Source organism: Bufo bufo, chromosome 4 (assembly GCF_905171765.1).
Source record: "Bufo bufo chromosome 4, aBufBuf1.1, whole genome shotgun sequence".
Classification (NCBI taxonomy): domain Eukaryota; kingdom Metazoa; phylum Chordata; class Amphibia; order Anura; family Bufonidae; genus Bufo; species Bufo bufo.
In genome coordinates this window covers 73,730,514-73,802,602 of record NC_053392.1, presented here as the reverse complement: position 1 = coordinate 73,802,602, position 72,089 = coordinate 73,730,514, and the positions used below count along the sequence as shown (strand labels likewise).

Here is a 72,089-nt window from a genome sequence, read left to right as displayed (position 1 = left end):
AATGCCATATCTAAAGCTGAAAAAACATCCAGATTTACTGTAAAAAAAAACAAAAAACGTCAGGGACAAAATGCTAGACTTTAAAGTAACATCAGGCCACATGCGGAAAAAAAAAAATTTGAAAAATGTCCCCCAAAAAACAACGGTGCAGATTTTTTTTTTCCTTTCAGACGCTGATCACAGACATTTTAACCCTCAGATTTCAAATGTGACCGCAGTATTTGAGAGCACTGAAACTTGAAGCCGTGCGCCTTCCCCTGGCTGAGATCGGGGAAGGCGTTCCATAGTGGTAATAGGCCTGAGCCTGTATAAGGCTTCAAGGCCTATTACTGGTATATTCCAATGTTGGCCTTCAAATGGCCGCATTGGCAAAAATCCATTACATAATAATCTAATGGTTGCATGTTATAGTTACCGAGGGTAACTTAAAAAAAGTGAAACGTTTTTTAAAAATACTAATAAAATAGCACTAAAACTCAAATAAAAATAAACAATATAAAAATTAAACATCATAGGCATCACCGTGTCTGAAAATGCCTGTACTGTTAAAATATAAAAGTATTTATCACATAAAAATAAAAAATGGCTGATTCCAAGTTTTTTCGTTCCTTTACCTCCCCATAAAAATTGAATAAAAAGTGATCAAAAAGTCATACAACACCCCCTGTATTACAGAACGATTGCGCCACAATCCATAACAAATCGGGGTTCGGATTCATACTGTAATACAGTTCGGTATGCATCGCTACTTACGGTAACAGTGCATGCTCGAGACTTCCATAGCCTCGCGTTACTAGCGGCCATGTTCATTCGGCTGCAGCAGGAAAAATACGGTATAACTTATGTCACTCGGGAACTTATAATATTTACTGTAAACAGAAAAAAAAATCTGAGTCGTCGAAAGCAGGAAGAATCCGAATCTACCATCACTAGTTAACACAATACGTTTTTCGCAGAACACTGTTCGTCTGGCCTGAACTCACAGCATCAGAAATATTCATAATCTGTGTGTTCCTCTGGGAGTACAGAACTGTTCTCACATAATGCAGTGATTACAGTTCAGAGCTGCCATGGCAGGGCAGGAGCACACAGCATGAAAAAAGAATTCTGATGCTGTGAGTTCACATCAAAAGAGCAGTCTTCATTCCGCAAGAAACAGCTGTCAAACAAAACGTTTCCCAGACTAAAAACATGAGAAAACAGTGCGAGACTGGCCCACCTTTTTAACCCCTTCTACCACGGAGGGTTTTTTTACTTTGCGTTTTCTTTTTGCGTTCCCCGCCTTCCCAGAGCCATACGTTTTTGGCCTCTTTCACACGGGCGTCATGTTTTTGGTCTGGATAAGATGCGGGTGCGTCGCGGGAAAATGCTCGATTTTTCAGCGCGAGTGCAAAACATTGTAATGCGTTTTGCACGCGCGTGAGAAAAATCGGCATGTTTGGTACCCAAAAACGAACTTCTTCACAGAAGTTCGGGTTTGGGTTAGGTGTTGTGTAGACTGTATTATTTTCCCTTATAACATGGTTATAAGGGAAAATAATAGCATTCTTAATACAGAATGCATAGTACAATAGGGCTGAAGGGGTTAAAAAAATAATTAAAATTTAACTCACCTTAATCCACTTGTTTGCACAGCACAGCTTCTCTTCTGTCTTATTCTTTGAGGAATAGGACCTTTGATGACGTCACTGCGCTCATCACATGGTCCATCACATGATCTTTTACCATGGTGATGGATCATGTGACGGACCATGTGATGAGTGTAGTGACGTCACCACAGGTCCTTTTCCTGTGCACAGCAAAGAAGAAGAAAGAAGAGAAGCCGGTCTCTGCGAACAAGTGGATTAAGGTGAGTTAAAAAAAAATTTTTAACCCCTCCAGCCCTATTGTACTATGCATTCTGTATTAAGAATGCTATTATTTTCCCTTATAACCATCTGCGTGAAAATCGCTTGCTTGCGGATGCTTGCGATTTTCACACAGCCCCATTCACTTCTATGGGGCCTGCGTTGCGTGGAAAACGCACAAAGAGGAGCATGCTGCGATTTTCACGCAACGCACAAGTGACGCGTGAAAATCACCGCTCATGTGCACAGTCCCATAGAAGTGAATGGGTCCGGATTCAGTGTGGGTGCAATGCGTTCACCTCACGCATTGCACCCGCGCGGAAATTTCGCCCGTGTGAACCCAGCCTTTTAGTTTTCTGTTCACATAGCCATATTTTTTGCGGGACAAGTTGTACTTTCCAACACCACTATTTAATATTGCATAGAATGTAGTGGGAAGTGTTAAAAAAATTCCATATGTGGTGGAATTGGAAAGAAAAAAGCAATTTTGCCACAGATTTATGGAGTTTTTGTTTTTACGGTGTTCATTATGCGATAAAACTGACTTGTGATCTTAATTCTCCAGAAAAGTACAAACACAGCAATACAACATATGTATAGTTTTCCTTGTATTTTGATACCGGGGAAAAAAAACTTGAAAACATATTTTTTTTTTTCTGTCATTTTCTGACCCCTATAATTTTTTTGTAGATATGTTTGCCTTCCCAGAGCCATAACTTTTTTATTTTTACATTCACATAGCTGTATGAGGGTTGATTTTTTTGCAGGGCGATCTGTACCTTATTGGTTTCTAGGGATTTGGACAAAGATCTATATATGACCCAGCTATAAGAAGATTTCCCTTATATTTTGTGGGATAACAGTGCACTGTATCCCTGACCGGACGAAAACGAAGCTTGTGCTTCATACAACTGGCCGCTACGTCACTTCCGGAGTGACGATCCTGTCTCCGACTCCACGTGGAACGCTGACCAAGAAACAGCCGGGACGCCGGCTCTCAGCAGCGCTTAGACCACTTGGAGGTTTGTCCGACACAAAGGAGAAGGTAAGCCCACATAGTGGGTTGTCATCTGTACACCGTCCCGGAGTGCCGGACTGATATAAAGACATACCCGTATAGCGGGCTGATATCATATATGCCTTGAAATACCGGAGGGATTGATTATTATTGAAGTATACTAATAGAGTGGGCGTTATCAGATATACTCTGAGCTGTTAAAATCTATAGCCTGCTTGAAAAGGAACACTATACCTAAAGTTCAACACAACTGAAGTATCTCAATATTGGATCTTTCTCCATTAGGAATAAAAAAGAAGTTTTATCCCTTTATTGCTAATTTCTCAAGGACTTGCAACATTGATAAAATTTATCACCTTGATTTATTTGTTACCATTGATACCAGACTGTGTTTATTTATCAACAGTGTATGTAATTACGCATTTTATCAATATTAATTTTAACCTTTTATGTACTTACATTAAATTTTGTGATTTGCAACCTAATGACCCCTGTGTTGAGAGTGCCAGTCTTCTACTATTTTACGATCTGTACCTTTCATTGATACCATTCTGGGGTGTGTACAACTGTTTGATCAGGTTTTATTTAAAGGGAGTCTGTCACCAGATAGTGACCTTATAGACCGCTTACATAGCGCTCTAGCATAGCAGTCTATGATTCTAATGGTACCTTTGATGTTTTCTTGTGAAGTTCCCCCAAGGCAAAAACAGACTTTTATTCATATGTAAATTAGGGCTCGCAAGTGCCCAGGGGCGGCGTTTACCTCGCTGGTGCCCAGGCTGTTCTGCCTCTTTTCGTCATATCCCCGCCCCAGCCTCTTCCTCTGCCCGCCCCGCTCTTCCTTTGCGTCCAACCTGTTTTCGCGCCAAACAGGTAGCAAGCCTTCATCCAGACACAAGGCTCCCAGCTTCTGAGCCCAGCTGCCTATTGTCAGGGATGGTGTTGCAGAAAGCTGGAACTTATAAATAAACATCCGACTGGCTTGATCACAAACTAAGGAGCATATGGGTGAGCCCTATAAAACCCCTAGAGCTCTCCCTGACTGCTATGCCCATGCAAAGGTCATTATGGTAGACGATTGCATGCCCACGTACCTTATACTATGTGACACCTGAAAACCCTATAATAGTGAGGGAACACGGCCACCGGCTCCCTGCACTTAATACGGACGGAGTCAGGGTCACCTAGAATCAAGCCAGCAAGGAAACACAAATAAAGGAAAAGGACTTATCTGAGGAATCAGCAGTAGCAGCCTCCAACAGTGAACAACTCATCCAGGAAGAAGTATAAACCGCAAAGTGAGGCAGTATGGGAGGGAATATAAAGGGAGACAATCAGTGTAAATAGGTGACAGCTGGGAGAAGGAAAGGAGAGGACAAAGTGAAACCAAAACAAAGAACCTCATACAAGAGGTAGAGAAGAATGTCTAACAGACCTTCTCACAGAACTGGCGGTGACACCTATTTAAGGACAGCCAGGTGCTGCCAAAACCGGGATCGGCATTTAAAATCTGGTCTGGTATTTGACCTCACCTGGCTGTAAATCAGCCCAGCAGCACATGCTGGGAGGAAAATACCTGTTTTACCAGACCAAACCTCTCACTGTGTCACATACCCCCCCCCCCCCTTGTTCAATCCTGAGGGGGTGAACACACACCAGACAGGGCATCCGCGTTTCCCTGTAACTGGCCTGCCCTGTGTTTCACCGAAAACTTCAAGTTTTGTAGGCAGAGAAACCATCGGGTGACCCGGGCATTTCTGTCCTTGGCCTGGCTCATCCACTTGAGAGGGGAGTAGTCAGTCACCAGGCAGAATTTTCTCCCCAATAAATGATAGCAGAGAGATTCTAGTGCCCTTGATAGCCAGGCACTCTCTCTACACTATACTATACCGGGTCTCGGCTGGGGTGAGCTTACAGCTTAGGAAGACAACGGGATGCTCCTACCCGTTGACTTCCTGAGACAGTACAGCACCGAGGCCTACTTCGGAGACATCGGTCTGTACTATAAACTCGCTTTTGAAGTCGGGCGACCCGCACAGGGCCGACTTCAAAGCGGAGAAAGCCTCTTCCGCCCGATCATCCCACCGAACCATCATTGACTTGTGTCCCTTCAAGAGTCTTGTCAAAGGGCGCGGCTAGAGTAGCAAAGTGGGGAACAAACCTCATGTAATAGCCCACCATTCCCAGGAATGACTTTATTTGCCTAGTGGTGACAGGTCGGGGCTAATTCCGTATCGCCTCTATTTTGTTCACTTGGGGTTTGATGACTCTGCGCCCAATGACATACCCCAGGTACTTAGTCTCTTCTAACCCTATTGCACTTTTTTTGGGTTAGCGGTTAGGCCAGCTTTCCAAAGGGAGTCCACTACAGCCTGCACTTTGGGTAGGTGACTTTCCCAGTCGGTACGGTGTATGTCAATATCATCCAGGTAAGCCGAAGCGTACCGACGATGTGGACGAAGCACAATGTCCATTAGTCGCTGAAAAGTGGCAGGGGCGCCATGCAGACCAAAGGGTAAGACCTTATATTGATACAGTCCCTCAGGTGTGACGAAGGCAGTTTTCTCTTTGGCAGCCTCCGTTAAGGGCACTTGCCAGTACCCTTTCGTGAGGTCCAAAACAGAAAATTACTGCGCTTGTCCTAACCTCTCAATGAGTTCATCCACCCGGGGGATGGGATACGCATCGAATTTGGAAGCCTCATTAGGTTTTCTAAAGTCGTTACAAAACCGCAACGTCCCATCCGGCTTGGGTATCTATACTATAGGACTGGCCCACTCAATTTTAGCTGCACCTCCTCCGATATGGCTTGTCGCCGAGCCTCGGGAACCTGTTATGGTTTTAATCTGACTTTTGCCTGAGGCTCAGTGACAATGTCATGCTGGATTATGGAAGTGCGTCCAAGGAGGTCCGAGAACACATCCGTGTTCCGACTAACGAACTCCCTGGCCTCCTGAGTCTGTTTAGAGGAGAGGCTGTCAGCAATTTTTACTGTGGCAGCCGCTTCTCTTGCATCAGACAGAGGGGCCGGTACCTCTTCTCCTAGAAAACCCAGCCGCGGGCTGTCTTCTGTACAGGTTTCCCTATCTTTCCACGGTTTGAGTAAATTCACATGGTAAACATGCTCCGGCTTTTGCCGCCCTGGCTGGTGTACCTTGTAGTTTACTGTCCACGGTCGGCACCAGAACTAAAACCTGATCACCCAGATTAAAGATCCGGACCCGAGCCTGCCGATTATAGACCCGACTCTCGGCTCGCTGAGCTGCCTCCATATGTTCCCTAACAAGAGGCAACACTGTCTCTATCCGATCTTGCATCTGGGTAACGTACTCAATTACACTTTTATGTGGAGTGGGTTGTTGTTCCCATGCCTCTTTGGCCACGTCCAAGAGACTGCGAGGGTGTCTGCCATATAGCAGTTCGAAGGGCGAGAACCCTGTAGAGGCCTGGGGTACCTCTCGCACTGCGAACATGAGATAGGGCAGAAGGAGCTCACAGTCTTTCCTATCTTTAGACACTACCTTTTTCAACATATTTTTTAATGTTTGGTTAAACCGTTCTACGAGACCGTCCATTTGCGGATGGTAAACGCACGTCCGTAGTTGTTTTATGTGCAGCAACTTACAGAGTTCCCTCATCACCTTGGACATAAAAGGGGTCCCTTGGTCGGTCAGAACCTCTTTAGGTAGTCCTACTCGGGAAAACATCTCCATAACTCCTTAGCTATAAGTTTGGCCGGGTACCGAGTGGCATAGTCTAGAATGACTAAGATGTGTTGATGCCCTCTGGCGGACTTCAGTAATGGGCCTATGAGGTCCATAGCTATTCGGTCAAACGGTACTTCGATAATCGGAAGAGGTACTAGAGGTACTAGAGGTACTAGAGGACTACAGAAATGTGGCTGGGGGCTAGTTATCTGGCAGGTCGGACAAGACTTACAAAACTCTTCCACTTCTTTGAATATGCTGGGTCAGTAAAACCACTTTAGAATACAATCCTGAGTTTTCTGCACTCCCAGGTGACCCCCGAGAACGTGTTGGTGGGCTAGATCTAACACAAGCTTGCGATAAGCCTTGGGGACCACCAACTGTTCAATAGGCTCACCCCGTAGTTGGTTTACCTGATACAACATAACTTGATCAACCACAAAACGGGGTTGGCGGGACGACGACACTGACTCTGCCCCAGGTTGTTGTGGTTCACCATCTACTATTAACACATTTTCCAGGGTGCGGGATAGGGTTGGGTCCTTGGGCGGTACCAAAATTATCCCCGGAGATATTGAGCTCTGCCAATTCAGGACCTGGCGGCAAGTCCTCCACGTCTTCCACCATCACACTTCTACCGCTGGCCCTTCGGTCTCAGGTTCCCAGGTTTCTGGTCCCCCCTGAGCCGGGCCACTCTGCTAGGGTTACCCCTGTCTCATGGGTATCAGACACTCTCATAGCAGGCCACAGTGCCGGGAAGCCCGGGAAGTCTCTCCCTATTATGAGTTCATAATGTAGATTTGTGGCGACAGCCACCTCGTGGATCCATCTACCGACCACCGTGTTTAGAGACACCAGCATGGTGGGGTAGTCTTTTAAGTCTCCATGGATGCACATCACCCCGACTTTCCGGCCAGTATACTCAGTAGACCGCACCAGGGTAGCCCTTACTAGGGTCACCAGACTCCCTGAGTCCAGCAGAGTCTCCGCCGGAGTGTCTCCCACTTCCACCTGGCACAAGTGATCTAGAGACTCTGGGCTACCTGTTGCACACAGCCTCCTGGCATATAGCGACTAACGGTAGCCATAGTTAGTGTCCATAGGCTCAACCCGATGGGGACAGTCAGCCCTTAAATGGCCAGGCTCCTGACACCGCCAGCAGACTATCGGAGCCAGGTCCGCCGTGGGTACATCCCGGGCGGGTTTTATCGTCTCAAATCTCCAGGCCTGGGGTGGAGATTTCCAGGGTTTGGCGACCCCCCTCCAGACAGAACCCTCCTTTAGATTCCTGGTGGCGTCATAGCGTTCCACCAGGTCCACCATCTCAAAGGCATTACCAGGAGACACCTGACCGATCCAGTGCTGGAGAGGTTATGGCAAAGCCCTCCAGAACATATCGGCTAATAGTCTATCCAGCATAGCCGTGGCACTCAGCACATCAGGCTGTAGCCACTTTTACAAAAGGTGGAGTAAGTCATAATGCTGGGTCCTTGCAGGCTCAGCCAGCTTAAACCCCCCACTGATGTACCCGCTGGGCCTGGACCAACACATTCACCCCCAGTCTTGCCAAAATCTCACCCTTTACTTTTTGGTAGTCGGCCGCTTGATCGTCTGGCAAGTCAAAATACACTCGCTGGGAATCGGATGCCAGGAATGGTGCGACGACCTCAGCCTACTGGTCACAGGGTAGCTTTTGCCTGATGGTCACTTTCTCGTACATTGCAGGTAGGTTTCGATGTCGTCTGTGGGGGTCATCTTAGGAATCGCGGCACGGACTGCTTTCAGGGCATTCTGGACGCTCGGGGTTCCTCCTGCTGTCTGCAAAGCCATCACGTGTTGTAGCAGAAACTGGTTAGTCTCCTGCTGCTGCTTATTAGCCTCACGTTGATGCTGGTTTGTCTCTCGCTGCTGCAGATTAGCCTCCATGAGGGCCTTCACAACAGCCACCATTTTGTTGTGGGGCACTGGTTGTTATACAGTTGGCTTAATGTGCAACATACAACCGTGCCTGAAAAATGCAGAAACAAACAATATTGGAGTTCACGCCAGCTTTACTGCTCTTGCACGCATCCTCCACCAATTGTGGGGACTCGCTCTGGTAGACAGGATTAGCGGACGCAGTATAGAGGCAACAACAAGTTCTTTGGATCAAACAGTTCAGTGTTTTATTCACACTTTAGGCAAGTGACAAAACAAGCAGTCATATTCAAACAAAAAGTGACCTTGCGGTGTTGGTGGTAATTCACACCATGTGGCAATTATGCCTCAAAGAGTCCTTGCTCATAGCAGCACCAACCTGTTTTTGCGCCAAACAGGTAGCAAGCCGTCATCCAAACACAAGGCTCCCAGATCCCAACACAGAGACATGGCTTCTGAGCCCAGCTGCCTATTTAAGGACAGCCAGGTGCTGCCAAAACCCAGACCGGCATTTAAAACCCGTACAGTATTTGACCTCACCTGGCTGTAAATCAGCCCAGCATCACATGCTGGGAGGAAAATACCTGTTTTCCCAGACCAAACCTCTCACTGTGTCACACTAGATAAAGTATAAACTGAAACAAGAAAAGTCAACAATCCAATTGGAGGTCCTGCTGCCATGGAACAGAACCTTCCGGGGTCATTAAGAAGTCCGCGTAGAAATCCCGAACCTCTAGGCCCGAAGAATGGGGTCTTCCAAGCGGCGTAGTGTCCAAAGGAACAGCTGGGGAAGGGAAACTGTGGCCAAGATCCCCATCTGACTTGGTATCATGGATCAAGGTGAAATTGTGGAGAAGGACTCAAGCCTTGATGACCCAATCCACGTTATCCAGGTCCATCTTAATGGCTGAATGGAACACTCTCCACCTAGAGACAAGTATTGAAAGTGTGCTCAACGTATCTGCGAGCTCTGGTGAGCCGGAAATTAAATACGCACCTCCAGGTGTCCAGTCCTCGTCTGGGGAAAGAATGCATAGATGCTGGGACAGTTCAAACCCTTTATCTGCCATAATGAGGAAGGGGGCCGGTGGTCGAGAAGAACCAGGCAGGGTTTGGGCTTCAGGTAGGGACTGTTGGTTGTTAAGAAGATGCTCCCCCATTCTGGAAGTCCTGAAGATGCCAGTATCCGCCGTGCTCCCATAGGCTCCAATATCCACAGTCACAAACGGATAATTGCTAATCAACCAATGCAAACAGCACCACCGAAAAATACGGCTTGTAATTGCTGAAACAGGAGCCGGAGTATGCAGACTTTTTAACACGGATGTGCTTTCCGTTCAGTGCCCCCATGCAGTTTGGAAACTGTGCAGCGTCCTGAAACCCACCAGTGATCTGCAGCCAGTCTTCTGGTGTGGGTGGAGGCATCACAGTATCCTTGATGGTCGCCCAGATGAGCTGGCAGGTTGACCAGATGATCCCCATGATGGTTGATGTTCCCAGGAGGAACTCAACATGGAGGGAAGCGAAAGAGTTTCCAGTAGCCAGAAATCTGTCCAAAGAAATAAAAATGTAAATGAACAGATCCGCGTGAAGTTTGGTGCAACCTACAATATTTCATATCTTTACAACTAGATTTTCCAGGTTTTGTCACAAGTAGTGGGATGCGGCGGGCCCTATTGTGGTAAAGGTGCTTCCCAACCGTCCTGGATCTGGCCGGACAATCCCGGATTTCGGTGGCTGTCCTACGGTCCCGGGAGGGCCGAGGTATGTCCTGCTCTCTCAGCTGTCTCTGTGTCCTTAGGATGCAATGGTGAAGCAGAGAGCTGTCCGCTCACTGCGCCACCATTCAACTGCTGGCGCTCCCCACAGCCACCATGCGGTCACATACACATGGCACTGCTGAGAGGAGGAGCGTGCAGACCTGGGAATCAGCCTGTGCCCTGCTATACAGCCCAACAACGCTAGATGTTTGTGACCGCATAGTGCCTGCTGGGGAACGCAGGAAGTGCTCTGATCATCGGGGGAACGGCCCTCGTTGAGTATTTGTTTTTTTAACCGAGGTGGCACTACAGAAAGGGGGGCACAATATGGGCATTACTACTGAAAAGGGGTCGCAATGTGGGCATTACTACTGTGAGGGAGCACAATATGGGCATTACTACTGAAAAGGGGGAAAAATGCAGGCATTACTACTGTGAGGGAGCATAATGTGGGCATTACTACTGACAAGGGGGCACAATGTGGGCATTACTACTGAAAAGGGGGCACAATGTGGGCATAACTACTGTGATGGGTCACAATGTGAGCATTACTACTGAAAAAGGGGCACAATGTGAGCATCACTACTGAAATAGGGGCACAATGTGGGCATTACTACTGAAAAGGGGGCACAATGCGAGCATTACTGCTGAAAAGGAGGCACAATGTGGGCATAACTATTGTGAGGGGTCACAATGTGGGCATAACTACTGAAAAGTGGGCACAATAACAAAATAACGTGGTCATAAAAGGCAGAAAGATGCTCAAAACCCCATATGCTCTTGCGCATATATAATCGGGGGAGCAAATCCTGCACATGTGATCTGTTGCTAACAGCAATCCCCAGCAAAAATGCATACAATGGAGGATGCCGTCAGTGGACCACATGTACCACAGAAACATCCTACACAGGATAGCCAAATGTGTGGATGTAATTGGCTATATAAAGCAAACATTTACAAAGAAAAAATGGTGCACTGTGGCCTGCGTCACATGAGTCAGTGATAGGTGGGACTCACGCCCTCCTCCCACTGTATGTGTGATTTCACGCTGGAGGCAACTGGGAGCTGCTGGCTGTGTGTCGGACTTTATGCCCCTATCCATAATTGCTCCTATGGCATAGATAGTTTAGCGTTAGGTCCCGTGCCACTTTGAGATACCTTGACGGGGTGTGCGGGCTCCGGTATGTTCTTGATATAAGAATATATTGGCGAAAGTCTCATTTTAATATCAGTGTGAGGGTGTAAGCCGTGTATCGGGGTGGGCTACCCAGGATACAGCGAAGTCACGAACAAGGAAAACGACTCTGACACCAGCTCTTGTACAAAAACAGAAACTTTACTGAATAGTGGTATTAAACAGGATATCACATGGAGTTCCAAATGTAGTGAACATAAAATCAGATTACATACACTCAGGCCGGAGGCTGAGACCCCTGTGTCGCACAGCACGGCGCCCTACGATGGTAGCCGGAAAACACTTGTGCAATTTACCTACTGCGAGCAGAGTTAACTCTGCCTCGCCATACCTGTTATTACTCTGAGGAACAGGAACAATTGTGTGTGTGTGAGATACAGGCTAGCCCGCGGTGCAACACAGCAGCTTACAATCTTACAGGCCTATACAGTGATTTCCCCCTCCCTTTTCCCCAAAACTGTAATGTGGCACGTGCCTAATATATATATCACTCCGGATAACCACGCTGGGGTAACTGGAGATTATGGTGAAGTCCTCTCTGTTCTCTGGAGCGAACCAGAACTTTAACTGATAAGTCCTTGTGATAAACAAGCAGCAATTCTTGGTAGCCTGCCACTCAGAAACACTAACTACCGACAGGTTTGATCTCAGTCTCTAGTATTTAGGCGCCAATCTTATATTGAGGTGCGTGCTCGTTCTGTCTTACCGCTCGGGTCTGCTCTGTCTCCACTGATCACTGTGAACTGAACAAAGGCTGATCCACGCACGTGCGGTACCGCCGGGTCCGTTGCTTTGCTCTCCAGCTCTCATCAGCGATCCTGGCAGCTGTACTCCTTCTCCTGGACGGGTCCTGGGTCCTTGACACGATAAGCTTCACTTGGCTGCAGTCCTGGTCGCAAAAGGGTGACTCCACGCTAGGATGTTAATGGATGTCTTCTCTCACACACTTTTCCAGTCTGCAACTAAAGGTACTTTCACACTTGCGGCAAAGGACTGCCTGCCGGATCCGTCAAAACGTATGCAAACGGATGACATTTGTCATATGGATCAGGATCCTAATCCGTCTGACAAATGCATTGAAATGCCGGATCCGTCTCTCCGGTGTCATCCGGAAAAACGGATCCGGCATTTATTTTATTTTTTCACATTTTTTGTGGCCTGAGCATGCGCAGACAGCAAAAACTGATCCGTTTTGCCGGAACATTCGGCATTAATGCATTTCAATGGGAAATTGGTGTGGTGAGAGGGCAGTAAGGGCACTGGGCGGGATTAGGCATTTATAGATGCATTGGGCGGAGTTAAAGGCGTGGCTTAGTACCATAACATTTGCCACAGTGCGCTATTGTCCCTCCTCATTTTTCAAAATGTGATAGGTACGGCTCTAACTCCGCCGACGGCATAATTACTGACTCCGTCAGAACGGCGGCAGCTGGGGATCGGTGGGTGTAAGCTTCTTTATTTTTTTTACAGCAGGTGGCGCCCCAAGACAATTTTTTTTCTTGCGCTTCAATATCCATTTAAATATTCGCACATAAATCATCGGATTGTAGATATTTTAAGGTCCAAATTGCACCAAATAATGAAGTTCTGGTCTAATATACAGGTAGAGACCATACAGTGACTAAAGCAGCCCGTCAAACGTCGGGACGGACACGGACATCTGGCAGAATGCCTGGAATCACTCCAGGTGCCGGTTCTGGTACAGAGTGTGGACGTGTCCCTTCCAGTCCCGCCAAAACACATTCGGATGAAGCCCACATCGCGGACGCTCTCCAGATTGCCTCGAAATCGGCCAGAGCAGGAGTACTAGGCCCACAGGTGGTGAGGGCATGCTACACTCCAAAATAGGCCAGAAACACAGCAAAAACACCCAGAGGAATCCGACACAGCTTTCTATGTGTGCAAACCAGAGAAAATGGATCATGTGACAATACTGGGGAGTTGGTGATAGGGAAAATATAACAAACTATCGGATTTTTTTAACGGCCGTTAAAAACGGATGGCAGACGGCCGTTATAAACGGCTCTCAGTTTGGCAGACTGGGTGCTGCGCGGTCTAGGCTCGGCAGGGGGCGCTCCGGGCACACGGTGTCAGGCGCAGGGGGCGCTCCGGGCACACGGTGTCAGGCGCAGGGGGCGGGGCCTGGACGGTTCCTCCTCCTCCTGGAGTATAGGCAGGATCCCGGCGTCTCGGGAGGACGAGCAGTTTGGAGCGAGGACGGGCTGAGGATGGACGCGTTACCGCTGCTCTGCCTGCTGGGGGTCTTCTGCTCACTGGCGCTAGCGGTAAGTAGCAGCCGGGGGTGACTTACCTCCTGGTACCGGTGTGGGGTGGTGAGGGAGGGACCCGCCGCCGGACAATGGAGGGAAAGTGACAACAGGTGAGCACGTTGTGCTATAGTGCAGGTGTGACTACTACCCCCAGTATGTACTGTGCGTACTCCTAGTATACCTGTGCATTCCCTATAGGTATCACTACTACCCCGTCTATATTGTGCTTACACTGTGTGACTACTACTCCTAGTATACCTGTGCATACCATGTATGTGTCACTACTACTACCCCCAGTCTATATTGTGCTTACACTGTGTGTGTGTGTGACTACTACTCCTAGTATACCTGTGCATACCATGTATGTGTCACTACTACTACCCCCAGTCTATATTGTGCTTACACTGTGTGTGTGACTACTACTCCCAGTATACCTGTGCATACCATGTATGTGTCACTACTACTACCCCCAGTCTATATTGTGCTTACACTGTGTGTGTGACTACTACTCCTAGTATACCTGTGCATGCCTTATAGGCATCACTACTACTACCCCCAGTCTATATTGTGCTTACACTGTGTGTGACTACTACTCCCAGTATACCTGTGGGTGTGCCTACTATTTTAGGATTGTTCGGTTTACTCTATAGGTGTGACTACTACCCCCAGTATGTACTGTGCTTACTCTATAGTTTCAGTGGAGGGGGAAATCGGATTTCCCCATAGCGGTGATTACTCGGCAGGTGTTAGTGTAGGTTTCCTTGTGCTATAGATGACCCTGGTTCTGTAGGTGGGTGCGCTGTGCAGGTAGGTGTGTGTATCTCGCGCTGCAGTCAGGGGGTGCACCACCAATGAGGCCAGGTGAGGCGATTGCCTCAGGTAGGGGCAATAGGGGGGGCAGCGGAAGGGCAATAGGGGGGGCAGCGGAAGGGCAATGGGCGCTTTCATTGTGACAAAGGGTTTAGGTTAAGAAATTGGGGGGGGGGGGGGGGGTGGGTGGGGCTTGCCATTTTAATTTTTGCCTCAGGCACCAGAAAGGCTCGGTGCCCCCTGATTACAGTATAGATGTTCCTGCTTCCTCTATAGGCTAGGAGTGTTGTCACAGTGTAGCGGTGTATACAGATGTGCTTGGCCTATAGGTGGGAGAAGCATGTGCTTACACTATAGCATGCAGTCTATATGTCTCTGCTTGTGCTATAGGGGCACATGTTATATGTATATGCTTGCACTATAGGTGCGTATGGTAGCTCTATACGGCTATGCTTGCACTATAGGTGCGTATGGTAGCTCTATACGGCTGTGCTTGCGCCGTGTGGGGCGGCTGTGCTTGCGCCGTGTGGGGCGCCTGTGCTTGCGCCGTGTGGGGCGCCTGTGCTTGCGCCGTGTGGGGCGCCGTGTGGGGCGCCTGATATTACACTTCCACTGTGAGTTGTTTCACTATCATGTGTGTTATATCGCGGGTGTACAGTATATCTGACTGACCTGCGCTGACAGCAAGTCCAAATGTTCCTAGCAATGTGGCGCGAAGTGCCGCTATCTTGTTAAAGTACTTGCCATGAACTCATCCCTGCGGTTCATGTGGCGCTGTGTGACAGAGGTATCGATGTTCAGATTTTTTTTCATTTTTTTTTTTTTTAGCAAACTGGCACCCAGGTTGGGGTACATTCTCACATATGGGGGGGTTTAGGCAGAAATTGGCTGTAAATCTATGCAGATTAGCTTTTTTTTCTTTTTTTTTTTTTTTAAACGGGATTGAAAAAACATGGCTGCTTACTCCTAGAGACAGCGCCTCACCTTCACCTGTCGACAGGTTGTATGTGGTATTGCAGCTTGACCCGAGTGAAGTAAATGGGCATAAGCTGCAATACCTCAAACCAGCTGAGAACAGGTTTGGCGCTGTTTTTGAAAGGCAGCAGCCGTGATTTTCTAATCGTGGACTTACCCTAAATAACAGTTGTCGCGTATTTAACACTGTAGCTTACTCATTGAACACATAAGGGTAGGAGGTGGGGCAGTACGTATTATACACCTGTACCTAGTCCAGAAGGCAGGGATGCCCACTAGTGGTGGTAAGTCTTTGTCTGGCTTGGTGGCCCGGTTTAGCATGTTCTGCAGGAGTGGCGGGGGATACAGAGGCTGATCACCGCTCGCTCTGTTGATGGACGTTTATGCTTTGGTTCCTGAAGGCCCCCATTCACATTTGTGTATTTGTCGTCCGAACCCGCTGAGAACGGTGGGCTTGACCGACCCTCTAATGCAGGGATCAGCAACCTTCGCCATTCCAGCTGTTGTGAAACTACAACTCCCAGCATGCACACTTGGCTGTTCTTGTAACTCCTATACAAGTGAAGGGAAGATTCTGAGGGTTGTAGTTTTTGAACAGCTGGAGTGCCCTGAGGTTGCTGATTCCTGCTGTAGTGTATGAGGAGCTCCTTACTCTCTCCAGACAGATGTTAAGGAAGAGAAGGATCAGATCAGGCAAAATGATGTCCACCTCAGGATAGGTCATTGATATGATTGGTACGGATCCGACACCCAACACCCCCACAAATCAGCCGCCAGCATCGTAAACTAGGCAGTGGACGGAGCCAGAAGCAGAAGGCTTGTCCGCATTGTAAGATGTTCTGAATTGTTGGCTATAGCCATATAAAATGGCTCCTGAGTGCGGTGAACCTATTCATCTGCTTGGCTTTTTCCTAGGGCCATCAGCTTCGCTGGACTCCTAGATAGAACTGGTTACATTGCGGAGGTTCTTAGCTGTGCTGTGTAGGTGACGATCGTCTCTAACCATATCCACTTGCACTTGGTCTGTCATAACATTAGAACTCTACTCTCCTCAAGGGGTTTGTTTCCCAATAACAGAGTCCTAGAACATCCTCACAGAACTTAAAGGGGGTTATGTGGGATTTTGATATCTATGCCTGGTTCTCAGGATAGGCCCTCAATATCACATCGGTGGGGGACGCAGCAGATGTTTGCGGAGGCTGTGGCGCTCCCCAGAATGCTGAGCCCTCCTCAAACTCCTGATCGGAGGGGTGCAGAGTGTCAGACACCCACTGATCTGATATTGATAGCCTATCCTGAGGACAGGCCATCAATATCAAAATCCCAGAGAACCCCTTTTAAGTTTTGAGGATGTTCTAGTAGATGTTTCTGGCTAAACATCTGATAGGAAAGCTTCTGTAGTCTATTCTATCTTGCAGCCAGGTGATGACAAGTCTATGGTGGCTAGGGAGACCCACAAGTCTAGGTGGCACATTGCCAGCAACTATCCCCACTGATTGCTCAGGGCTGGTGAAATTTGAGGTGGTGAGGAAGCTAGATAGTGGTTAACCCACTCCTCTTTAAATTAATGAAAGACCTGAATTGATTATGGCGATGTTCTAGAAATCTGGTTAAAAAAACTCTGATCTCTGCCCTAGGAAGCCTTCATGGTATCACAGGCAATCTGAGACCGGACGCGTGGCAACTATGAGCCATTGGCTGGATACTATATCTGTCACAACCAGTGCAATCCCTCATCTTAATTTGCATTATTAATCAGATTTGGGCCTCTTTTTTACTTGGCAAAGTCTTAACCGCTCTGTGTGCCATTATATGGTGCCTCCATATAACCCTTTTCTTACTCTGTAAAACTCCATGCGACAAAACCTGACATGACTTGTACAGAATCTGTAAGAAACACCTCAGTAGAAAATCTTCTGCTCATGGAGATAGAGAATGATCTCCATAGACTTATTCATGCCTTGGTAAAGATCTGATGGCCATGTACGTGTGCCCTTAGTTGAAATGATTTAACATATGGAACCATTTGTAAACTACGTACAGTTCTGCCCATGAGGTCAGATCTATATTTTCCTTGCTTCTTCTCCCGAGGGGCATTGGTAATAAGGGAGATCAGCCCCAGGTTTTCACATCCTTTTTTTTTTATGGCTGTGACCTTGCATCCACCAAAATATGCCTCCCACCAAGTCACAGCATTGCAGAAGGTGTACCACCAAAAAAAGGTATACCGTAAAATAACTGAGGAGTTAGGTGAGGGCTTTGGGTGCCCAGCAGGCACTAAACGTGGACCTTTCCACCATAATTCTCTAAATGACCTTTTCTCTTTTCTTCTTACTTTTGTTTGGCCGCAGACTAGAGCGGGTGATGGACGCTGAATAATAATTATGTAATCTAGAGATCAGGGTTTGTCCTTCTATGAAAGAAGCAGTGACTGCTCTCTTCAGCCTGCGTCTAATGAGCCAGAAGCTTTTTAGTAGACTGCTTTGTTGGAAGACCTCCACGAACACTGAAGCTCTGCAGATGTGTGGATGTCATCGAGGCAAATCGTGGTCCGTTAGGAAATGCCAGGTTTTTATACTTCCTCAGAACAAGTCTGAGACGAGAGCAATCTAATAAAACCTTCACATAAAGCTAGATGTGACAGCTGCAACATGAGTGTTGATAAACTTGGTCAATAGCGACAGGTGAGAGCACAATAAGGGACCTTTAGAAGTTGATAACATCTGCCCTGATGGCGAGGGGTAACGACTTTTCCCATTTATTGGGGTTATAACGTTTCTGAATTGTCCTTGTGGTGAAGAGCTTGTGGCTTCTCCTGCTGAGTGTCGACATTTCAGCTTCATAAAATCTTGAAGTTATCTACATAGATTAGAGGGCTATAGATATACCATCATAGTATAGACTGCTCCTTGGGCACGTTTGTCATCTTGCTAATAATGAGGGGCCATAGGAGAGAAGGAAGGCTTTCGTATGTATGGAGATTTCATCATTGGAACGCAAACCACTCCTTTTTAGGTGGCATCAATGGGACCTAATAGGTAGTGGATTGTCACCTATTTTGGATTATCGGATGGTCATTATCGGACATCGGGTAAAAATAATTTTAATGTGGGTGTTCTTCTACAGATAGAATGGCATCCTGTACCCCTAACGAAAGTTTTTGGTATATTTTAGATACCCTTGGTGTCTGGGTCCTCCAACCATCTTGCAGATGATGCGACCCTGTGTGCACCACTGAAACGAGAGTGTTTCAGTATCATGTATCTTAGATGACATTAATTATCATAGCTAACCACGTGTCTGCTTGGTTGGAAGGACTTGCTGAGCTCTTTTATTTGCCGTCCTGACCTGATGCTCTGTGTACACATGTCCTCCCGTGGTGGGATCACTTACAGTATTGTCTGTAGATGGGATAAAGTTTCGTTCGCTCATTTCTGGTGATGACTTAATGCGAGGACTCCAGCCTAGAAAAAAGGCAGCACCTGTGGAAGCCTTCTCCATGGACTATGTGCATTTACCTTGTAGGCAGGACAGCCATTTCCAGCCTTTCTATCATTTTAATGGTTTTGAAGCCACTGGTATATCCATGAATGTGTGGACTATCACGCCCATGGACAGGTAGTCTGCTCTCCAGCACCAATGGTTGTCAGACATCTACACTTACCCTGGTGACTAACAAGTTCAAAGCCTTGTTTGAGGTCATTAGATATTTCAGGCTGGGGAGAGGCCAATGTCCTTCAAAGGGATTACTGGACGGGAAGTATCACAATTATGTTCTGCCCTCCATCGTGGTCACAATGTTTCCCATATGAAGGTGCCGGTGTCTTGCGTTACAGTTTTACGTCCTCTTTAATTGCAGAGCCACTGCTCGCTCTTCCAGTCCCACGTGCTTTTGGCTTCCAGCATGCGGATATGTCTGTCTTCTAAACCCCAGCAGAGCATAAAAGCACAGATTTTCCAGTTTGCTTAGTGAACATAGACCTATAGGACGGTTAAGAAAAAAGAAAAATAACAATACCATTCGGATTCATAAATTCAGTTGCTCAATTGCCTCTGAAGAGAACAAGTTCTGCTGTATTGACTGTGCTTTAGCACTTTTTGTTTGTACTCGGGGCACCCCCCACCTAGAGGAAATGTATGGAGAGCAGTTCTAACAAAGGCCGCAGTGTTTGTACATCTGTATCTCCAGTACATAATCGGTTTTGCATTGAGCGCAGACATAATGTGGTTTTGTACCCTCAATGTTATCAGCTTCTGGGTAAAATTGCTTTAAGGGATCATGCAGGTGACCGTTAGATGTTTTGCGGTCCGTAAAACATGGATACCGGCCGTGTGCAGTCCTCATTTTGCGGAACAAAAGGGCTGGCCCCTAGTAGAACCGTAATGCGGACAATAATAGGACATATTCTATTTCTTTGCAGACACTGAATGCACACTGAGTCATATCCTTTTTGCATACAGAACGGACACAGAAAAAAATAAGTTTGTGTGCATGAGCCCTGAAGAGGTTGTTCAGGGTTTTACAAGTGATGGCCTATTCTCGCGATAAGAGCCCAAATAGCAGTCCACAATATATGGGCACTGGCCGTGTGCGCTCCATGCTGTGGATGCAGACCCATTGACTTGGCTACAACTCCCAGCATGCCCAGACTGCCTACAGCAGGGCATGGTGGGAGTTGTAGTTTTACAACAGCTGGAGGTCCACAGGTTGGCCATCCTTGCCCTAGACTTCTTTAATTTAGGCAACACTCACATGCCGTATCTGTTGTGGGGTCCGTAAGTCGCAGATCCGTAGAACACGTTTGCGGATTTCTGTGCGTCCCGCACATTTCGTGGGCCCCATTGTGAAAATGCCTGTTCTTGTCTGCAAAACGGACAAGAATAGGACATGTTCTACAATTTGCGGCACGGGTGTGGACAGCACACTGACATCCGTGTACTGTCTGCATTTTTTGCAGCTCCATAGAAATGGATGGGTCCGCGCACAATCCACAAAAAAATGCAGATCTGACACGGACGGAAAAGAACGGTGTGAATGTAGCCTAAGGCCCCTTTCACATGAGCGAGTTTTCCACGCGGGTGCAATGTGTGACATGAACACATTGCACCGGCACTGAATCCGGACCCATTCACTTCAATGGTGCTGTGCAGATGAGCTGTGATTTTCGTGCATCTCTTGTGCGTTGCGTGAAAATCGCAGCATGTTCTATATTCTGCGTTTTTCACGCAACGCAGGCCCCATAGAAATGAATGGGGCTGCGTGAAAATCACAAGCAAGTGCGGATGCGGTGCGATTTTCAGGCATGGTTGCTAGGAGATGATAGGGATGAGCAACTCCGGACCCCATTAAAGTCTATTCACTTTATTATTTTCCCTTATAACATGGTTATAAGGGAAAATAATAGCATTCTTAATACAGAATGCTTAGTAAAATGTGCCTTGAGGGGTTAAAAAATAAAATAAAAAAATAACTCCCTTCATCCACTTAATTGCGCAGCCGACATCGTCTTTCTTCTTTGAGGACCTGCAAAAGGACCTGTGGTGAGCGCGATTTCTTCATCAAAGGTCCTCTTGCAGGTCCTCAAAGACTATGCCGGCTGCGCGATCAAGTGGATGAAGTGAGTTATTTTTTATTAGAATTTTTTTTTTAACCCTCAATTGACATTATACTTAGCATTCTGTAATAAGAATGCTATTATTTTCCTTTATAGCCATGTTATAATGGAAAATAATAAAATCTACACAACACCAAACCCGAACTTCAGTGAAGTCCGGATTCGGGTCTGGGTACCACAATCATTTATTTAACTTTTTTTTTCTCAGGCACGTGCAAAACGCATTGCACTTGCGCCGAAAAAAAAAATGAACACCCGTGTGAAGGGGGCCTAAGGAAGACAAGTCTGGGGAAAAAACACATTTTTACAAAATTTCTGGTTAAAAACTGTTAATCTCATGGATATGTTTCAGACCACGTCTATGGCAGATCATTGCCTGTTACCATTCTGTCTGGCTCCTGGAGTCCTTTCTCCACCTGTGTACATCCACTGTCACTGGAGCCATCTTTGATAGACGTGTTGCTGAGATTCCCAAAATTAATATGTAGAAGTCCAGATGAGGGTGGAAAGCTCCGGTAACGCCATTTGTCACTTTAATACTATAATTAATGGTTCAATGAAAAAATTCCCACAAGTTGAGCACTTTGGCTTTATCTTGTCATGGAGCTAGTAGATGCCAACACGTGCCGGCATGTAGGTTACGTGTCATCCGGGATCGTGACTGATGAGGATGCTTGGAACACAAGTCCCTGTAGACCAGGAGGAATTGGGAGTTTCCTTAAGTGATTCCACAAATGCCTAGGCTTTTCTTCTTTAAAAGAAAAATCAGACTGGCCTATGGAGGGGTAAAGTCCTAAAGTTGAGTTAGGGGTAATGGGGGATGGTGGCTGTACCCCCAGCATCATTGTATTCTGAGGTCTCTTGTGGCTCTGACTCTTTTTATGATGGACAGTAATAGAAGTTTCTTATAAAACAGTGCCGTAGGTTGGGACGCTATAGACCCACTCTTCAGTGCAACGTTACAAGTATACTGCCAGGTTTTTGTTCACACGGGTATTTGGTTCCCTTCAATAACATTTCCATTGGTCTTTGAAGGCCCGAGTAAAGCGGTCTCCACTGAGCGACAGATCCATCATAACCATGATGGCTCCAGTGATAATGGTGTTCCTTACCTTGGAATGAGTGTCCTGAATATGGCCGTAGTGAGTTCTCCTAATACATGTGGGTCCCACCTCTGGCAGTGTAGTGGTTTATTGGAGGTTGTGGCTGTAATGAGTTAAAGATTTCTTTTTTTCTTTACATAAAGCTGTAAAAAAGATGAATGTCGATGCAATATTGTGGAATTTTCCTAATGAGCTGTGGCTGTGAAGCCGCTTTTGTGGTCTGCATCACTAATAAACCTCCAGGAACCACTTTCCTACTCTTAACCTATGGACTCCTGGTGGTTTTATTTCTCCCAGACGGAATTGTTTTTACATTTTGTTTTTTAATAGGTTTAACTTTTGCATGGGAAGGTGGCTGTGACCTGGTCGTACTTCTGTGCAGTTGACTTTATGGTGTCTTTTTGTCTTTTTATTTTAATTTTATTTTTTAAATAATGCTGTAAAATGGCTAAAGACTTATTAAAGAGTGCGGGGAAGGTGTGAGAACATGTTTGTAACCATGTCCGCCAGCTGTGTACTGTTGCGGGTTCTTCAGAGGTCACGCTTAGTTATTATTCCGTGCATTTGGACCTCTCCTTTTAACTTCCATATGGAGAAGGTTTCATATTCATGAATAGCTGCAACTCTGGAGAACACCAAGGACTTCACAAGGTGCCTCACTGGTTACGTGAAGCATGACAAGTGGATAATCCATCGTATGCTGTACCACTCATGTCAAAGCCTGGGAAGGACGTCTACTACTACTTCCTGCTGGATCTGCTTCTGGCCTTGGCCCAAAAACTGCCTCCAGCATGATCGGGATGATCAATCTCGAGCAACCAACGTTTCTATAGACATTTGAAGGCTGTTGTCCTGAGACAAGTCTCAGCTCTTCATAGTGAGACAAATTTCTTTTACGTTTTGGTATCTGATTCCTTAAAGGGGGGTTTGTCCAGTAGTTTAACTTTTTAGAAGCCCCTTTAGATTGCTATAAAAAGGCATCCTCTCCTTACCAATTCCTTGCGTCTGCTGTTCCAAAACTTCTCCTGTGTAACGGAGACATTGTCAACACCAAAGGCGTGGCTATGGCCAGTGATTGACGGCACATTGACGAGTCTTCATTTATGCAGGAAGGACAAACCCAGAACCGGAGCCGTGGGATTTGGTAGGGTGAGGATTGATACTTTTTTTTAGCCACCAAAGTTTAGACCTCCATTCAAATCAGAGTATCGTTGGCTGACTCGGACGGCCAACTGGGTTGTGTGTATACTGGGGAACCTTCTGACTCTGCAATGGCAGATGGTATCAGGAAGAGAACGAAGATTTGGGCAAGTCTAATTCCCGATCCTTCTTTCTGGCACAAAAAGTTGCCTACTTTCTCCTCTCTTGCCATTGAAAATGCATACACAGTTGGCTGAACTGAACCAGCATTTGGCCAACAGCTGATGTATAGGCACCTTTATGGTAGTGCCACATGGTGACCTATAGAAATACATTGAGTTACACCCCTTGAGTCACCTTTTGCAGTCAATCTTGATACAGTCACCGATTGCTAAAAAGCCATGGCAGATAATTTGCATGCAACTTTTTTCCCCCATGTCATTAGGTATCCGGTCTGTTCTCTGGAAAGTTTTATTGGACTTTTTATGGTAACATAACTTCCACGGTAACGCATTAAACTGACCTGGTCTCGTCGTCTCACATTCTGGCGGTTACCGTAACCATTACTGAAAAGGAAAAGTAAAGCTTGACGTGATCCACGTGTGATGCAATCTGGCGGAGGACTTATCTGAAGTTGGATATGATTTTCACTTAGTCATCTGTGTACTTTTCTTCAGAAGAGCTGCCAAACCCTGCGCCGATCTCATCTCGCCTGACATGTTCTAACAATAACCTGGGCGTGTGTTCATGAACCCGTACCTAGTCATGGAGGGGCCCACACGTAATGGCAGAGGCCGTTCATTATTCGCAATTATGGTTTTGTGGGAAAACCAAAACTTTTACTTCAGTTCTGTCCAAAAATCATCTTCTCATGTACTGGCACGTCTTCACAATTTTCCCTAATTCACGTCCTTGCAGAGGCTTTGCAAAAACTGCCTTGAAACCATCTTGTGTGAATGCAACCCAATACTGGAAGTGACCAAAAAAAACACTCCTTTCTATCAGAGGGCCACGAGATGGCAGAGCATGGAAAGTGCACTCTGTGTGCCTCCATATAGTGCACAGTGTTGGTCATTGTCCCCTTGAAGCAAACCTGATGTAAGGTCCCATTAAATATTTACTATGGGTAGTAGTGGGGACACATTTGTAGTAGGAGTAAACTTTTCTATAAGGCATCATGCACATGATTTTTCTGTTTTTGTGGTCTGCAGATTGCGGATGCGGTCTGTGTGCCGTCTCCATTTTTTTTTTGCGCACCCGTTGACTTCAAAGGGTCAGTGGTCTGCATTTTGCGGACATAGTCTTTTTGTAGACTGGACGTACAGATGCAGAAAGCACATGAACGATCCGTGTCCTTTCTGCCTCCGTATGTCTGTTCTGCAAAAAAAAAATAGAACATGTCCTACATTTGACTGCAACATACAGAGCGCTTCCTGACCGCAAAGGTAACCGCCACCATAGATGTACGTGCCATCTGTTTTATCCCCGCAAGGAGCCATCGCTTGGCTTTGTGCTTGCCGTAATATGGTAAAGAAATGCAGAAAATTGTAGAAGTAAAATGAAAGGAGTTTGAGGCTTAAGGGTAATCCTAAATGAGATGTTTACCGACCGAGGTTTTCCAGGAAAAGCTGCACTGTGACAGCTTGGGTTAGAGACAGCGGACCTCATGTATAAGACCAAAGTGGAGATCTTAGAGATCACATAGATAATCGAAAGACTGACAGAGGACGCAGTGATGTCTACGAAGTATGGATATGGGGGCTGAAGCACACGCCTTTAAGAAAGGTGTAGGGCCTTCAAAATCAGACAAGAGGGTCATGCAGCCTCGTATATAAAGCATGTGTGTAGGGCTGCAGCTATCAATTACTTTAGTAATCAAGTATTCTACCCATTTAATCCAAAAATTAATCAAGTACTCTAATAAGAAAAAACTAATTAAAATGTTTTCGATAAAAACTCATCAGCTTCCGCCCCCCCCCCCAACCCCATGCCATTAGTCCTCAGCAGCACCAGTGAAATCACATGCTTACCTTTCCTGCTAGGGGCGCCACTGACACTCCAGAGATCTTCCATGCTCTTCATGCCATGCACTAGGACCTGACATCGCACAGGGTCATGTCATAGTGCGCGCTTAGGCTACTTTCACACTAGCGTTTTTGCTGGATCTGGCAGGGTTCAGCTAAATCCCTTCCATTACTGATAATACCACAGTCTGTATCTGTTATGAACGGATCCGTCATGAACTCAATTCAAAGTCAATGGGGGACGGATCTGTTTTCTATTCACAGAGAAAACGGATCCGTCCCCATTGACTTGCATTGTGGGTCATGACTGATCTGTTTTGCTCCGCATCCCAGGACAGAAAGCAAACCGCAGCACTCCGTTCTGTTCAGTTACGTGTTGTCCCTATTGACAATGAATGGGGGGAAAAAACGGAAGCGTTGTTTCCGGTCTTGAGACCCTATGACGGATCTCAATACCAGAAAGTATTAACGCTAGTGTGACAGTAGCCTTACGTGCACTACATCCTGACTGTGTATACGTCAGAATACAGTGTAGCATGGTGCCGGTGTACACTGTACACCGTTTCTGCATTTTTCCCCAGGGATAAAGTTAAAATATCTTGCAGATCGCTGACCCATTTAAGTTAATGGGTCCGCATGCATAGCACGGAGTGCACACTGTCAGTGCCCGTGCATTGGGGACTATTTGCGGTCTGTAGCACAGGGCCCTTACGTTTGTGTGCATGAGCCCCTTAAAGGGGTTCTCCAGGAATTAAAAAAATGAAAATACTTAAAATAATTTTATTATAAAATATTATAATAAATATATTCCCAAGTACTTTTCATTAGTTAGGATGGCGGCCATTTTATTTCTCCTAATCATGGCTCCCTAGACAAAACGAGCCATCCTATCAGTACACACAAAAACTGTCCTAATCGCACAACAGGATGAGTTACTTCACCACAATGAGCCATAGTGCTGCCTCATCCTCTCTGCTCTGCTTGTCAGGAATCATGATCCTCTGTGGAATGGCGATGAGGAGACATGAGAGGAAGGGGGAGGTGTAGATAACGACCAGCAATACTTGTTTAGGGCTCGTCAATGGGTCCGCAAAAAAACAGAACACATACATGTACTGTCTTCCATATCCGTTCTGTTTTTGCGGAACAGTCTATTGAAAATGTTATGCCCAGCCCAATTTTTTTTCTATGTAATTACTGTATATGCCATACGGAAAAACGGAATGGAACCGGAAACACTACTGAAACAAAAAATGGGTTCATTAAAAACGGGCCCGCAAAACACTGAAAGCCATACGGTCGTGTGAACAAGCCCTTCCAGTCTCCATTACCACAGCCTGTCCTGTCCGCCCTCTCTGTACTTCCTGTCTCCTCATGAACTAAATTCCCCAGAAATTCAGCTAAAGTTCTTATCTGTATTCAGGATTATAATCCCTGACAAGTAGAGAGGAAGCGGCTCCTCTTTACCTCAGTGTTATAAAGTAGCTTGTCCTCCCATGTGATTAGGACGGGTTTTGTGTGAACTAATGGGACAGCGGCCATTTTGCTTCCCAGACAAAACGAGTCGTAATGATGAAAGGTATTTGGGAATATATTTATAATGTAATATTTTAAGTATTTTCATTTTCTTAAGCTGACCATAATGGAAATGGATGCAGAATAAAGATCCCTAGCGGCGCTGTCATTAAAGGTGGACTTGGAACTGATTTTGTGTTCCAGTGTCCTTTTATATTATATGTATTCAGAATGCAATGGAGGGTCACTTATCATGGCCTCGTGGGACTTTTTTTTTTTTTCCCTGCCAGGTGTGACATTTAAAATGCTATGAAGATATATTTGGACGGAAGCAGCGGTTTTATGCTGCCCCTGACACTGGAAAGTGGTGGCCGGGCTTTCGGCACTGCCATATTCACCTGTTTCCTGGCATAAATGACAACTGAAATCCGCTCCATTCGGGACCTGGAGTAGATATCCATCTAGGTGCACGGACTGGCAGAGAATGCCCCTAATGCGTTTCATTATCGGACGGACTCCATTAGGCATAAACACCGTGAAAGGCTACAGACGTGGGAGTATTTATTAATCCGAACATTGGCGGTAAAAGCAGCAGAGGAAGAGGCGATAACCATGATCATGAGATCTGAGAGAGAGAATACACACATGTTGGAAACTCAATATTAGTTTGGTTAGATTGCTTATTACATAACGTTATCAGACAACTTGTTGCATAATAGAGATGCAAATATCAGAAATATATCTTCAAAATGGGTGAAGTCAGTCTTCCTCTTTCAAAAGCATAAATGCGTCAAATAAGAGGAAGGCTGACTATGTGCTTTTGTAAAATATATTTGCATATCTTATATTATGCAAAAAGCTCTCTAATATGTAATAAGCAGTTTACAACATAAAATGTTGCATTTATTCATGCTCTTATGCATTTCATTGATTGTATTTAGAACATGCATATGTTTCAGATTGCTGGATCAGATCACATGATCAGGTTTTTCCACCTCTTCCTCACGACCTTTGTTGCTTCTACTGTCAACTCCTTAAGCTTTCACTGTGTTTACACCTGATAGCGTCTGATTGAGAGGTTATGCCACTACGCATTTTAAACCAAGACTGGAGGATGTCCTTGAGGACAAAGCAAGGGAACTTTTCCCAAACGAAACCTTTTGGGGAAGGTCTCCTCAGGATCCAATCCCATTCTTGGTGAGCACCTCAGCAGTGTAAGGGCTCATGCACACAGCCACAGCCGTTTTTGCGGTCTCCAAAACACACATACCAGCCGTGTGTGTTCTGCATTTTGTGGAACGGAAAGTCCAGCCCATAATGTTTTTTGTTTTTTTTTGCGGGTGTTGTGGAACGGACATAGCAAACCATGTTCTGTCCGCATCTTTTGCGGCCCAGTTGAAGTGAAAGGGTCCACATCCGACCCGCAAAAAAAGCTGATTGGATGCGAACAAAAAACACAGACATGAGCCCCAACTCTGATTTGGAGATGTCTGAGAAACATATCAGATCAGAGGCTGAAAGATTTAGGTGGGCACCATGAAGAAACATATTGATGGCTTGTGCAGAGTCCCAGATGGACTGATCTTGATGTTATAGCTGCTTTGTATTCATGAGCTGGTTTAAGTATGAGGGACCCCCACAGCTTTCATTCTTGCTAAACGTGCAGACAGATGAATGACCACTATCAGTGTGGCATATCGGATGGTTGTTCCTACATGAATCCATCCCTTTGTCCACCATTACCCATACTCCCCTTGTTGACCACAAGTAGCAGACTTCGGTGTTCTCGGCAATCCCCCAATATGCCCTTCCTAGAAGGTTACGTCCTAGATAGAGGCTCGCTTCTGTGTGGATTAGGCTCAGTTTAGACTGGCTTTCCACGCCATGAGCTTTGTTCGTTGCGTCACCTCCTAAAGACTGTTTTTCCCCTTGCTCTATTGTCTGTAAAGATAAAAAATGGCTTGCTTGTTCATTTATAATGAAAATGGCTGTAGATGAGTCTCCCTTATTCCCTAATAATAAGAGACATGGGTTTGGACTTGTTGTAATGTGTGATTTGGCTCTCCCTTGTGTACTGTTAACACTGAGTCACAACAAGATTAGCCCAGACAAAGTACATTGGATCCAGCAACATTTTACACCACCTCCACTTTGAAACCACGACTAGAAGTGTTCTCCTGAAGGCTGAGGGAATGGGGCCAGATTACTACCTTTTTAGTCATCTAAAGGCCCATTTACTCTGGCAGATGACCAGGAACAAACGTGCATACAGACCCTTATTCCCGATAATTGCCCTGTTCAAAGATGACACCGATCACCCCGATGATGCAGTTGCCTAAATCGTTTGACCAGCAGAACATCCTGTGTTAACAGCGATTAAGTGCCCAGATAGAATGAAGACAAGCAGTCGCAGTAGTGATGACTTGATCTCATACAGAGGGAATGAGTGCTGCATGTAAATGCAACTCTCACCTCCTCTGACGAGCAGGCAATTATCAGGTATGAACAGTTTGTTCATTAAGAGATTTAACGAAGACCCCAATGATAACACTGAAGGAGCTCCACAGATTCAGAGAGGAGATGGAAGTATCTGTCCATAGGGCCACTAGAAGGCTACTTATCCCTTCGTCCTATGACGGCACCAGGAGAGAGGAATCCACCTCCCAGGACAGGAAACCCACAGGTGTAAATCTTCAGATGCCCCTCCTCAGTGGTTTCCTGTCCTAGGAGGGACAACCTACAGGTGTTTGTTATTTTCGGTGGGGAGTAGTTTCTCCCTTTTGGCAGTTGCAGGCTGGCTGGAGAAGGTGTGCGCCGGTTGACCCCGCTCCACACACCGCAGAGGGAGACGGACGGCTGGACACCGGGTATGGAAGCCCTCTCTACTCTCCCTTCAAACCCTCCCCGCTCTGTACCTGAATAGGAGGCCATCCCGAGGGCATGTGCGGCACGGGCAATGGCGCAGGACAGAAGATACAACCAGGAAGTGAAGATCCAGGACGCAGGAAGGGGCGGAGAACGGATCTGTTTGTATTATCTTTAACATAGCCAAGACGGATCAGTCTTTAACACCATTAAAAGTCAATGGAGGACGGATCCGTTTTCTATTGTGCCAGATTGTGTCATAGAAAACTGATCCGTCCTCATTGACTTACATTGTGTGTCAGGACGGATCCGTTTGGCTCAGTTTCATCAAACAGACACCAAAACGCTGCAAGCAGCGTTTTGATGTCCGTCTCCAAAGCGGAATCGAGACTGAACTGATACTTTCTGAGCATTAGAATGCATACTGATCCGTTTTGGACCACTTATGAGAGCCCTGATCGGATCTCAAACGGAAAGCCGAAACTCCAGTGTGAAAGTAGACTTGGCTGTACACTCAACAGAGGAGATGGAAGGATCTGTCCATAGGATCACTATAAACTGTATATTCCACAGATTGGGGCTTTATGGGAGAGTGACTAGGGAAAAAAAAGCCATTGCTGAAAAAAACTAACTTGAGGAAACACGCTTGGAGTTCACCAAGCAGCATGTGATAGACTCGCCAAAAACGTGGAAGAAGGTTCTCTGGTCAGGTGAGATCATCATGGGAAACGCTGTTTGTGGTGAAAACACAACACTTCCCATCACCTCGATTTCCATTCCCACGGTGAACAATGGTGGTGGTGGTAGTGTCATGTTGTGAGGATGTTTCATTGGAGGGTCTGGAAAACTGGTCAGGATTGAAGGAAAGATGGATGGCAGCAAATACAGGGCAATTTTTGAGGAAAACTTGTTTGTCTGCCAGAGATTTGGAACTTGGACAGAAGTTCACCTTCTAGCACGACTATGATCCTAAACATACTGCTAAAGCTAGACTGGAGGGTTTTGAGGTGAAACGTTTAAATGTCTTGGCATGGCCTAGTCCAGACCTCAGTCCAGTGGAGAATCTGTGACCTGACTTAAAGACCGCTGGACATCAACACAACCATCTAACTAGGAGTTGGGGCAGTTTTGCCTGGAAGAATGGTAACTTGAAAAACCCAGAATACCCCTTTAAATTATAAATGTATAGTGGGGTTTTGTTTGATTTGCCAGCAAGAGAACTAAGGGGTACTAAAAAATGGTGTGAGGCTCCTGTTGTAGTAATGGACATTCCCTTTAAAGGGGCTTCCAGCTGATTTCACGGCTGATTTCTTCTGGGAATAGCACCACATGTATCCATGGGTTATGTCTGGTGTTGCAGTTCAGCCTCCAGGCCTCATGCACACAACCATATCTGTATTTCAGTCCGCAAACCCTTGATCCTCTCCCGTCAATAGAATATCTGTGTGCTGTTTGGGTGTTTTTAAATGAATTATAGCAGACCCATAGAAGTGAACGGGTCCGTGTATGACCCACCAAAAATTCAGATCTGATGTGGATTTGCACAATACGGTCGTGTGCATGAGGCCTTTATTAAGAATTGGACTGAGCTGCAATGCTACACGCAACCTGTGGAGAAGTGTGGCGTTGTTTTTGGAATAAGGCAGTAAAGTTTTGCCAGTCGTGGACCATCACCCTAAGGCCTCATGCACATGGCCGTGGGGAGGATTTAAGATAATTACACAATTTAATTTGAATAATTCCACATAAATATGTAAACTATTGTAGGCGAGCTCTGCAGGCAGTAACTTCCAGGGAAGTATGAGATGATCTGGGTGTGATTGCCCTCTGGAGCTGCCCATGATCTAGAGTAGGTCCTTCTCCTTTTTCTTTTGTAAAAACTGAACAGAAGTATTCATTAAGGCAGTCGGCTAGCCCTTTATTCTCTTCGGTATGTCGAAGAGAATAAAGGGCTAGCCGACTGCCTTAATGAATACTTCTGTTCAGTTTTTACAAAAGAAAAAGGAGAAGGACCTCCACTAGAAAGAATGACTAATAAATCGTTTGATGCATGTATCTTTACAGAGGAAGATGTTCTAAGTTTGCTGTCTAAGGCGAAGACAAATAAGTCACAGGGGCCTGATGAGATACACCCAAAATTATTAAAAGAGCTTAGTGGTGAGCTGGCAAAACCGTTAACAGATTTATTTAACCAATCATTAGTAACAGGAGTCGTCCCGGAAGATTGGAAATTGGCAAATGTCGTGCCCATTCACAAGAAAGGTAGTAGGGAGGAATCGAGCAACTATAGACCAGTGAGTCTGACATCAATAGTAGGCAAATTAATGGAAACCCTATTAAAGGATAGGATTGTGGAACATCTAAAATCCCATGGATTGCAAGATGAAAAACAACATGGGTTTACTTCAGGGAGATCATGTCAAACAAATCTTATAGATTTTTTTTGACTGGGTGAATAAAATAATAGACGGTGGAGGTGCAGTAGACATCGCATATCTAGATTTTAGTAAGGCTTTTGACACTGTCCCACATAGAAGACTTATCAATAAACTGCAGTCATTGAGCATGGACTCCCATATTGTTGAGTGGATTAGGCAGTGGCTGAGTGACAGACAACAGAGGGTGGTAGTCAATGGAGAACATTCAAAACAAGGTCATGTTACCAGTGGGGTTCCACAGGGATCTGTACTGGGACCAATTTTGTTTAATATCTTCATAAGTGATATTGCAAAAGGCCTCGATGGTAAGGTTTGTCTTTTTGCTGATGACACAAAGATAGGTAACAGGGTTGATGTTCCTGGAGGGAAACGCCAAATGGAAAAGGATTTAGGAAAACTAGAATGGTCAGAACTCTGGCAACTGAAATTTAATGTGGATAAGTGCAAGATAATGCACCTGGGGCGTAAAAACCCAAGGGCAGAATATAGAATATTTGACACAGTCCTGACCTCAGTATCTGAGGAAAGGGATTTAGGAGTAATTATTTCAGAAGACTTAAAGGTGGGAAGACAATGTAATAGAGCAGCACGAAATGCCAGCAGAATGCTTGGATGTATAGGGAGAGGTATAAGCAGTAGAAAGAGTGAAGTGCTTATGCCGCTGTACAGAACACTGGTGAGACCTCACTTGGAGTATTGTGCGCAGTACTGGAGGCCATATCTCCAGAAGGATATAGATACTCTAGAGAGAGTTCAGAGAAGAGCTACTAAACTAGTACATGGATTGCAGGATAAAACTTACCAGGAAAGGTTAAAAGACCTTAATATGTATAGCTTGGAAGAAAGAAGAGACAGAGGGGATATGATAGAAACTTTTAAATACATAAAGGGAATCAACTCGGTAAAGGAGGAGAGCATATTTAAAAGAAGAAAAACTACCACAAGAGGACACAGTTTTAAATTAGAGGGGCAAAGGTTTAAAAGTAATATAAGGAAGTATTACTTTACTGAGAGAGTAGTGGATGCATGGAATAGCCTTCCTGCAGAAGTGGTAGCTGCAAATACAGTGAAGGGGTTTAAGCATGCATGGGATAGGCATAAGGCCATCCTTTATATAAGATGGGGCCAGGGGCTATCCATAGTACTCAGTATAACGGGCAGACTAGATGGGCCAAATGGTTCTTATCTGCCGACACATTCTATGTTTCTATATCAGGTCCTCAGTAGAGGTTAATTAAACGTGCCATAGTGAGGGCCAACCATGTCCCAGGTAGTGGATGAGCCTAGAAATTTCCTAACAGTTGCCCAATTTTTTTAAATCTTCATTGAGCAGGTGTATTGTAGATTCTCTGGATATCGCAACCCCGAGCTAAAGAGACCCCAACACTCGGGTGTTGGCCGGCTCATCACTGAGTTTTTTTTGTATTTTTATGTCCCCAAAAATTGACAAAGTGGGAAAACTCTAAGTCTGGTGTCAACAGCCAGGAGTGCAGTGTGGATTAGTATAGTATAAATCGGGGGAGGAACCCTAGTTAATCTCCCCGTTAGTGACGTGATCTGGAAATGAAGGTGGCGTGCATTTGAGGGTAGAGTCTGACATTCCAAGAGGATTATCTTAAGGATTTCCTTTTTATTTTAAGACAAATTGGGCAAATGACTCAAGCGGCAATAAAACCACGTCAGCTTTTCCATAACTTTCATTACATGTAGGATTACACATCCAGGACACACTGAGAGGCAACCGGGATTCATACAATGATTTGACTCGTACCAGAAGTGTAGAAGTGATGTATCGACCCTTTAAGTTTTGGGAACTTTTGGGGTCATTTATTTTGATAAACCTGCGCTAGCGCTCTATGTGCCCAAGTTATGTAGAGGTACCGGTTGTGCGACTTGCTTAAATCTACGGCAGCTCCCTAGAAAATGATAAATGAGATGGGCTGTTCGTCCTGCCCACTTCCACGCCATGCCCCCTTTTTTCTACTACCTTCCATACAGATGAAAGGAACGCCACTGTGAGGGGTACGGAGTCCCTCTTCTCGTGGTTCATCGGTAGGACAATCTAATAGTCATCTCCTATGTGGTGGATAGGGGAAAACTTGTAACAACTGGAATACCTGTATTATCAGACTGTTTTTTTTTTTTTTTTTTTTTTTTTTTATTTAAAGACTTGTCAGAAGGGTCAGGGCAGTGGAGGTCCAGACGCCTGGATCAATGTCCCTGATGAAAGGGTGGCATGGGTGGTTGCACGTACATGGTCATTTCTCTGCTGCCCGTAGAGGTCCTTTTTTATTTGTAGTGTGTCAGGCTGGCGCTTAGTAGGTTAGTAAATTCTGCCTTCATCTACTCCAGACCTTACTGACGGGGTGCCTCATGCAAATCCCTGGTACGGTCTGATGGCACAGCAAGCTGGATGTCTTATAATATCATATTACATGAGAAACAAGCTGGCGGGATACCAAAGAGGTGGGCACCACCAAGGTAATCGTAGGGTGCTGCCCTGTGTAAAGCAGTAGTATCCACAAGAAGACACACACTACTAAAAGCACAGCAAAAACATGTAAAAAATCACAATAGCTTATGAAGGATGCAAAGAAAAAACAAGCAGACATTAAAAACAATTTAAAAAGCATCCACAGCAGGACACGCCGATCCCCCACAATTCCCGAATAGGGCAATATAAGGAGATCGGTGTCTCCATCCACCCGGCACGTGTTCTGTAAGGCCTCTTTCACACTTGCGCTGTCCGGATCCGGCGTGTACTCCACTTGCCGGAATTACACTCTGGATCCGGAAAAACGCAAGTGTACTGAAAGCATTTGAAGACGGAACCGTCTTCCAAATGCGTTCAGTGTTACTATGGCACCCAGGACGCTATTAAAGTCCTGGTTGCCATAGTAGTAGTGGGGAGCGGTATACTTACAGTCCGTGCGGCTCCCGGGGCGCTCCAGAATGAAGTCAGAGCGCCCCATGCGCATGGATGACGTGTCCAATGCGATCACATGATCCATGAGCTTGGGGCGCCCTGACGTCACTCTGGAGCGCCCCAGGAGCCGCACGGACTGTAAGTACACTGCTCCCCGCTCCCAACTACACTTTACCATGGCTGTCAGGACTTTAGCGTCCCGGCAGCCATGGTAACCACTCTGAAAAAGCTAAACGTCGGATCCGGCAATGCACCGAAACGACGTTTAGCTTAAGGCCGGATCCGGATCAATGCCTTTAAATGGGCATTAATTCCGGATCCGGCCTTGCGGCAAGTGTTCCGGATTTTTGGCCGGAGCAAAAAGCGCAGCATGCTGCGGTATTTTCTCCGGCCAAAAAATGTTCCGTTCCGGAACTGAAGACATCCTGATGCATCCTGAACGGATTTCTCTCCATTCAGAATGCATTAGGATAATCCTGATCAGGATTCTTCCGGCATAGAGCCCCGACGACGGAACTCTATGCCGGAAGACAAGAACGCAGGTGTGAAAGAGCCCTAAGACTTTATTAGTTTTTCTATTGGAATGTCACATATCCTTGTTTATATAATTGACTTTTCAGAGCACTTTTGGTCTCCTTATATTGCCCTTGTGCTTTTCACTGTTGGGGATCGGTGCGTCCTGCTGGGGGTGCATTTTTAATGTTTCTGTTTCTCTTCCCCCCCCCCCCCTTTCTTTCTTTGCATCCTTAAAGGGGTTGTCTCACTTTTAGCAAATAGCATTTAGTGGAAGTTAATACAAGGCACTTACTAATGTATTGTTATCCATATTGCCTCCTTTTGTGGCTGGATTCATTTTTCCATCGCATTATACAATGCTCGTTACCATAGTTACGACCACCCTGCAATCCATCAGTGGTGGACATGCCTGGCATCACTATCCGAAGTTGGTCCAGCTGTTTGAAGAGGCTACAGCCTGGTCACCGTCTACCGGACACGGCGCTGTACGTTGAATAGTGGCCGTGCACAGTATTGCAGCTGAGTCCTGTTAACGTGCAAGGGACTGAGTGGCAGAAAGGACGTGACCAATGGACGTGATGTCACAGGTCCGAGAAAGAGGCAGCAGAAGCCAAAGTCTATTATGTCATGTCCATAGGAGTTATTTCCTTCCCTCTGCATACGGATGATTGATTTTGTGCTGCCGAGATGTGATCTTGAAAATCAGATTGCAAAAGTAGCACAAGGAGCTGATTGCAGAGCAGAGCTGGTGCGTCCTGGTGACTTTATAGTTCAGCGTAAAATGACAACACCCACATTTTGGGGTCCTGGTGGGTGGTGGTAGGTCCTAGCAATGCTGGTTATGTGCTGTAACTTTTGCTTTCTTATGGTTACATTTAGAGATGAGCAAAGTATTCAAAAATTCCATTCGGCTGCTTCACTGAATTTTACCCAGAAATTTGCTTCATGTAATTAGTGGGTGCAATTGCGCTGATCCCCGTCATTGTACCCCCTCGCGCCATCTTACAGTAATAGTGTAAAATAAAAAAAATGAAATCATACTTTCCTCATCCATTTGTTTGCGACGGGCCGGCCGCCGCCATCTTGATTATAGATCTAGCACAATCTCGCATGGCCGGTGATGACGTCGGCTGGCGTGGTGACATCATCTGTCACCGTACACAGGATTTCATGCGAGATCTTCAATTAAGATGGCAGAGGCCAGCCCATCGTGAGAAAATTGCTGAGGTAAGTATTTTATTTTTTACTGCCAATCAGGGAGAATATATTCGCTACCAGGATGCATGAGAAAATTTGGCTGCACGGTGATTAGAATTTTCCCTGAAATTCGGATCAAAGTCCACAAAATGGACTTCGATTCGCTCAATGCTGGTTATATTGATGTATTACAATGGGTGACGGCTTTTTCCACCTGTGAACAGCTGGGGACGCTCTGTTACAGTAACGATTCCGTATTATTCCTGCTAGAAGTAATAGATTACCGTACTAGCAGTTTGCAATAAAGGTTCCGATAGGTATTAACTTTTTTGGGGTGTCTGACACCAGCAGGACTGATTAGTGTCTGACTGCGGGGACACCCCTTTCCTCAACTGGTAACATCAGATTGCTGGCAATTCAGTCATAACTTCTAGCAGGAATAATAGAGGAATGGCACAACATGGTGTCCTAAGAGTAGAATTATTGCATGGGGAGTTCATGTAGTTATGATGATGGGTCCTCTCTAACCCCCCACCGCTCCCATGGTCCTTCAGAAGGTTGTCATTCATGTCACCTAGTGCCTGGTAGGAAATGAGCTCCAGTGCGTGTGTTTCTGAGAGCCCCCACACGGGTTACATATTATTTTTGCTGAATTGCTGCGAATTTCACCCTCTTTGCAAAAGTTGAAATCCGTGGTGGTAATCCACAGCGTAAATTGCTACGGTTTTAAAATCTACACTGCATTCAATTTACCCCCAAAACATCAGTCTCATGTGGACACCGGGCATCTGTCAGCAGATTTGTCCCTATGACACTGGCTGACCTGTTACGTGTGCGCTTGGCAGCTGAAGATATCTGTGTTGGTGCCATGTTCATATGTGTCTGCATTACTGAGAAAAATGATGTTTTATTATATGCAAATGAGCCTCTAGGAGCAACGGGGGCGTTACCGTTACACCTGGTGGCTCTGCTCTCTGTAACTGCTGCACTCTGCATTCTGACAGGGCCAGGCAGTGAAAAATCATCACATCTGGACCTGTCAGTCAAAGTGGGGGCACAGCAGTTGCAGAGAGAGCAGGGCCTCTAGGTGTAACGGTAACGCCCCTGTTTCTAGAGGTTCATTTGCATCTATTAAAACATCATTTTTCGCAGCAAAGCCTTCAGCTAGCAAGTGCCCATGTAACAGGTCAGCCAGTTTCATAGGTACAGAACTGCTGACAGATGCCCTTTAAGGGGCGTGGGTTAATATGGATGTGGTGACACCGGGCTCTTCCAGGGGCCCCGCGATGAGACTGCGATGGATAATGTGCAGGGTTTGCCGAGGCTGTGCTCTGTACATTGTCAGTGTGTACGACATGAAGCGCCTCATTGTCTTGCTGGCGTCGAGCCGTGCTATCAGGGGGCGGCTGGGTATCAAGGACTCTTCTTGTCCACCCGTAAATTCCTAAAATGCATGACGAAGAATCCGGTCTACGGCGAGGCCTGAACCAGAGGATATTCCTGACTCTGAATGTGGAAGGAAATGATTTAGTCCTGAAAAGAAGGCAGATTGTGGTAATTTGGGGCATGTGATTGCGGTCATAGTCTGGCCTTGTGACTGCCGGTAGTTCAGGGCTCCGCTGGAAATAGCAATGAAAGGCATAGTCACGCCTGTGGTCCCCGGCCGCCCAGCGCCTGTCCTCAGAGTAGGAGCTCGACCTCTATACTGCACGTCCTTGGTGTGATTACCACGGCTTGTCCCAAATGTCCTTTATTTGTCTTGTGACTCTCTCATGGATACAAGAGTGCGGTCGGCCATTTTGGAGGACTGTGGCTATGTTTGGGCACCCAACCTGCTAAAAACTGTCCCAACCAAAAGTCTGAGGTCTGCCGCGTATGAGCATCACCAACCCCCCTCATGGGGCTGCATCTGTAGTATGTGCATGGGTTTCTGCAAGCTGCCTATAGATGCTTGAGCAAATCTGATCACTCCTAGGGTATAGGCTTGTTACGCACGGGTTATCGTACACGGCTAAGAAGGTGAGATTTTTAAAATCTCCCCTCCATGGTTTGGAAATCGCCTGCGGTGAGAAATCTGAAAATCTGCAGCGTAATACAGTACCAGCTAAGTGGATTTTTACATCTGCAGCATGTCAATTGTTTGTGTGGATTTTCAGTGCAGATTTCACACTTTCCAATGTAGCTCAGGTAGGGTACTGGCTCTCCTTAAAGGGGTTGTCCCCCCCCCCCCCTCCTTTTTAATAGAGAGAGATATATCACTCACACACATCCTCGGCCATCAATATCAGGTTGGTGTGACTCCCAGCACCCCCACCGATGCCGATCAGCTGTTTGAAGAGAACGCAGCGCTCGTAGATCTCCAACGACGTGCCCTCTGCACTTTCACAGGTGTGATAATGTTTTCACTACCTGGCCCTGTCGCTCAAAATGCAGGGGGTGCAGCAGTTGCAGAGAGAGCAGAGCCTCTAGGCGTAGCGTAAAGGGTAACACCCCCGTTGCTCCTAGATTCTCATGTATGGGGAGGAGCGATCGCAAAGACCATCACTCGTCCCCAGACTCATTGTTTGGGGGCAGCAGAGGCTGTTAAGACTACACCATCTGCTGCTGGCAAACGATGACTTGGGTGACCACACCGATGTTCTATAATACCATGAACAATTGCAACGCAAATCCACAGCCCCTTTAAACAAGCAGATGAAGAGCACTGAGTAACCTAAAAAGCAGGGACGGTCTTCTATCATTCCTGACTGAGCAGCTGGATCCTGAGTTTTTGAGTTGACTGTAGGATTTCTTATTTTCTGGCTCAGCCGTGATCCACCTAAAGTCTGGAGTAATTTCTCCAGATGTTGTTCTCTGATGTCCTTTGAGGTGCTGAGCCTTTTCCTGGTTTTGCCCACCCAGGTGTACATTTTTCCCCCTATTTTCTGCCAAAGGCCTTTATATAAAATATGATTTGTCTTGTCTTCCTTGCGTCTAAAACATTTCTGCATAACTTGCTTTGCTCAATCTTGCCTTCAGGGCTTCTCCTGTGCTGCACTTATTCTTCTTGAGCCACCAGACACTCTGTCTCCAGGCCCTCCGAACACTCCCTAGACTCCTCCGGTAACAGCCCATGCTGTCATATCTAGGTCATCTGTTAGCACCGTCTCGCAGTCATCCCCTCAATGCTTACAGTGCATCCCCAGAACGAGTCAGTCCACAACTCTGTCGGTACAATGTGTGCCTGCATTAAGGTCTATTAAAGGTTTTGTATTAAGCTGTATAAAATACATGAAATAATTACAGTATTTATCCTACAATGTGCTGTTTCTTTTTCCTCCTTATGCTTTGTTTCTTAGATATCTTGGGATTGGTGTGAAGGCTCTGTTGAGGTCTTGCACACCTCTTAAGACTCCCGATTCTGCTGTTTGACCTTGATGTCTTGTTAGGGGGATTCCGGTCATGAACATGGCTGTATTTATGGTCTATTTTCCCCCTTCCACATTTCTTCCTTTTCCCACAAGATGGTTTCTGAAAGGAACATGGACCTCCAAACTCTTAAAGGTTACTTACTAATGGGTCATGGGCCTACCTGCATTTCAAGTTGAGGGTCACTTAAGCCTTTACTTATCCTCCCCATGTGTCTCATGGCTTGTAGTTTAGGATTGTGAAATCTGTTGAAGCATCAGGCTTAGTCTCCCTCTTCTTGGAACCTCTTGAGGACATGCAGCTAGCTGCTATTCTGGACGCAGGTTAGGGTGCCCAGATGCTCTTCATAATTTGATGTCGTGGCCACTAAGGCTAGGGCTACACGACAACATGTGTCGCACGACATAATAATAGTCTATGGTGTCGCAGATTTTTTTCTGCGACTGTCGCAGTGCGACACCATAGACTATCATTATAAAAAATGTCGCGTGACACATGTTGCAGTGTAGTTGTGCCCTGTGTCGCGTGACACATGTTGTCATGTAGACCTACCCTAAAGGTGGCTGTAATTTTCTACCTGGCCCATGAACTGATTCATGAGAGCAGCCGTTATTAGGCTTTGGCCAAAGATGCCTCGTCGGCTATTAATGGGAAGTTGTCACCAGAAAATGACCCATTTAAAGTTTTAATGCATTTTTTTTTTTTAAGTTTTCAAAGTCAATGTTTACCCTACATGAACAATCCAAAATCTTGCCGCTTTCACACATAGCAGTCATCTCATTATGATCACGGCCGGATTATTGTGACAAATAACACCTCTGTATAGATAACGCAGGATCCACCACTCAAAGATATAAATTTTAAGTGCCAGTAATTCCAGGACTGGTGGTCTCATAAAAGCATAGTAGATTGACAGCAGAAGACCACATGGTCCATCCAGTCTGCCCTTTATTACTTAGGAATCAGGATATACCTGTTTTGAGGTAGGTTTAAATTCACTTATGGTCTATTTCCTAACCACAACTTTTTCAGTATAGAAATATTTTCTGACAAAATAGTTCTGATCCTGAAACCTTATTTATACTGTTGACATCTACCCCACCTCCCTGCACAATGACCTCTGCACAGGTCACCGAGCATGACCACAGCACCCTTCCATACAAGATAGAGATGCATTCTATTTAAGGAAACCTTTGTAACTTTCTGCACTTGTTTAGGGCACAGTCTCCAATTGGATACCGAAAAACCCAGACTGTAGTCCCAAGGTTTCAGCCGATGACTGTACAGCAGCACACTGCTGGCGGCGCAGTCATCTGGCTTTCCCCACGCTGTGACTACTAAACGTGGAGTAGAGCGTTCATCTGTGTAACCACATGCCTGAAAATCTAGTAAATGTTTCACGATTTAAGATCTGCTCATGACATTCTACCCTGCAGCCAAAACCTTAAAAGCTCATTAACCACCATGATGGACGAGTCTATGTATTTAGATTCTCGTTAGGGAATTTTATGGTCTCCTCCCACTTATGGGAAAGCGGAGGCTGCAGCTCGGTACGAGTCTCTGCTTATCAGCCCCACACCCAGGCCGCCCCCAAGTCGTGGTAATGGATTGGAAAGGTGAATTGTAAGCCGGGTCACAGGACTTCTTAATATTGGACCTCGGCGGGGCATCTAAACATGACCTTTCCCTCTTCTAAATAGCTTGTGGTTTGAAAAAACTCCTTAACAAGGTGCACCCTAATGAATTTCTTAAGTTAACCCCTATCTGCTGGATAGATCATTTGTTCGAACTGCAACGAGTTGTAAAGCTCTGCGGAATATGCTGGCTATAAAAATAGTTTAGTTTATTATCATTACTAGACACCACTAGGGGGCGCTTAGGAGCTTGCCGTATGCTGTGTATAACAGTGGGGCAGATTTACTGTGTAATCCTTAGTGTGCCTACATACACTAGACAGTCTAAAAGAGGTGCCAGACCTTCCTCGGTAGGTGATGCCGGATGATAAATCGGATTCTCCTTTAGATTGTCTGGTCTAAGATTGTTGGCTTCCTTTGCAGCAAAATTTTGGCGCACATTGTCGCTTCTTTAAAGGGGTTTTCCAGGCTTTTAATATTGATGACCTATCCTCGGGATAGGTCATTAATAGATCGTAGGGCGTCAGACACCAGGCTCCCCTGCCGATCAGCTGTATGATAAGGCACTGCTGCTATGTCTACAGCTAGCAGGAAGAGAGGCGGAGACGACAGGCGCTCATGGCACGTGCCTTCTCTTCATACAGCTGATGGGTGCTGGGTGTCGGAACCCCGCCGATCTGATATTGCGCCCCCTAGTGGTTGGTAGCTTGGATTATTTTTTTTTCTTCACCGGATATTCCAGGATTACCTTCTTACCGCTGTTTGATCCCAGAATGTAATCTTCCAGCATGGACTGGATCCCGTGTGCCACTGCAGCTGATGACTGGCCACTGCAGCTGATGTCCCCAAAATGGCATGTGGCACATCACGTGCCGCTTGGGGACATGTCACCGCTGCAGCAGGGCACGTGACCTTGTCCATGCTGTAAGTTTAAATGTGCGGACTAGCGCTGGAACCAAGCGGTGGGGAGCAGGGAAGTGCGCTTCCCTTCAGGGGTGCGGTGGGAGGGAGATTTGAAATGGAAGGCAATCCTGGAATACCCCTTTAAGTAGAACCTGTCATGTCCTCACACTGCTGAAACAGACTGCATTTCTCCAGTGCATTTTTATTTGCACCCTTGATCACTATGGATCTCCATGGGACAAGTGATATGTTGTGACCGAAAGTTGCTTGCATCTTGCGTCTTCACTTTTGTCCTCCACCATGAAGGGTTAAACCTGTAGATTTTTCCACACGGCTGCATTTCTGCAGGGAGGACCTGGAAATTGTTAACGGCGCTGCAGCCGATCCCTCCAGCCTGGCGGAGATCATTGAGAGGTTGTGTTAACCTTGACTTACCAGTGGCTTATTGTTATGACTGGGGTGATTAATGCGCTTTATTGATGGCCCCCGCCACCCCTCACCCGTCCTTGGTGACACTCTGCATGGAATAGTACAAGGACCCCTGCCCTCCCATCTTCACGTTCTGCGTATAAGCCTGTTACACAGACGCTAAACCTACAGGTTATACATTTACTGCGCGGATTAATGCAGGCTGCGGTTCTCTGACTGCGGCGACCTTCACCGGGAGGATCTGTCGCCTCTCCTGACACTTCTACTTCAGTAAATTCCTCGTCATATGACCATTCTGGTGCGTTTTTTTTCTTAGAACTCTGCTTTGTGCCTTTCCTCTGTTATTCCTCCTATAAATGTCTGAATAAATTACCAATTCCGCTTGTCAAATGGGTGTATCCCTATACCCTCATGTTGACCAGACTGTACAGGGGCGCGCTCGTTTGACAAGGGGAAGTGGTAACACCTAGTTGCCAATTTATTAATATATTGCCAGGAGGAACAGAGGAATGGCACAATGCAGAGTTTGACAAAGATGCTTTAGAATTGTTATAACTAACGGGCATGCCAGGAGAGGTAACTATACGTCTTTTATATTACTTTCGGCACCTCTGAGCGCCCCTTTCCACGTTTCCCGCCGTGCAGTACGTGTCTCAGGCCCCACGACCCTTCTGTTACTAGGAGGACTACTTAGTCCATTTTCTAGACCATCGAGGGGTGTCACAATTTTTGGCAGGCGGCACGGGCACACTGAATTGTACCTGGCAAGTGATCAGCACCGCAAGCAGACACTTGTCCTCTGAGGAGTGTAATTTTGGGAAAACCAGGTTCCTGTTTTGTTTGAAAAGCCCTTATTGTTCCCTGTGCGAGGAGCTCACGTTGCAGGCTTTATAGCCGTCCTTGGCACGATCTTGTTGACCAAACAGGGTCATAAGACTTGGTTGTCACTCCTCCCCTGCCTCCATGATTGCCTGTGTGTCTAGGTGTATAGTCGCTTACTGACAACATGACCGCCACATGTGCACCCCTTCTAATTAATTCATACTGCCCCAATACAGCCCCAGTAAAGTAAAAATTCACATTTAAAAGGGATTTCTGAGTTTTGAATGGATGATCTATCCTCTTGGATAGGTCATCAGTATATGATCGGTGAGGGTCTGACCCCCGGGACCCCCACCAATCTGCTGTTTTGAGAAGGCTGTAGTAGCGCCATGGCCACCTCCAGCCTTGCCTAGGCCATATGACATCACGTTCACCACTCACATGGCTGAGACACCGCTCTGCTCCATTGAAGTGAATGGGGCTGAATGCAATACCAAGTACAGCCACTATACTATGTACAGCGCTGTGCTTGGTGAGCTGAGAGAAAACCGCGGCACTCGCAGGAGCACCGGTGACTTTCCAAGCAGCTGATCGGGGGAGGTCCTGGGTGTCGGACCCCCATAAATTAGGACCTGACGATGGGTAATAAATTCATAAATCCCAGAAAATCTGCTTCAACCGTAGAACGAAACAGAACTCTTACCTGGTGACCGCCCTCCCTCAGATGCAGATCCACCGATACCTGGATGTCTCATTTGCCATCCAAGATGGGGCTCTTGGGTAGCCCAGGACACCCCCTGCTTGTCTAGCGCTGCTCTTGGGTAGCCCAGGACACCCCCTGCTTGTCTAGCGCTGCTCTTGGGTAGCCCAGGACACTTCGAGGACAGCAGGAAGTGTCTTGGACTACCAAATCCACTAGGTAGTCCGAGAAGCGGTGCAACCATGTTTGATGGCAGAAGAGAAGCCTCTGGAAGGGCATCAGGTAAGTATTTTTTATTTTTCTTGAAGGGTCGCTTTAACAGCATGTCTGCCCAAAAATAAAATCTATATTAAAGCCAAAGAGATGCACAAAGCTGGATCTTATGAACCCAGAAGAACTTCTCAGTGTGTACTGGGCCCTATGGCTGTGTATGAACCTCAGGACTTTTTTTTTTCTTCCCCTCTCCTCATTTCCACGTCACCTCATCGCTCTGATTATATTCGCACCGAGCGTCGGCGTAATCCTATCCCTGCACATACAGAGGACAGATATTATCCTAATTCAGTAATCTCTTAAAAGGCCACTTATGAACCTTGGATTAAGCCTCTGAGCAATTTTCCATCTTCACTTGCAACGTTGCCCATTTCTTGTCTCTTCCTTTCACTTAATCAGATCCTCCTGTAATTTTAGCTTTACTTAAAGGGGTTTTCCCGGCTTCTGACAATGTGAATCCATTGTTCGCTGCTCGGCAAGTTTTTTTTTCTCTTCTTGGCCCCTTTCTGTGTTTTTATTCCCATTGTCTTGGATACGAGACATGGTCCAGAATGGCGCTGTATAGTTTCCCTTTGATTACGGGAAGGTACCCTACTGCGCTGTCCGCCATTGCTACAAAAGCACGAAGAAGTTACAAACAAAAACTATGCAGTAGTAATGAGTTTAGAAATGCGCGCAGGGTGAAGTATAGGCTTCATCTTTAAATTTATTTTGAGAAAATTTCGGAATATTAGGCAATTGCTTCGACTGCAATTCCCTAAACAGTGAAATTCTGTCCTAATCTCAGCTCTTGTGCGCACGAGGTCTTAGTGTTACTAGACTTGTTAGATCACCAGATACATGTATTTAAAGCGGTTTGCCATGTCATGCAGTTGACTGATGCGCTGCTATCTCTTCATACAACAGAATAGAATGTGACTTATTTTAAAGGGGTGGTCCAATGATTAATATGAAAAATGAAAATCTGACATCATACAGGCCATGACTTTCTATTTCTAACCAAGCTAGAACCAGCCCCGTACCTCACATGGATCCAGAGATCTCCAGTTGTTCTGCTAGACTGATTTGAAGTTGGCAGGTCCGGGGGTGTGCTCCTTCTGCTGCAGCTCCCTGCCTATTGCGGCACAGGTGCATGTCCTGTCTACCGCAAGTCTCTTCCTATCACAGCTCAGGGATTGTGTCCTTTATGCTGCAGCTCTCTCCTTGTAACTGTCAGTTGATATGGCTGGTGGCAGTTGAAGGATGGAACTGAGCATGTGCGACCATTTCAGCATTGTTCTTGAGAAGGACAGAGGAATGAGGAAGAGCACAAACAGCAGGTGGCGCTATACAGATGCATTTTATTGAATAACTTATTGGCTATGCTAAATGTTTTAACTTCATGCAGTTACTAAAGTATTCCGATCCAGGTGCCAGTTTGAAAAATGTAGAATATTTTTAATTTTATTTTTTTGTGGGACAAACCCTCTCTAATGAATATAGGTGACTCCTTCCCTTTCATTTTTCTGCTGGACCTATATCCTTTTATATGGTAATTTCCTGTGCAGAAACCCTCATCTTATAACTGCAGCTTTCTTCTGAATGTTCATTCACTTGCCTTTCTAGGGTGAGGGGCTGTGTATGGGCAGGAAGACATATAGCAGAGTTAGTACATGTTATTTCTGAGGTCAGGTACAACACTTCTCTCCATGTGATGAGACCAGTGGCCTCTGGGCAGGAGAGTACGGGTTGGGGTCCTGCAGGGCGGGGGCTCTGTTACACGTTGTCCGCTATGACCTTTAGAGTTGCCTGGAGTGGCGCTTGCTTGCATTTGAGACTCCTAAGGCAAGAGCTATGTATAGAGCTGATCTGTCAGGCATCGAAGGGTAATACCTACCTGGGAGGTCCATCACCTAAAGAAGACTATTACAGGTCAGGGATGATGTCCTAGGGTCACATAATGAACATCATGAAAGTTATAATGTCTTAAATAGATATTAAAATCTGGCTGTTGGATGGTTTGTGGTTTTGCTGTCTATTTTACCTTTTCAGGTCCCCAAATTGGCAAAAATCTTTTGGGTTCAACTTCCAAAGGAGGGTGATGGTTACTTTTTGTTATAGAAGTCAGACACTGCTCGGGTCTTCAAGACCATTCTGTAGTTCAGATTCTTTACCCTAGTATTACTATATATCGGGGATGGCCCTCCAGCTGTTGTAAAACTACAACTCCCACCATGCCCTGCTGTAGGCTGATGGCTATAGGCAGCCTGGGAATGCTGGGAGTTGTAGTTTTGCAACAGCTGGAGAGCCTTAGGTTGGCCAGCCCAGCCCATGGAAAATCACATAACCGCCAAAAATTCTTTAAAAATGTCAAACATAAAAATGTGATTTTTCTGATGACTCTTCCTTTTAAATTGGTCTCCTGTAATTTCCATTCTTTGCCCTGTTTTTCAGATTGATAAAGCTGTTCCTCCTGAAGACCTCGACGCTTCTGGAGATGATGAGGATCTCTCAGGCTCAGGAGATGATGGTGAGTACTTGTGTCATGTACAGGATCGGCCAATGTTTAGTTGAGCTGACCATACACGTGAGATACAGGCCGGCCATCTAATGTGTATGGGGGCGTCATGACTCTCGGGCATGTTGGATTTTAGCTGCCAGAGTTTTTAGCAGCTGCTTCATCTCCTCTTCCTGTTTAGGATAGATGCAGACTGACTGAGTCTGCCTGTGGACAGAGGAATGAGGGGAAATGGCTATCGCAGACCCCATGCACACGACCGTATTCGTTTTGCTGGCCTAAAAATAATGGATCTGATAAGTAGTCAGTCAGTCAGTCAGTCAGTCAGTGTTACATCTCAATTTTTTGCGGACCCAATGACTAACTGGTGTGTGTGTGTGTGTGTGTGGTCTGCATTTTACAGTATAGGACATGTTTTCAGAACGGACATACGGATGCGGAAAGCACACAGGTCATCCATGTGCTTTCCGCATCCGTATGTCCGTTTTGCAAAATGTCGACCACAGACCCATTGAAAACAATGGGTCCACAAATAAAATGAGTCCAGGACACGAGCTGCATCTGTGTTTTGCGGACCACAAAACTGATCCGGCCGTGTGCATGTTGGTGCCTAATGTGTATGGCCAGCATTAGACTTTATTTTAGTCAGCCCTTGGTGGGAGGGATATATACTGCCAGCCCATCTAAGGGGTCTTCCAGGTGGTGCCTCCAGGGGCACAGTGTGCAGATTACCTCTCCTTCAGAAGGAAGAAAATTATCTCTCTGAAGTCACCTGCAGGTAGAATATCACAGTGTGAACATAGTCTTATGACATGGGTGGGGGAGCAGATTACATGTTGGTGTTAAACACTGCCGGACCCGAAGCCATTCTTCTTTAAATGATGAGATCAGAATTAAAGTTCATCCATGTAATATGTTAAATTTCTGTTTTTAAAGGTTTATTTGTTGATGTGGATTCTAAGGATGTAGCTGTGTTCTCTACGCCCGTCTTCACTCTGGTACCCACCATGGAAGGCTCTACAAAGGCTCAGGAGCCAGAGATCGTTGATAAGGAAGAAACTAAACTGGAAGATGCCACAGTGTCAACTGAAACCACTAAAACACATAATCCCCTCATTGAAGATCAGGTTGAAGTTGATGCAGGTGACAAAGCAATTACACAAGAAGCAACCACCTCTCCATTCCAGCAGACCTCTACAGCTGAAATACTGGGAGAAATTGACACAAGGAAACACCACCACCACCATCATCATCATCATCCTCACCATCATACTACCACATCTAGTACAACTCTTCCCTCCGCTTCAGATAGACCTGATGATGATACAATAGATATTCCTCATGAAGTTGATAAGCCACATGATTTGCCTGTAAACACAACCGCTGGTACACCAGATGAAGAGTCTGAATCACTACATGTTCCCCAGGAGCTGACCACTCCTGTTGAGGATTTGGCCAAGCATGGTGTTCTGCATGAAGACACCACTTCCGGCTCTACCAGTACTTATGCAGCTACTGAAGAAGCTAATGTAGATCCACTAGATGCTGATAAACTACCAGCTTTGGATAGCTTTGTAACTACAACTGTGGCTGAACATACGCACAAAGATCATCCTCATCATCATCACCACCACCACCACCATCATCATCCTCCAACAACTACAAGTTCATTTGAATCTGAATTTCAGGAAGAAGTGACCACAATGCCCTCTGATACGATTAAACTGGGTGAAGGTGATGTAAAAGAAGAACGTACAACTACTGTTGCAGAGGATGAACATCCTCATCACCGCCACCACCACCATCATCCTCATCATCCAAAAACTACAAGTTCATTTGATGAATCGGAATTTCAGGAAGAAATGACCACAAGGCCCTCTGATACGATTAAACTGGGTGAAGGTGATGTAAAAGAAGAACGTGCAACTACTGTTGCAGAGGATGAACATCCTAATCATCATCCTCACCACCACCATACTAGTCACCATAAAACTACACCCAGTACTACGGAGTCTACAGAACCTGAACAGCCCCATGAGGTCCACACACATGAACCAAAGGGCAGAAGAGTCAATGTTCCAGATGTTAGAAGCACCACTGCTGTTCCAGTACGAAATGAAGAACATGTTACCGACGATGCAGAAAAAGATGACTTCCCCAGCTCTACAGTTCACTGTAATGTCTCTGGGAATCCCTTTGATGAAATTGATGACACTTTAGACTCGAAGGAGGAAGGACCATCAGGGGTAGCAGATCAGGCAAGTCTTGTCTATTTTCTGTACCTTTCTGTCCTATTAGATGTGTGCAGCTGTTTGTTTTTCTAATTGCTTCGATTATGCTATTTTACTTTTTTTTTCTTATTTCGTACAGCCCCTTTTTAATAACTTTTTTTTTTTTTATAAAAAAAAAATTTTTGTAGAGAGCAGCGTGGTTAAAGCGATGTCTTTCAGGGTTAGTGTAGAATTACAGCCAGTGTAATGAATGGCCGTTCATGTCGTGCATGGGTGGGTCATACACGAAAGCAGACGTCAGAAACCTTCTGCACTCCAGCTGTTGTGAAACTACCATTCCCAGCATGCTCCATTCATTTCTATGAGAGCTCTGAACAGAGAGGGTATGCATGCTGGGAGTTGTAGTTTCACAACAGCTAGAGTGCCGGAGGTTTCCTACTGCCTGCACTAAAGCAACTCTTCTGGGTCAGGGTGGGTTTCTGGGCAGGAGACACCTTGCTACGGTATCGGAAGTTGTCCTCTATTAGATGTAGTTCTACTTTAAAGTCTGGCGTCATTTTGTTTTATATTTTAATGTATTTTGGGCTAAAATAGGCTTGTATGAAAAAAAACTTGGCTTGATTTGCCTTTAGCAACTTCTGTTTTATGGTACGTCGATGGACTTCTGAGCTGATTTATCTCTAGTAGAACTTTGATTTGGTTACAAGTTGGCTTAGAAAATCGTTCAGGAGAGGAGAGTGACAGTCTGGAAAACAAAGGCCAGAAACTCTGCATTTGTCACAGGACTGCCTCCTGCAGCTGCTATGTATTGTGAAACATAGACGCTGCAGTTGCAAAATGAAGTGAGAATTTGGGCTTCAGTTATGTTTATTGCGAGTCACAAATATTGTCTTCTACATAATTTTATATATATATATATATATATATATATATATATATATATATTCATATTCTCTCATTATAGTGCTGAATCCGGTGTACTAATAACCCCAACAGATTCCAGCAACTTAGAATAAATTCTTGGGGTTCAACTGAGATGTGCAATGCTTCAAAGAGAAAAAATAGGGCTTTGTGCAGGACAATTTTTCTCGTGACTCTTAAGTAAAAGTCCTCTGGACTTGACATAAATTTATATATTTATAATGGTTTCATTTTTTCTTTTTTAGGATATGTTTTTTGAAGTAACTATTCCAGCCTTAAATAGGGGTATATCTAACGCTCCAGTTTCTGATGAAGGTACCCCTGGCGCCTCACAAGGGATCATGGAAAGGAAAGAACTTCTTGCAGGTAAAAATTCCAGTTCTAGTCTTTTTCTATGGACTGCCCATTTCTTGACCGCTAAAGTATCAGTGACAATACCCATCTAAAAGGCCTAAGCACATTACTAGGGCCGCATCTGCTTCCAGCCGCTGGCTGTAAAAGTCTATTGACATTACCTACATTTGTAGTCAATTAGCTTCCAAGTCAAATATTTGAGTTCTTGGAAGTGTTGTCATAAGACTTGGCCGCACGTCTTCGTTGGGTCCGATATTTGTTTAGGCTTTCCAGGCTTCTTTGCATTACGACTGTTTTGCGTGGCCTTGTGCCTGATGGTCTACCACCTCTTGTCTTTCAGGAATCATCGCAGGTGGAGTGGCTGGTTTGGTGTTTGCTGCATTCCTGGTTGCGTTTGTACTGTACAGGATGAAAAAGAAGGATGAAGGAAGCTACTCTCTGGAGGAACCAAAGCAGTCCAACGGTGGATATCAGAAACCAAGGGAACAGAGGGAATTCTACGCATAGTCCAGCAAAAGTCTTCACATTCCAGTTGAGATATCTGCCTCTACTTCTTCGTTCTCAACCCACAGCTTTTGCTCTGTGGCTTTTTTTTTTTTTTTTTTTGTTTCAAAGGACTACTACTGGACATTATTTATGGAGAAAGTATTCACCGTGCCTTTCCGCAGCACAGTGCCTCTATAAAGAAGGCCACAAGTTACAGACTCCTTTCAGTACATTGTCACAGAGCATATCTGACTCTGACCCTCTTCAGGAGGAAAGTTCCTTCAGTGCAAACCTGTTCCCCACCTTCCTCTGCCGAAAAACCATGACTTCTCAAATGCCTTTGCTTGGATTGTATGTAGATATTAATGGACTTTTTATAAAAAAAAAAATTCCCCCCCCCCCCCCCCCCCTTGTCCCCAAATCTATAAAACGGTACAAAAATCTAGTTTATTTTTAACTCCACAACAGCACTTAAGGTGTTACGTTCAAATGCTGAGCAAAACCTTACATTCTTAACACAAAACCCTACCATATGTCCAGGTTGGTTCTCTTGGTTCCGCACATCTAAAGCAAGCCTGTAGTTTCAGATGTGCTCGGTTTTGATTCCCTTTATTTAATTTTTTTAGTATTTTGTTTTATTCTTTTACTTTTTGATGCTTTAAACTGCCACATCTATTTATTCACCTGTTTTTGTCAATGATCCAAGAAACGGCAATGATTTAAAATGTGCACCTTTTTCAATTCATAGTTTATATCTTCTTGCACTAGCCTGTTAATTTTTCCTTTTTAACCATTTTTGATCTGTTTGCTGTTGTGTTTTTGTTAAATTCAATGTTTCCAACAAAATGTTCGTTATTTTTAGGATTTCCTGAAGAGTATGCAGTGCCAACCTTAATGTATATGATTTTAGGGTTTTTTTTTTTTTTTTTTTTTTTATACATCTGTATATTTTTGCTGTAAATGTTTGAGCAGGTTTGGAGATTTAAGTGTTTAGAGGCACTAGTGGTTAAAATATGAAAGTTGCGAGTAGCAAGTGCAACGGTTGTCGGGTGTCTGAAAAGCGTCAAATAAATGGTGTAATTCCAAAGATTTTTCTTTCAACAAACTTCTTTTAAAAGTGGCTCCTGAAAATGGACCCAAAAGTAAGTTGGAGAGAGACGAGGGTTAGTTGTTTAGTGACAGGTCTGCCCATATGGTTCTGAACATCTGGAACGTTTTAGAGTTTGAGATTTTTTTTTTTTACTTTTTTAGTCTGTGGGGAGGGGGGAAGGAATGTTCCCTTTCAACCACAGGAACAGTGAAGGGGATAGGACCCTGTGACAAGATTGATGTAATGCTGCTTTAAAGAGGGGTGTCCCAAGACTTGGGCTTATAGCCTAACCTAGGTTAGGTGATACGTTTCTGGTCAGTGGGGCCACCTCATGAACCCAAAAATTGGGGTTCTGCGTCTCCTCTGTATGAGCAAAAGCAGCGCTCATGCTGGCGCTCCATTCATCCCTATGAGACTGCCAAAGAGGAGCAGAGTACAGTGCTCATCCATTTTCATTCCGTAGAGGTGAATGTACCGGAAGCGTGCCTGCTCGACTGCCACTCCAGTCGTACGAAGGACACGAGACCCAGTTATTGTGATGGGGAAGGGGGGTCCTCGGCCTTGGTCCTACACCAATCGGATAGTTATGACCTATGCTGTGGGTAGGTGATGAGCGTAGATCTTGGGACAACCTCTTTAAGGAAAATTTGTCTGCTCATTGTGATAGTTCACCTTTTTCTAGGAACCTTTCAAGTTTAAATTTGCGCAGCTTGTTACCTTTTTTGGGTTTGTTTTTTTTGTTTTTTAATCCAGATTTTCTTTTAGAGCGGCTCCCATACATTTTGACATTCTCTTTGTGAAACTCATTCTGTAATGGTAATTTACAGAGGATTTCCACCATCGTTTACTTTAAAAAAATAAATAAAATAATCTGATTCATAAAACTGGTTGAGGCAAAGTAAATTTCACAGCCTCTTTTCTCCTTCGCCGCAGTCTGTGTTTGAGAGGGATATAGTGCCACCTTTTATAGGGAGCTGCCTGTCTCCAATTGTACAGAAGAGGCAACTGACTTCAAGAATCTTTCAGCCATACTAATCAGATTTTTGTAAAACAAGTAAATCTGCTGTAGATGTAGAACCTTTTAGAAGCTCGTGACCTACGGTTCTTCTGGGTTAGACTAACCCTGCACACATGGCCTTTAACCAGTATTTATATGCTGAGCGAATGGGGAAACCCAACGTGGATGTAATGCATTTTATTTTATATCCATCTTTCAGAGGTGCGCTCTTCCAATTTTCCAGGAGCCCTTCATCTTTCAGTTTTATGATGCACTAGTTCTGTAATATAACATAAAATTTAACAGTACCTTTGCAATATATTTTTACAGCTACACTTCAAACTAATTTCTACCTAAAAATAAAAAAATAAATCCCTTGTCCATAGGAATCCATAAGGGGTTTTCTTTTACCAGATTGCTTATTCTATAAATTTGAACCTTTGCAGACTCCGTTAAAGGTTGACACCAGTTTCACAATTAGATTTGCCATCGGAGGTTACAGGAGGACCTAGACCTGGCATCACTCAGGAGCTTATATTTGGGAGTCTTTTTGATTTTTAAGGTCGACATGTGTAACAATAGGATGTTTATATCTGTAAATAGGTTAAAAAAAGTCTTAGTATTTTTCTAATTGTCGTTTATTTGCATTCTCCCTGGCCGTATTTGGTGAAACCAGTCTTGGGAAAGCTATGCTATGTACTAAAACTATAAGTGGGTTCTTCTATCCAACTTCACATTGGACTTGGAGAGACAAAGCGTAGGGTGCTAGGCAGTACTTGAAGACTCGAATAGATGTGCAAATGGCGACCATGAATGAGAATGTTTGGACGCTGGTCGCCTCGTAGTCTTTACCGCTCTGTGTCCTGCATCTTGCACCTGATGTGAGGTTAGATAGGAGAATCCAATTATAGTGACTCTATGCTGGCTTTAAACATTAGATGACTGTTGGGTGGGCAGTCTTTTGGCCAGCTGCCTTCGCCCCTATAAGCTAAGGTGAGACCCTTCTGTTAGCAACATATCTCCAGCAAGAACAAAGGTTCGGATATGTTGGCATCAGACATGCCTGATCCTTTTTCACCTATTATCTTCCAGTGATGGACAAAAAGGAGGCCTCATTCCTCCAAGCCTGTCCACCCCATGTACTTTCGGTCACTGGGTGATCCTACTGCAGGGATGCTTAACCTGCGGCTCTCCAGCTGTTTCAAAACTACAACTTCCAGCATGCCCTAATAGCATTAGGCTGTCCAGGCATGCCGAGAGTTGTAGTTCTGCAACAGCTGGAGGGCTGCAGGTTGAGCATCCCTGTCCTACTGGGTTCAGTCGACTTATCTAATGTGTATGGTCAGCCTTCAAACCTAAAGTAATGCAGTTATGAGCGCTCACATCTCAGGGATAAATGCACAAGAGACGAGCAATAAGCAAAGTTTGCCATTTTTGTTTTGGAAACCTGCCGAATGTAGACTTTGCCTCTTTTCCCAAAAACAGCACTGCATTACGTTCCGTACGTGCCTTCACAACGCTCGTCACAATCCACAGCTTCTGATTTACTTGTTCCTGTCTGTAGACGCTACATTATTCTAATATGGCAATGTTTAAGGAACCAATTGATTTGTACCCATGTGACTTGTTTCTGTAACATGTTGTAAGGGTAAAATGCAATAAAATTTTACTTTGAGAAAACCTTTGGGCATTTTTGAATGTTTTTGGCAATTGTTGAATGGCAATTTATTCATCAAGACTGCACATTTTCTAATACGGCCTAAAAGTAAGATGTCGTCAACTTGGGCTAAAGGTGCGCCAGATTTATCCCAGTGGCCAAAACTGGAATATAACTAGTGCAACTGTAGACGTCTAGTCTAACTTTATACACCAATTTGTTAACTTCATTTTACTCCAAAGGTGCACCAGAAATTTGGCACTTTTTTTGGTGCACAAGGTCTTCTTTAAGCCATGCCCTTTTATCAGATGAGTCATTGGGAGGGAATTTATCATTTCCCCCAAACCACTTTTATGACATAAGTTGCAAACTGCTGCTTTTTAAGCACTTCCTATGACAAATTAGATTGCAAGTGGCATTTCTATGCTTCCCCTAAATGGAGGCATGGCAGGGGTGAGGTCGACAGCCCCAGCACATTTATGTTCGATTTCTCTCGTAAATGAAGACCTACGGTGCATAGACTGCTGAAGGATGCCTGCGCCTCGCCATAAATGAAGAGCATCCCCCTTAGGTGTGTAAAACCCTTAATAAATGTGCTAAATCTCCCCTGAAGTATAAAAGGGTTCCCCCATTTCAATATTGTGTCCCTGCCTACAGGATAGGGGGTCGGGTGGGGGGTCCAATTGCTGGGGCCTCTGTTGATCACTTGAACGGGGACCTATTCCCACCTCTTTGAATCGAATGGCAGACGTACATTCAACTGTATGGGATTGCCAGAGACGGGTGATTGTGTGTACTCTATCTCCAGTAGTCCCGTAGAGTTGAAGTGGCAGCTGGCATGCATGTCCACCACCGTCACAGATGAGACGTTTTATGCCCTTTAAAACTTAAACTGGTATTCTGGTGATAAAAATATCTCCTATCCACAGGATTGGGGGTAAATATCAGATCAGTGCAGGTCCTACCGATCACAAGAACGTGGGCCCCATACCCCGTGGAGCCCCCCTGAAATGGTCAGAAAAGCTCAGTCTCTCCATTTCTTTGAGAGCACCTGAGATAGCCGAGCGCTGTACTCAATCTCTGATATAACTGAAATATGTAAAATCGGAGGAGTATGGAGGTACAGGAGGCCCCTATAGGCCTCTACAGATCCGTATTATGACCCCACACAGGACATGTTCTGTCTCTTTGCGGAATGGACACACAGAACAGATGCGGATCGCCCATATGTCTGTTCTGCAAAAAGCAGACCATGAACCCACTGAAGTCAACGAGTCCACAAAAAAGAAATGCAAGTGGCACATAGACGGCATCCGTGTCCATGTTGTGGTCTGCAAAATACGATTGTGTGCTTGAGGACTTAATGGCAAGAAGAGGGAGGTTTGTCTGATGGTAAGGAGTGACGAGTTAAGTTCCTCCTGTGACACACATTGGAGACTATAGATAGACTAGGGGATTTTACTCCTTTCTGACCACTTTCTGTTATCCTGCTGTAAAGAGGTTCTCATGAATGCATTGCATGGATGTCCCATTCTTCAGCGCTGCAGATAAATAGGTACTTGCCGTCTGCTTAACACATCATCTGACAAACTATTACATGTCGGCGGGCAGCGTCTGGAGACCTTTACATCCAGTCTGGTACTGCTTGGCCTCCACTGCAGACTGGAAAGTTATGAAAGTTTCTGCTTTAGAATGCTCCCTCTGAGATAAAGTTGGACGAGCTTCCTGACATTGATTCAGTTCTGTAGAATTGGAGGAGGGAGAAGAGATGGGTAATATATACGGGGAGATAAATTTATTTTTAAATTTTTGGATTGGCTTATGAAACCGAACAGGATCAAGCATGAAAAAGATGTAATGCTGCATTTTAGTATTCAGTTTTTTCCCCCTTTATTCTTCGCTGTCCCTTTCTTTGGCCATGTGGCATGTAATGTCTTGAAGTGCAGCCATACCTCTGATCGTCAGATATTTCATAAATGTCCTTTCTGCAGAGATGATCTTCCTGCACACAGGTTTACAGCTGTGATTATTTTATTTGCCAATAGAAAGTAATTGCAAAGGTGACACAATGACAGTGTTTGCAATCCCTGAGCCAAGGGCTTGACTAGGAAGGCAAAGCCTTCAGTGTCCTTTACCCTGAGAGGATGTGTCCGGAGTTGGGTTCGCACGTTGCAACGTTTCATGAAACTAAAGGCCCGTTTGCATGTACCGATAACAAACGTTTATACGAATGCGTCTTCAAAATAATTGCCCTTGGTAAATGTGCCCCTAATCACCGAAAGTAAAGTAAAATGCTCATTTGTTGGGTGAGCTGCAGTTTATGCAGAACATAATCATTTGTCCATGTAAACTTATATGCTGCCGACAAACAAAACTGTAAGGGGACAAATGATAACTATCATTCATCCCCATACAGAGGAGATAACTGCTCCTTGTAGATGCAGCTTAAGGCTGGGTTCACACAGCGCGTTCCTACGCGCTGTAAAACGCTCAACAGGCAAAAACCAATGTTTCCCTATGGGCATGGTTCTCACCTGAGCGTTTTACAGCGCGTACGAACGCGCTGTAAAACGCCCTGCGCCCCAAGAAGTACAGGAGCTTCTTTGGGGCGTATTGTTACGCGTAACACCCCTGTTTTTCATTGTACGCCTCTGTGGTGAATAGCAAGAACGCGCGTTTCCAAAATACAAAAACGCCCCAAAATACGCCTGTAAACAGCGCTTATCGAATACGCTCAGGTGTGAACCCAGCCTAAAAGGAACTTGTTACCAGGTTGATAAAATTAAACCAGGCAATTTCCTTAATTGTTGTTATTCCCTAGTGTTCATTTTCTGTTTCTTCTACCTCCCCATTCATGATATATGCCCCCCACCCCCTCAGTTTTGGCACCCTATATGTAAATAGGGTAGTTGCTTGCCAAGGGGACGTCTAAATTCAGTTTTATGAATCAGTCTTGTGCATCGTTCTGATACAGTCCAGTAAACATCAGGCTGTGCTAATGCATGCTCATTCCCTAGGGGCCAGGCTTGGGGCAATGTGCCCACTTTTGTGGGGGTAATGATTTGTATATTACTGGTTGTGAGGGTCCCCTGTTTTAAGCAGGGCTCGTCAAAGTCACTAAGGAGACATTTACCTGGCTGCCATGCTGGAACAGATCCTCTTCCTCCTCTGTGGTCCATATCCAACCTGGAACCTCTTCTGCTTCAGTCTGCCACTGAGCTTCGCTGGTCTGAAAGTGAAGCCTGGCCAGAACCTGCAGAGCAAGTGGTCTCGAAAGATAAGTCATAACCGGGCACAACCCATGGGCAGGTGTAGCAATGTTTTTGAAAGAAATCAACCATGTGATCTAATCTTGGGCAGCTCCTTTAAAAGGGGTTGTGCCAAGTTTACAAGCTCACTAGTTTATCGGTGAAGGTCTGACCACTGGGACCCACCACTAGTCCTGAGAACAGTTGTCCAGTTTCCCCAATCTGATGGAGCTCGTCAAGTATGCACACTGCAACTCCATTCACTTTCTATGGAACCGCCGTAAATTGCTGAGCGCTGTAATCTGCCATCTCCGGCAGCTCCGTAGAAGATGAATGGATTAGGATCATGAGCAGTTCCTTTCCTTCTCCATACTCTTCTCTTCCTATCACTCTGATACAATTTGATCTTGGTTTCATCTGTCCATAAGATGTTGTTCCAGAACTGTGAAGGCTTTTTAGATGTCGTTTGGCAAACTCTAATCTGGCCTTCCTGTTTTTGAGGCTCACCAATGGTTTACATCTTGTGGTGAACCCTCTGTATTCACTCTGGTGAAGTCTTCTCTTGATTGTTGACTTTGACACACATACACCTACCTCCTGGAGAGTGTTCTTGATCTGGCCAACTGTTGTGAAGGGTGTTTTCTTCACCAGGGAAAGAATTCTTCGGTCATCCACCACAGTTGCTTTCCGTGGTCTTCTGGGTCTTTTGGTGTTGCTGAGCTCATCAGTGCGTTCCTTCTTTTTAAGAATGTTCCAAACAGTTGTTTTGGCCACGCCTAATGTTTTTGCTATCTCTCTGATGGGTTTGTTTTTTCAGCCTAGCTCTTTGGATCTCATCTTGAGAGTTGACAGCAACAGATTCCAAATGCACATAGCGCACTTGAAATGAACTCTGGACCTTTTATCTGCTCATTGTTATTGGGATAATGAGGGAACACACCTGGTCATGGAACAGCTGAGAAGCCAATTGTCCCATTACTTTTGGTCCCTTAACAAGTGGGAGGCACATATGCAAACTGTTGTACTTCCTACACCGTTCACCTGATTTGGATGTAAATGCCCTCAAATTAAAGCTGACAGTCTGCAGTTAAAGCACATCTTGTTTGTTTCATTTCAAATCCATTGTGGTGGTGTATAGAGCCAAAAATGTTAGAATTGTGTCGATGTCCCAATATTTATGGACCTGACTGTATATGCAACACACATAAATACACCCTATACATGGTACACATACATAACTACACCATAAACACACTACACCCAACTTTCAAATAGCCTAAGGAGCTAAACTATGAAATGGAAGCGCTTATCTCCAGCTGCCGCTGTAATTTTAACTACTGGATCTGGAGAACCTGAGGGAACTGGCTGAATCCCATGACTGACTGTATGTGTTAAGTGAAAGTCTGACAAATCAAACCCACATAATCAGCAAGGAAGCTGCCACCATTAAACACGGTAACTGGCACCACTGTCTGGGCTAAATGAGGCCAATCAGTAGTACCAGACACCACTGCATAGATCCAGTCAGCACTGTGCATCTGGTACTGATCGGTGGGGGTCTGATCCATCCTTCAATAGGTCATCACTCAGCTGCTCTGGCCCCAAATACAGAGAGAGACTCAGACAATAAAGTAGGATATTGTTTACTAGAGCTCAGGACCTCTAAAATAGATGACCACCTCCATAGCAGACTCAGAGCTCACGCATTTCAAGGATGAGTTTTAAAAAAAAATCAATAAGTTGTGGAGAAGTTTTTATATAATATTTTTGTCCCGTAATACAGTAAAGCAATATACTCAAGGGTAGAGCTATTGGTGATCCATTCATATCTCACCTTAGTGATACATTTCATGTTATCAGGCTGAAGGACACTTCTCCTCAGAAGATAAGAACAATCGTTTGTTTATTCCTTCCACAGATTCCACCGGAAGGTCAATGAGCCTGGCTTGTACTCAGATCAATTTATGACCCCCTGACCTTTCTGTTTACCCCCAGGGCCTCATCTTACATCTAAGGTTGTGTCACCCTGTCCCTGTTATATTAACCAGGCACCCAGAGCTCACCTTCTGCATACATCTGTTCCGAAGAGATGTTCATTTTGTCATTTTTAATGGTAATATGAAGTAAATCCAAAATGTTACCAAATCAGAAATTGATAATTTTCGATCCCTTTTAGAATGAAAATGAAAATTGACATTTTTCTAACTGGCGTTAAATGTAACAATTTAATCATTCTATACTGCATAATTTTGTTTGACACTTTCAGGTGAAAGGAATATGTACCTTAAATATACTCCTGTGATCGAGCCCAGGAGAGCATAGGAGTGATAGTAGCAAGAATGGTGGTAATAGTCAGTACTCACTCTGACACTCTCCTGGGCCATTCAGTGATAGGAAGGGCGCACCTTTTACACTTCTGGGCACAGTCTGGTGTTGAGGTTACTCCTACCTGATGGTGGTTCAGGGTGCCCTTGATGGTGACGAATTGTGTGGTGCACTGCAGGGTCCCATGCAGCGTTGAAGGAGGCGATGAGGCAGTTTTGCAGAAGACCAGTTCTTTACTGAAGATTCAAGTTTAAAGGGGTTGTCCAGGATTTTAATATTGATGACCTATCCTCAGAATAGATCATCACTATCAGATCAGCGGGGTTTCCGACACCAGGCATCCCCGCCGATCAGCTGTATGAGGATACGGCGCGCGCAGTGCACACGTACTGTCTCTCTCCCATCTTTCTTCCTGTTCACCGCTGCTGTTTATGGTCTTTGCCTTAGACGGCAGCAGCAAACAGAAAGTGAAAAGGGAGCACGTGTGGGCTCCTCATACAACCCAGTTACAGTTCTCGGCATGCATGGACTGGCAGTTATTACACAAATGCACTTTCTACAGATCTTACAGGTGGCACAGCTGCAAAGGTAGTTAATAGGCCAAGGTGTTTCTTTAGAGCAAAATTTCACACTGCACTTCTCTAGCTTACTTTTGCATAAGCTTCCAGGAATAAGGGTGCACACTTTCTCTGGTATGATGCAACCACAGGGCGGACCCCAACAGCAGACAAAGCTCTGCGCCTTTTGTACCAGTTGCCATACTCACAGTTTAGGTTCCACAATGTCCCTGACAGGATGTGGAATATTGGGCATTTTCGGATTTCTGCCCTTTGTAAGCTTGTCCAGGGCTTTACACTACTGAACCATGTGGCTGTAGAGTCTATAAGCTTCTTGTGATCCAGTTCACCTATACAAAACTTCTGTTCTGCACTTCTCTTTTTTTTTTCATCTGGCCTGCGTTGTAGATTTTCTGGTCTTTGACTTGGTCTGGCTGGTACCTAAGTCCAGGCTGGACGGCTGGCTTGTCTGTCAGCTCCTACACTTTGCTTCTGCTCTCTTCTCTGGCTAGGCTTAGACACCTACTCACAGATTGTAGTCTGTTTTAATTCCTCCTTATCCCTAAGAGATAAGGTAAAACGGCCCCATCTAGTGGTGGATCGGAATACATAAAATGCATACGTTGCCACAAAGCATAACTTTGCACTGCTTTTTGCAGTGGGATGCTGCAATAGCCTGGGAAAAATTATATATTATTACTTTTTTATGGATTTTTTCATGTTTTTTGTTTCCTTTTTTTTACATTTACTGCTTATGGTGTATACTTTAATGAATGCTCTATAATAGAATTGTAGACCATGGTCTGTAGTAGCTGGAGGGAGCGAATATGTCTATTCTATGGTTGTATGAAAAGCTCCAGTTTGAAAGCGATATAAATAATTTCTTAAAAAATCTGAAAATTTCTGAATAATATTTGACAGCCCGCACATTCTTATGAGAGGGCTATAATGTTACTATGCCAGGGAATTGTTACTTTTGCAGTTTATTAAAAATGTTTTTTAAGTATGTCCAAAGCTAAAAGTTTTAGGGGAACATTTACACGGGAAGGATAGGCTACAGATTTTCCACGGCAAAATTGCGGTCAAAAAATCCAGAGGCAGAGTGGATATGGTTTTACAAAATATCATCCACATACTATGGAAAAAATCTATGCTAAAAACTGACCTGCGCATTTGAAATTTGCAGCATGTCCATGGATGTTGTGGATTTTCACAACGGATTTCACACTTTGCAATGCATGAAACTTTACCACGGATTTTGCTGCAAGTTCCACATCAAACCTGTAAAGGGCATTTTTTTTTATTGACAATGATGTCCTGTGTGGCTGAACCCTAAGGGTAAGTTCAGACATGGCTGATTTTTCCACCGAATGTCCTACATGTAGAAATGCAGGGAAATTATTAAATACGGCAAATTATTAAATACGGATTTAGCTCAACCTTAAATTTGAAAATTAGCAGTACGCCCTAAACGGATTGTTTTTCCATTCTCTAGCATTCATATCCTTTTGATGTCCATGTGCAACAGCCCTTATAGTATTATTTTGTCCTTCTTTTATACTTTGTTTCTACTTATTTTCTATTTACTTTTTCATATTTTTTTTTAAAACTTTTTTTGTGTTTTTGTTACTGATTTTTCTATTTTTGTACAAAATATATCCTCCATGGGGAACAGTCACACTTTTTTTTTTAAATTGGTACTTTTTAATTTTGTAAATAATTCTGCAATCATATTATTATTATTATTATTATAATTTTGAATCAGGGGAATTTCTTAAAATGTCTCTGATTGCTCAGGTCTTTTATGCAAATTAACTCTTCTTCTGAAGGAAGAAAAACACCCGCAGATCTTGAATGCAAATTAGCTTTGCTCAGAAATTAAGGAAGCTACCCAGACCTTACATCTTGCAAAATTCCAGCTTCATGAGGGAAACACATGCCAGATTATCAGACTTTCTAGATCAGGGATCAGCAACCTTCGGCACTCCATCTGCTGCGAAACTACAACTCCCAGCATGCACACTAATTACTCGGCTGTTCTTGTAAGGCCTCATGCACACGACCGCTGTGTGCATCCGCGGCCGTTGTTCCGTTTTCCGTTTTTTTTTCGCGGACCCATTGACTTTCAATGGGTCCGTGGAAAAATCGGAAAATGCACCGTTTGGCTTCCGCGTCTGGGATCCGTTTTTGTCCTATTTTTTTCATGGACAACGGTTCACGGACCCATTCAAGTCAATGGGTCCGTGAAAAATCACGGATGCACACAAGATAGTCATCCACGTCCGTGATCCGTGTCCGTGATCCGTGTCCGTTTTTCCTATCATTTTCAATGCAAACTTGACTTTTTTTTTTTTTTTTTCACTTTTCATGTCCGTGGATCCTCCAAAAATCAAGGAAGACCCACGGAAGAAAAAATGGTCACGGAACAACGGAAATCCGTTTTGCGGACCACAAAAAAAAACGGTCGTGTGCATGAGGCCTAACTCCCATAGAAGTGAAAGGGGGATCCTGGGAGTTGTAGCTTCAGAACAGCTGGAGTGCCGGAGGTTGCTGATCCCTGTTTTAGATCGTCAGATGTTGGATTAGAAGGATATCACTACCTGCATGCGTATAGATTGTAAGTAGAGACAAGCGAATAGCTCAAAATTCGATTCAGGTCCAACTCAGACAAGTCGGTCGACCAATTTGATTCAGTCGATTCTACCCAAAATCAGAAGTGCTCCAATTGGCCTGAAAACTTCTTGAATGAGCAAAAATTTGACTCACACTCAAATTTTTACAAATATTCGGTCTAATCCAATTTGGCTTGAATCGAATCGCTCATTTCTAATTCTAAGTATCAACCTTTCATTTTCCCATGCGGCCCCAGGGACTATTCTGCCACAGCTGCGGATAAGCGGAGTTTCAACACAAGTCGTATTTCTCGCTGCTATCTGCTGGTTTCTGTCCTTATCTGCCATAAAGTTGTTATATTTGAAGTGGGTGCCAGGAATTTTGTTCCCTTTTAATTCAGCCTGGTTACTGTATGTCTGGGGTGAGATAGCGCAGTCAACCAGACCTTGCCGCGGTGTGAAGGGTCGATAGGCTTCATAAAGGAATATTTCCCCTCTATCTGACACAACAAAACTATCTAAAACTTCCATGGAAACTTGCCTAACAAACACTGGGTTACTTTCGGTTGCGCTGTACCAGGCTTCTGCAAGGAGCGGCCGCAGACTCATACTGTAATGAGTTAACAATCCCATTAGTCACACATTAACCACAGCTGTGCAAATACACAACGGGCAGACCCAACTGTGTCTAAAGAGACAGCGCTCCTTCTATTGTAAATGGTCCATAAAGGGCCCCCCTGCTGATACCTACAGAGATCAGTGGTAATCTGTAAACCCGGCAGTAAGCGTTAGTAATTTCCTGCAGCGCCTCCGCAGGGAAAATGAGGCATTACACAGTATCCTCCACTTAATTAAATGAGTTGTCTGTCCTCCAGAGGGAGAGATGATCTATGGAAAAGAGGTGAGGATCTCTTCTCGATTAAAGAATTCTCTAATGGAGTTGTATGAAATTAGCTCTCGAAACTGGACAATCCCTTTAATCCGTGATGTCTGTAGGATTAGAACACATGTGAGAGGCCCCTGACGGCAGGGAAGAAAAGAGGAAGTGCAGGATCAGGAATGTTAGTGTAAGTATAGTAAAAGCTACCATACAATGCAGAAGTTACAGTGTGCAATATAATACCAGCATAACTGAAATCACAGGTCATATAAAACAGGACTTTTATGATTCTTTTGGGGGCAAAAAGGCATCAGTTTTTGTGGTAGTCTTCGCTGCAGTGTTTTGAATTAAAGCCGGAAATGGATTCAATAGGAATAGGACGTACTGTATAAAGGAATGACTGATACTGCTCCTTTCTGCTGGATCCACTCCTGACTTTGGCTCAAAAACTGCATAAAAAGCCACGTGTGAAAACACCCTAAGACTACTTTCACACTAGAGTTATTGCTGGATCCGGCAGGGCTCAGTAAGAACACCTGCGTTACTGATAATACAACCGTCTGCGTCTGTTATGAACGGATCCGGTTGTATTATCTTTAACATTGCCAAGACGGATCCATCATGAACTCCACTGAAAGTCAATGGGGCACGGATCCGTTTTCTATTCTGTCAGATTGTGTCAGAGAAAACGGATCCGTCCCCATTGACTTGTTTTGCTCCGCATCCCAGGATGGAAAGCAAACCGCAGCATGCTGCTCAGGGCCGGCTCCAGGTTCATGTGGGCCCTTGGGCGATAAATCCCAGTGGGCCCCCATGAGGCATTTTTTTACATTGACATGTCCCCCTGTCCCCCATACAGTATAATGACTACTAGTGGCCCTTCACACAGTATAATGAACCCCCAATTTCCCCCCCACACACTGTATAATGACCACCTGTGGCCCTGCATTCAGAATAATAACCCCCAGTCGCCCCCATTTAGAATAATGACCCCCAGTAGCCCCCACACTGGGGGAATACTGTATGGAGGGGGCTCTGGGGGTCATTATACTGAATGGAGGGTCATTGGTGATCATTATACTAAATGGGGGACACTGGGGGTCATTATACTATGTAAAGGGCCCTCACAGTATAATGACCCCACAGTGACCCTCCATTCAGAATAATGACCCCCAGTCGCCCCCACACTGGGGGTTATACTGTATGGAGGGGGCACGAGGGGTTATTATATTTAATGGGGGCTCTGGTGGTCATTATGCTAAATGGAGGGTCAATGGGGATCATTATACTAAATGGGGGGCACTGGGAGTCATTATACTGTGTAAGGGACCCTCACAGTGTGATGAATGACCCCCCAGTGGCCCCCTCACATACCTATCATTGCAGGGGAGCTGGTGGTCCTGTCATTCACTAACCGCAGCTCCCTGCGCTCCTTCTCTTCTCCGGCCGCTGCAGCAGTGAGCCAGGCCTGGAGGAGAGAAGGAGATGTGCAGTGATGGAGCTAGAACTGACTGGGCCCCACAGCAAAATTTAGTACGCCCCCCTCCCCCCCAATGTGTGTTCACATTACGTTTTTCCTATCGGTTTGATGTATACACATGTGCAGCACTCCACGTTTTTGTATCCTGCAGAGTCAAGTAAAAAATGCAGAGGTTAACGTATATGTCTTTTTACCATGGAACTGTATGGTGAACGGACGCCACTGTACGGCATCAGTCTGAGGCGTCTGTTAACGCATACATTTTTGGTATGCATTAAATGGATGGAAAAAATTTGATGTGAACCCAGCCCTAGTGTCAGAATAAGCAGCGTGGCGGAGAGGGGACGCCGCCATGTACTGACAGAGCGCTGCCTGGTCCTGTGGTCAGGGATGGGGACTGTGCTTCCCAAGGATCATTTTCTACTGGGAAATACAGGGCGCAGTATAATACACTAGAGTCTATATAATATAAAGATATTAGCCTTACCCCCTAATGATAATACAATTAGGTGGTCATTTATTATATAGAAATACGTCTATATTAGGCGTATTTCTGACACAGATGTGGCGCAAAGGTCCTTAACACCGCAATCTGTATCTTTTCCCGCTCATGCCAGGTCTAAAAAAAGTGGTGTGGGCAGGGAAAGGATACAGTTATGGCCATCCAGTTATTGGATACCACCGCCATATAGTGATAACACCGCCATATAGTGATAACACCGCCATACAATGATAAAACCACCATACAGTGACCGGATAAGGCTACTTTCACACTAGCATTCGGGGCTCCGCTTGTGAGCTCCGTTTGAAGGGTCTCACAAGCGGCCCCGAACGGATCCGTCCAGCCCCAATGCATTCTGAATGGATGCGGATCCGCTCAGAATGCATCAGTTTGGCACCGTTTGTCCTCCTCTCCGCTCAGCAGGCGGACCCCTGAACGCAGCTTGCAGCGTTCAGGTGTCCGCCTGGCCGTGCGGAGGCAAACGGATCCGTCCAGACTTACAATGCAAGTCAATGGGGACGGATCCGTTTGAAGCTGACACAATATGGCTCAATTTTCAAACGGATCCGTCCCCCATTGACTTTCAATGTAAAGTCAAAACGGATCCGTTTGCATTATCATGAACAAACATGTTCATGGTAATGCAAACGGATCCGTTCTGAACGGATCTAAGCGTTTGCATTATAGGTGCGGATCCGTCTGTGCAGATAACAGACGGATCCGCACCTAACGCAGGTGTGAAAGTAGCCTTAAAGGGTATAAGAGGGCACAGTACAGGGAATGACTAGGGGCACTGCACAGGGTGTGGTAGGAGGGCACAATGCAGGGTATAAAGGGGCACAGTACGGGGTGGGGGGGGCACAGTCACATGACCCTGTGACGTTAGAAGGTTCTTATGGTGAATGCGGTTCAGATGCCACCATAATGAGAGGCAGAGGAGTGAGACAGGGGCCCGGGGCCCTGGATGGACAGGAGGGGTGGACACAGCAAGTAGGTTGAAGGGGCTCTGAGGGGGATTCATACAAGTAGTGGCAGGAAGTCTGTGCAGGGCAGCAATAGGAGATAGGAGGGTGGGACAGGAGCCCTGGATACATGAGGGAGGAAAGGAGACAGCAGGGGCCCCATAAGGGTGATATAGGACAGGATATGGGGGGGGGGGGGGCAGGTGTCATGGAGACAATCAGCTTAATAAAACAGTAACACAACTAAATAGAATGAAGCAGCAGTGTCCCCCCCCTTTCCTTCTGTCCCACAGAGAAGAGACAGTCACAGTGCAGACTCACTCACAGACTGTCTCCACACTTCTCTGCTCCAGCTCCAGCCGTGCGGTCTCTCTCCAGTCTCCTCAGGCAGCACGTGTCCTGTGTAGAGGGGGCGTGTCCTGAGTCTCTGCAGATCAGAGGGCCCACCAGAGGGGTACTGCGTATGTGAAATGACAGCAGTGAGAGCTCCCATCTGTATTGATGGAAGTGCTCATAGCAGCTCAGTGGGCCCCCCCAGGAGCATTGGGCCCCGGCACTTGCCCGGGGATGCCGGGTTATGACGCCGGCCCTGATGCTGCTCTCCGGTATGAGAACAGAACGCATTCGGGAGCATTCCGTTCTGTTCAGTTACGTTGACAATGAATGGGGACAAAACGGAAGCGTTTTTTTCCCTTATTGAGACCCTACAACGGATCTCATTACTGGAAAATATTAACGCTAGTGTGAAAGTAGCCTTAGAGGGGTCTTCCAGAAATACCCTATGATGGGTGTGTGCTCATTGGGAGTCTGCACCCCTCCCAGGACATTTGCTGAGGATGAAGAGGTCCACGCCCTTGCTAGAGAACAGCAGTTTTTTCCATAGAGGGACATCCGCATGTCTTTGTCTATGTCACCCCATTGTGTAACGGCAGTCGGTAGGGAGGACACGCCCGCTTTCCCTGCCTACTTCCAGTGCAAGCCCTAGGCGGCAAGTTCGCAGACACACAGACAAAAAACACTCAGAGACAAAAACAGCACAAAAGCAGAGTCAGACAGAAATGGGTCAGAACCAGGCAGGTGATACAGTACCAAAACGAGAGACGGAGGGTAGTCAAATAGCCAAGCCGAGATCAGAACCAGACGGGAAACATGGTACCAAATCACAAAGCAGAGAGTGGTCAAAAGCATGCCGAGGTCAAATATATGAATGATCCAAAAGCACACACAGAACCGGGAGCATAGCTAGGGAGTCCAGGACTATCACTGGCAAAGGTGTATGGCCAAAAGGGCCATACACCGAGTCCCTGGATCAGAACCTGAATTGTCCATGGACTCGGCGCTCCATAGGACAGTTTAGAAATCACAGAGTAACTGGGAGGCTGGGCTGTCACTCAGCCTGCCACCAATCTCCCCCAGCATACACACACTGCAGGGAGAAGCAGAGCATTGTGCTCTGTTGCTAGGGACACGACCGCCAGAAAATCAGACATCATATACTACATGAGAATTTCTGAAAAAGCTAGAACCAGCCCTGTACCTCACATGAATCCAGAGATCTCCCCATTCATTGCTCCAATTGTTCTGCAAGATTTATTTCAAGCTGGTAGCTCAGAGCATGTCCTTTCTGCTGCAGTTCTTTCCCTATAACAACTCAGCGGTGTGTGTTCCTTCTGCTACTGATCTTTCCTTATCACAGATCGGGGGAATGTCCTTTCTGCTGATCTGTCTTCCTATTAGAGCTCAGAGGTGTGTCCTTTCTGCTGCAGCTATCTCCCTATCACAGCTCAGAGGTGTGTCCTTTCTGCTGCAGCTATCTCCCTATCATAGCTCAGAGGTGTGTCCTTTCTGCTGCAGCTATCTCCCTATCACAGCTCAGAGGTGTGTCCTTTCTGCTTCAGCTATCTCCCTATCATAGCTCAGAGGTGTGTCCTTTCTGCTTCAGCTATCTCCCTATCACAGCTCAGAGGTGTGTCCTTTCTGCTGAAGCTATCTCCCTCTCTCTCTCTCACAGACAAGAGAGTGTGACCTTTCTGCTGCAGCTATCTCCCTATCATAGCTAAGAGGGCATGTCCTCTCTCCCTATTACAGCTCAGGTAGTGTCTACTTTCTGCTGCAGCGGTCTCCCTATCACAGCTGAGGGGGTGTGACCTTTCTGCTGCAGCTCTCTCCCTTTTACAGCTCAGGTGGGGGAGCCCTTTCAGTTGCAGCTCTCTCCCTGTAACAGTCACAACTTCTAACAGTAGATATGGCTGGTGGCAATTAATAGATGGAAAAGATCATGTGTGAACCCCTCAGTAGGCGGACATGCACATTACTGTACAGACTAAACACCAGGAGGCGCCATTACAATAAAGTAAAGAGAATATCTCGAAACTGGAGCATTTTTGTAAGAGAAACAAGATTACAACAGTAACTAGCTTTTCATGCTGAATTATATTAAAATAACATTTAATGGTGGCACAACCGCTTTTATAGAGGATGGCACCTCTCCTGACACGTCTGTTTTAGTAAGCACTTTTATTCCCCATGAAATAACAATTCTTGATCATCTTTTCTCATAACCTTGTGTTGTGATGTTCCTCTGTTATTCCTCCTGCATATTTATAAATACATTGAAACCTGGGCATTACCATTCCACTTGCCAAAGAGGCTTGTCCTTACACAGTCAGCACTGATTGGACAGTGCAAGGGCTCATGCGCACGACCATATGTATTTTGCGGTCCGCAAAAAAGGGACCTGCATAAAATTCGGATGATGTCCGTGTGCATTCCGTATTTTGCGGAACGGAGCAGCTGGCCCCTAATAGAACAGTACTATCCTTGTCCGTAATATGGCCAATAATAGGACATGTTCTATTTTTTTGTGGAACGGAAATATGGACATACAGAAACGGAATGCACATGTTGTAACTTCCGTTTTTTTTGCGGACCCATTGAAAGGAATTGCAAAGTAAAAAGGGGGTCAGTCAGCACATCCCAAAGCGCAGGGGCACGTTGCTACGGCTGAGAACAAGACTGTAAAACAAAACATGCAATGCAACAGCTCTCTGCAAACCAAATAAAGTACAAAAATGCATAATAATTGCTAGTGCTATACTCATAAATTAGAGATGCTTGGCAAATACATTTTGTACAAAATTATTTGAGCCCGTCTGCCGCACGTCAAGGCGATCTCTGTAAGACGGGTTCCTAACACTAAATTCTACCTGTTATGTGCCATGACGGCTGCCATATAATTCAGGGAGTGTAGGTTCCACATGCATGCTGGGCCTGCTTGAATTTCTGTCATTTTTGGTGCCAAAATGGCCTCCATCATATCCAAGGAATGCAGGTAAAAACATGCACGCCGGGCCCACTCCACACCACTCCTGGTGCCAGATGACCACCAAAGAATGCAATGAGAGTCCACAAACTATCTCTCTCCTGGTGCCAAATGTTTTCCAGTGAGTGAGGGAGAGCAGGCCAAGCTATATACTAACACTAATTAAAATCAGCCTATGAGGCAGACGAGCTGGTTGAAAGGAATATTTCCGCATACGGTCCGCAAAAAAAACCCGGGTCGGACACGGAAAGAAAATACATTCGTGTGCATGAGCCCTAAGACTGTGTAGGGACACACCCCCAACTGGTAACGCCCAGTGGTCAATTTATTCATACATATCTAGGAGGAATAAAAGAGGAGTGGCTTAAGAAAGCATGCTCCAGAATTTAGAAATATTTTCTAAAATATAGGAGGTTTGCCCACGAACAGCATTTATCACCTATCCACATGATCGCTGGAGGTCTGACCTCTGGGACTTCCACCAATAATGAGAATGGAGGTCCCCGAGTCCCCTCTGTGAATGGAAAGCTAGTGCGCATTTGTGACTACCACTCCAGTCAAAGAAAGTCTATGGGACTGCCCAGGGCTATCTCCGGCGTGCACTACCTTTCCAGTCACTTAGGAGACTGCCCCAATTAAAGTGATGGTGACCTCACATACATTTTGACATCTACACAGTAGAATTTGACAATGTGGCGGAAATTAATCCCCTAATATGTCATGTGGACTATGGGCCCAAAAGGTCACTCCACCCCTGTCCACAAGCAGTGCTCTTCATTCAGGTAGGGCGAGATGTATTACTGCAGTGTAATTCCTTCTCCGTCAATCATTATCTATGACCCCCGACCTGTTGCGGTGTTTTGAGCTTAGTTATTATGTGAGCGGTGATAAAGACATTATGATTTACAGTTAGTGTTATGTACTGTACATACAGACACATAGACCGCAGGGTTGCCCCTCG

The 72,089-nt window shown here is 45.4% G+C and overlaps 1 protein-coding gene across 2 annotated transcripts; it reads left to right on the top strand.

Moving 5' to 3' along the window:
• Nucleotides 1–13,629: 13,629 nt before the first annotated feature.
• Nucleotides 13,630–51,801, top strand: SDC1 (syndecan 1). Of its 2 annotated transcripts, XM_040427372.1 has the most exons (6): nucleotides 13,630–13,729; nucleotides 47,441–47,516; nucleotides 48,441–49,610; nucleotides 49,644–49,762; nucleotides 50,902–51,022; nucleotides 51,351–51,801. In XM_040427372.1, the coding sequence occupies exons 1-6, from the start codon at nucleotides 13,673–13,675 to the stop codon at nucleotides 51,515–51,517; spliced, it is 1,710 nt and encodes a 569-aa protein (XP_040283306.1). In that variant the 5' UTR covers nucleotides 13,630–13,672; the 3' UTR covers nucleotides 51,518–51,801. The 2 variants fall into 2 exon arrangements, with proteins under 2 accessions (XP_040283306.1, XP_040283305.1); XM_040427371.1 differs by having other exon boundaries at nucleotides 48,441–49,762.
• Nucleotides 51,802–72,089: the final 20,288 nt, after the last annotated feature.

Bases quoted from the DNA above. Each gene is read 5' to 3' on its own strand.
- SDC1 (XM_040427371.1), top strand. From the start codon at position 13,673: ATGGACGCGTTACCGCTGCTCTGCCTGCTGGGGGTCTTCTGCTCACTG. The intron at 13,730-47,440 runs GTAAGTAGCAGC...CCTGTTTTTCAG, and splicing joins TCTGCTCACTGGCGCTAGCG to ATTGATAAAGCTGTTCCTCC. The intron at 51,023-51,350 runs GTAAAAATTCCA...CTTGTCTTTCAG, and splicing joins AAGGAAAGAACTTCTTGCAG to GAATCATCGCAGGTGGAGTG.